Genomic DNA, 72,089 nt, shown 5'->3' on the forward strand with positions numbered 1-72,089 from the left:
GCAGCTCATTCATGCTCACACTATTTTCTCAGCGGTGGCGGAGTAATATCAACGAACATCCAGTACAAAATGTCAAATAAAACACGACAGAAGCAACTTTTCGCCACGAAATTTGATATGGATTACCAGTGCACACCTAACCACTCCGGTGAGTTGATTATTTTGAAAACGGACGTTTATGGTGCTTTTACGGACCTTTCTAGACATGCGCATGACTTGCCATTCTGAAGCAGTTTGAGAAGAATCAAAATTAGGCAAATACCAGAGACAGCAGTAAACATCAAAAAAGCGGTGAGGGGGGTTCTAAAACATTGCAGACGACTCAGAAAAGAGGCTTAATGTTGAAAATACCGCAGTTCTCCTTTAAAATGTTACGTTCTTCACAGAAATTAGTCGGCCATTTTCTTTTTTTCGCTGAGGGAAACTTGATAGTCACATCTGTGGGAAAAATCTGTTTTTCACAAGAGAATGGGAAGAGCAATTAGAGAATACGCAGGTTGTTCCAAGAAATGATCGTTTCTCGTCCATTTATAACATTTTATTGGAGACGTTATATCCTGAATATCCACTGGAAAACTGGTTGGATGATCCCCCCTAAATATTTAATTGTAAACAAGGTGAAGGAAGTGTCATCTAAAATTCTTCATAAAACTTACCCTGCTAAGCCCTATATGGTCAAATTTAAAAGAGACATAAATACTAATTGCCGTTTCTGTGATGGCCTTCCAGAAACTGTGACGCATGATCTATTTTGGCTCTGCCCCTTTCACACGCAGGTCTTGGATGGAGTTTAGCAAGTTTATTAATGACCATATTTTAAAGAATTTTTTCCTTATGCTGGGAAAATGTTTTATTTTGTTTCTATAGATTCCCCAGAAAGGATGCTAAATGGGTTTTTTTTTATAATAAACTTGCTTATTCTTTTTGCTAAATTTTATATTCATAAACGGAAATTTGCTAATAAAACGCCATATTTTCCCCATTTTATTAAAGATATAGAACTATATTTTAAATCAATAACAGACTCTACTAATGAAAAGGCTCTAAGGACAATTTCTATATGTAAATCTTTGCATGTTTTCATCTAACACCCCTCGTTGTTTGTTTGTTTGTTTACATAACTGTCATGTTATATTGTATACTTCATTCTTTTGTTTGTTGTATCCTTATATCTGTTTAAATGAAGTATTTAAAAAAAAAACAAAAAAAAACTTGATAGTCACGTGACCTGGTTGCAAGGCAATGTAAATGAATAGGCCAAATAAAACGTAGTATTGTCACAATTTTGGGGGTCAAATTGTGACAAAGCTACGTTTTCCCTTGTGGATCAACCTAGCTATTACACGTTTTGTTTACACGGGTTGTAGAGGAAGTTCTTCAACAATAAATTGTCAGGCCTGACAAATATGCTAATTCATAAAACATTTGAATGAGCCTAAATAAACTAATAAAAAGACATTTTTTAAACGAGCTTTGTATGAATTGTCCAATTTGGAATTTAATGAATTAGATTAAGATTAAGATCAGATTTATTGTCATGCATACACACGAAATTTGTCCTCCGCTTTTAACCCATCCAGGTTGGCACCTGTTTGACACACATGCACATGCACATGCACATGCACAGGGTCACACACTCAGAGACAGATGCCAACCTGGAGCAGTGGGCAGCCATGAAGCGCGCGGGGAGCATGGGGGGTACAGTGCCTTGCTCAAGCCGTGACAAGGAGGTGGACTGACACCCCTCCAGCTATCAGTTCCACCAATCTTTTTTGAGGGGCGAGAGTGGGAATCAAACCGCCAACCTTCCGGTTATTGGACGACCAACTCTAACCACTGAATTAGATTGGATTATGATTGTCCTGCAATTCGTACACAAGGCAATTCAAAGTGCTTCACAGCTACATAAAATGCAATAAAATCATTAAAAATACATAAATAAATAAAAAAAATAAAAAAAATTTAGTTCAATGGAAAATGAACTGGATTGTGTCTTGAGATGACATTTGCTGTGATTTGGCGCTTTATAAAAAAAACTGCATTGAATTAAACTGAATGAATAAATGAATACATACAGTGGCTTGCAAAATTATTCACACTTTTCCACATTTTGTCAACAAACATAAATATATTTTATTAGAATTTTACGCAAAAGAACAACAAAAAGTGACACACGATTGTGAAGAAGAGAGAAAATTATACACGATTTTAAATGTTTTTTACAAATAAAAAACTGAAAAGTGCGGTGTGCAGAAGTGTTCGGCTGCCTTCAGAAGTTGCCTGATGATTGCTGAATGATCGAATGTTGACCTAATGACTAAATAGAGTCCACCTGTGTGTAATCTAATCTGAGTACAAATACAGTTTTGTTTGTTAAGAGAATACTGGGGAGCAAACCGCTTCATGAAGTCCAAGGAACACACCAGACAGCTCAAGGATAAAGTTGTGGAGAAGTTTAAAGCAGGTGTTGGAGCTATTTATTCCATATCGTCATTACTTTGAATTTTGTTCAAATTTATTCTTAGTTTACTTTATATTTTGGGGGGTTATTTACAGAGTTTATTTGTAGGTTAATAATTGTTTGTTTTTTGTTTCTTTGTTTTAAGTTAGACAGGAAGAACTGTGGGTCCATTTCCTATAAGTATAGGGACTGGTATAGGACCAGTATGGATTGGGGTGGGGCCTATGTTGTTGTTTTTTTACCAGAGAACAGAGAAAAGTTTGATCTGTATCATTTGCTTGCCAGCTGGATAAATAAACCATCAAACGCAATCTTCAAGTTTTGGACATTGGACTTCTTTTGCCTGCGTATGAAACCCAACCCCAGTTCAGTAGTGGCTTGTTTGAACTTTTAGGATGTTTGGTTTGACAAAAAAATCGCCACTACAGCAGGGTTAGGCTATAAAAGCATTTCCCAAGCTTTGAACATCTCCCGAAGCACTGTTCAATCCATCATTAGGAAAAGGAAAGAGTATGGTACAACTGCAAACCTTCCAAGACACGACCGTCCACCTAAACTTACAGGCCGAGCAAGGAGATGCAGCCAAGAGGCCCCTGGGGACTCTGGATGAACTGCAGAGATCCACAGGTCAGGTTGGGCAATCTGTCCTCAGGACAACTATTGGGCTTCATGGAAGAGTGGCCAGAAGAAAGCCATTGTTAAAAGAAAGATGGTCAATGCTGATGGGAAGATGGATGCAGCCAAATACAAAATCTGGGAAGAAAACCTGTTGGAGTCTGCAGAAGACTTGAGACTGGGGCGGAGGTTCGCCCTCCAGCAGAACAACCACCCTGAACATAAAGCCAGGGCTACAATGGAAGCCTGATAACTTCTTAATACCAAGGCATTATATATAACAATGACATCTTATCAATCTAACTGTAATCAATTTGACTCATTTGACTTGTGAAAATGTTTTCTCCTGTCTTTAGACACACATTTAACACATATTGTGAATTGGAGCTATATAATGAAACGGAATATAATGAAATAGTTATATGGAACACACGTTAGGTTGGTTCAAACAAACCGATGTCCTGCTTTTCAGTCCAGACACATTTCTGTTGGGGACCCCACAACCTAAAAGCGTTCATCTGTGGGTTCAACTGGACTTTTTCTCTGGAAGTCTTCTCTTCCAGGTATCCAGACGCCCACCTCCACACGTAACCCCCAAAGGACTGCTTGTACCGAGGGAGATGACCACACGTTGGCGCCATTGCTTACTTTTGAAGGACTGTAGTACCAGACAGACATTAGCAAAGCAGAACACGTTCTTTTTACTTTATGTGCACTGTTTTAACGTGCATGCTTTCAGCTTTGTGTTGTGGTAATATTTGATTCATAAGGGTAATCTGAGTTGATGTTAGTCATGACCTTACATTTCCCTAACAATTACAAATCAGACAATAAGAGCCAACTGACTGATTGAATAATGACATAAAACAGGTCAGCAGTTAAACTGATTAGTATGCTTACACTATGCATGTATTACAAGCAGATCCATTTAATTTTGTACCCGAAAGCTGGTATTTCAGCTGGCCCATGACAGTGGGGTCACATGGCACTGAAAGGATCGGATTATTGGCTAAATTACAATAAGAATGAGTTGCGCAAGGGTAATTATTGGACTTATTACTTATTGCACAAACGCGATGCCCAACGGAGCATTCTCCATCGCGTTGTTTGTTCCTTTCTGACGGCGACAACAACAGTAATATCGTCTGCTTTGACTTCCGGGTCACGACCCCAGGAAAACATCTGGAGCATGTGCAGAACGCAAAGTCTGATTCACCACGTGCTTCAGCGTCTACAAGCAGGTTTAGAGTGACTTTCAACCCAGTTATCTCAGGGTCTTAATCCAATCGCGAGTAACTCGATCCGATCCAATTCGTAGTCAGATTAAGGTGTCTACATGCACTTAATAACTAAATTTTGTTGTAATTTAGCCAATAATCTAATCCTTTCAGCGCCATGTGACCCCACTGACTGAGACTCTCAGCCCAGTTATCTCGGGGTCTTAATCCGATCGCGAGTAACTCGATCCGATCCAATTCGTAGTCAGATTAAGGTGTCTACATGAACTTAATAACTCAGTCTTATTGTAATTTAGCCAATTATCCGATCCTTTCAGTGCCATGTAAGTATTTCTCCAACATAATGAGACAGCGTAGCAGGAGGAACCGATGCCCAAAGCTGCCTGGAAGATATGAAACAGATCTAAGATATTATGACATGCTTTGGTAACATAAAGGGCAGTAAAGTTCACACAACATAACTGATGTAAATGACTGACAGAAGGAACATTCCCTTGAAAGAGGTGAACAGCCATGAGTGATCTCTAAAGCAAATGGTTGCCACCTGAAGCTGCTGCATTAAGATGATCATGTAAATCTTGACAATCTGACATTTCCAGCGACTGGTTGGAAATGTCTGCTATGGGTGTGATGCACTGCGTCGCCTGGCGTGATGAGTGTAGCTTTCCTACATCCAGATAGGAAAGTGTGTCCCTGCTCACATCAACTCCACAAAGCAGAAAATGAAAATGGAAATTTAGGCCCTGACAGAGTCGAGGGCCTCATTGACCTGTACAGTGTGATTTATGGCATCTTCGCCTTCAGGATGCCTGAACCACTGAACTCACTCAGTGCTCCAACTCATCAGCATTATGCTCAAAATGCAGAGCCGGTGCTGCTCTCACTGATGGGAATAAAGTCCAATTCATTCATACAGAGCCAATTAAACAAAAATAACATTTAGCTCCCAAACCTGAGGGGTATTCCACGGAAGAAGTAGCGAAGTAGAAGTAGCCAAAGAAAGCCAGGCTGTAGCCAGAAAGCCTCGCTTGAACTAACACCATCTCCCAATTAAGCCTCAAGTCGTTCCACGAAGCCAGTTTAGCTGCATCTCAGCGAGGCTTCCATAGCCTGGCTATGTGCGAGGCTAGTAGTCCGCTGTTATTCCATCAAGTTTGCTTGACTAATGGATTGTATATTTAATTACTTTGAAGCAAACATAAATAAATATATACATTATACCCAATAATGATGCTGACATTATTCTGTTTGACTTAAATTATGCACTAATTGAAGGTTAATTTGACTCTGGATATAACAAGGTCAATGGGAAGCGTAACCAGCTGCTGACTTGCTACTTTTGGATGCATTAGCGCTTCAGGCTCTTGGAAGAGAGCGTGTGTTCCGAGACCGAGTAGATATCCTCGCGGAGACAGAAGAATGGCTGACATCGTGATTTAGATTGCCAAGGACTGTGCTGCTGCAAATATGCATCTTGTTAGAGCTCCAACTCCAGAGAGAAACACACCGATCAAACCCAATTCCATTGGCCTCTCGCCCAATGACAGCTGGGATAGGCTCCAGCCCCCCAACTTTTTTGGAATTGGGGTTGGCTAAGAAACACTAAATGTTCGCACTTGTTTCATGGCCTTTTCTAATTTTTTTTTAAAATGATAAAATATCTCACTTTCAGCATATGATATGTGTTCCAAGTTCTATTGTGAGTTTATGAGATTTTCAGATAATCTAATTTCTGTTTTTTGTAGCCTTTGATCTCACATTTCCCATGATGATCCAGGGAAGGAATGGTTTAAACTTCCTCCTTTTCCTCCATTTTTGTTCCTACTCTGCATCAACAACACCTCCTTTTTGCATATGCATATGGATTTGGGGGGGCTACAGCATTATTTGGGATTTGGAACACTGTTTCCCATGTGCAAACTGTTTTCTCGTTGCCATGGTTACGCATCCTAAACAAGAGCCAGAATTACCAGCAGAAGTCTTTATTCGTTTTACAGTGTCCAAACCTTTTGCATTTGGGTTGGTGGTTCATCAGTATGTCTTCAGTATCAGTCTGTAATACTTTGTGAGATGGATTGTTCATCAGAAATACATCACTGGAGCACAAAAATGCATCTGCTGCTGCAAACAGTCCCCATGAAATGACCTCTTCCCTCCTGTTTAAGTACAATTAGCTAAAAGTCTGCAGTGGCCCATTGGTTTAGGAAGACTTTTTGGGTTATGAAACCATATATCATACGAGGTGTTAGATATTTTTCCCATAAAGAGGGACAAACCTGCTTACCCGGGTATCCATCAGCTCTGTAGACTAACGTATTTACAGGGGAACTGTTAAAGGAAAGCCTTGGTCTTCATACTTGTTCTTTAAATGTCCTCCCTGTGAGGATGTCTCCGTCTCTGTCGGCTGGTGTCAGAGCTAAAAACAAAGAGCTCAGGTGTACATATGCTGTTCATCTGCTACAATGATACATGCTAAACTCATTCATCTATACGTGCTATCTCTAACAAGTGGGATTTTCTTTATATTCCTAATCACTTTTTACATTTGTGCATTTTATAAAGTTGCAAAACTGACAATAATAAGCTTTATTAACATGTCTGGATTATTGAATCCATGGATGTCAGACATAAGGGTCTGTTGGCCCTTCTTTTATAAAACAGACAGTCCAGAGGGTCCATGTTCCTCCAGAAGCGGCGCCACCTCAGGCGGTGAGGGGGAACTGGTCCTGCTCGGTGGGCTTCTTCACCCAGGATCCCAGGCCAGCTTTGTGGAAGGCTCTGAAGAGCGCCTGCTTGGCAGAATGGTACTCCAGCGCCGCCTGCTTGGCCTCGTGGTAGCTGCTGGGCCGCATGGTTCTGATCCGCAGGGTGGAGGAGAGCTGCAGGACAGGGGCAGGAGGAGTCACTTTAACCCTTTGTGCGGTCTTAACATTCTGTTTTCTCCCCTTTTTTCCTACGGGTCAAAAATGACCCGCCCTACCAAAGCCCCAAAATAAAGCAACTTAATTGAATTTCAAATCCAAAATCTATTTTGCATGATGAAACCGCCTGTTATTTATCTATTCAACTCAATTCAATACATTTTTTATCATGTTTTTTTTGTTACACAATACAAAAAGACAATCACCAGTTTTCAGGATTACACTTTTCTTTTTCTTTTTTTTTTTTAACCAAAACCAACTGTCAGTTGGACCAACAGTTTTCTCTTTTTCTCAGTTTTCTTATATTAAAGGTTTATTATTGCTATTATATAAATGTGAAGTAATTACTTCTGAATTAATTATATTGAAAGGGAAAAAAAACAGTGAACTTTTTTTCTGGTGTTTAAATGTTTTTATAATTCACGGGTCAAAAATGACCCAAAAGACAATCTTTGTACCCTAGTGGTGTACAGCCCACATGGAAACATAAACAAAAATAAAGTGTGACTTTTTCTTAATGATGGGGTCCCTTTAGGAAAAGTCATAATATTTCAAGTTGGAAAAAGATAGTTTAAGGTATTTTTTTCTAAACAACAGGAGGGTTATTAAAGAGGGGAAGGTGGATAAAAAACAGTTGATTCTTTCATCATTTTATGTTAAAATCATCACATCAACATGCTGCATTAGAAAAACCTGCAGGCTCACTCAGCCTCTTTAAAGCTGCTGATTTGGTATTTTTCTTATTTTGCTGCCTCACGACCTGGAATTAAGATGGATTCTTTAGGGAGTCTTCATCTGGTGGATGAAGACAAAGTTCTGAATACAGTGAAAATATAAAATCCCAAAACATATCCATTCAAGTTTGAATGCAACAAGAAAGGACAAACACCAAGGGGGTGAATTCTTTTTAAGGCACAGGACCATCACTTTATAGGACTGAGAACTACTGTTAAATGTGTGTGAAACTATGGAAAGCTAATCAGCCCAAACTGGCCACCAAAGGATTATTATAAAGGATTTCAAGCTGAGAACAAACCTTTAAGTGCATCCCATGAAGAAAGAAGATGAAATGAGGTCAGAGAAACACGTTTTGTGAAACACTTTAAAACCTTTCTTTTTACCCAATGTTTTTATTGATCTCCCTTTAAATGCTTTTATTTCTTTTTGCATTTAATGGATTCATTACTTTGTGTATTTTATTTGCATTTTACTGTCCCTGCTTTTATCTAATCAGTTGTCTTTTATCCCACTGTAGCTCTTTGAGATTTAGCTGTAAATGTAAAGTGCGTTATAAATTAAATGTATCATTGTTTTGTCCACTGAACTGTAATCTGCTCCCTTTTCAAGTCCCCCAGCAGCTGGAACAGTGTTGTAAATCCTTCCTCTGAATCCGTTAGTACGGCTTTCATTATCAAACTCTGCAGAGCTGGATATCTGTGCACGAGGAGAGGCATTAAAAAGCTATCTGTCACATGTACGTGTGCACAGCTGTGATTAAACAAGCCATCCTATTTGCATGAGCACACATCCTGAAACAAGCATGTGTGGTGAAGCGGGTTCTGTGACAGATTGGTGGCGTTTAACATCCAACGGCCCACCAGGACAACGTGCTGTGGCTGCTAGCATGGATGGAGAAAGAGTAAAAGTCAAAGATGGATGGAAACTGACCACTGGGCACAAAACTTCCAGGCTTTTCTGACATGTTCCACCCCTGGATTAGTTTCCTGATGCCCCCGGGAGAGACTCTGAGATTAAAGGGATAATCCGGAGTAAAATGCACTTTAGATCAATTTACGGGATGTTGGGAGTACATACGTTGAGTTGACATCAAAATCATGTCATTCGTATGTGTTTTGAGAATTTCGATTTGACTGTTTTTAGCCAGAAGTCGTTAGCCTGGAGGTGACGGGGGCATATCATGTCACCGCTACAAAACGCTATTTTTATACCTCTTCTACAGCTCCAAACAACATAACACTTACGTGGTAGTGAGTAGAGGGTCCCTAAAGCCAAACCGAAGTGTCCCGAGGTCTTCATGTGGTCGGATATAGAGTCCAGAATGAATTTAATCAAGCCAGTACCTGCTCTCAATCAGAGCCTCTTCCGTCAACAGGAGGCTATCTCACGCAAGACATCACGTCACGTGAGTCCGTAGTTGATTGCCGAGTGTGGAGTAACTGCTCTGGAAAGTCACAATTTCGTTGCCGTTTTTTTTTACAAACATAGTCCAGTATTTCTTTCGAAAGTGAAATGAAGTTGTATGCAACAGCAAAGCCTGGCTTACTAACAGGTTGGAATTTTGAAATGTCACGTGACGTGATGTCTTGCGTGAGATAGCCTCCTGTTGACGGAAGAGGCTTCACGGGTTCTGACCCAGGCCGGAAAGGCAGCCCGTTAAACTGCAGTGTTTAAAGTCTGCATCGTCAGTTTGAAGGCTCTGAATGGTGTCAGAGCTGCTTTTATATTCTCAGCCTGTTGGAACCCTCAGGTCTTCTGGGGTTTTGGTGAACCCTGAGGTCAGAACTCCATGTGGAAACAGCTTCCTGTTGCAATGGTCCACATCTGTGGAGAAGCCAGAGACCACCTTTCTGACCTGGACCTCAACCCTTTAACTTCTGGTCCCACCTTTCCCCTTGTTTAGATAATCTATGGTTTTCTTACCCTTTTTATTGTGTTACCTGATGTATTTATCATTTATTAAATGTTTTCACCTGCTCTCTGGTTCTTCATCAGGTTAGTTTTTAATGTTTTATATGGTGGGCTCAGTAGGATCTGTGGTATGAAAAGTGCTATATAAATCAAGTTAAACAAAGGAAAGCTCTGCTTGCTTGTGAATCATTTCATGGCCAGTGTCCCTTCTTCCACTCTTAGATCTCTAAATTGACAAATATGAATTATTAAGTGAAGGATGAATAGCACACAATTTATCTGTTGGTATTTGTATTGATTTACAGAGTGTTTGATACGATAGCTAAAGAAAATATGGATAAATATGGAAAAAGAGGTTTGGCTTCCTTGTGATTCAGCTAATTTCTATAGTATAGATATAGTCTTGTGGTCTAGGAGTAGAATGAGAGTCTATTTCATAGAGCTGACTGTTCCTTGGGAGGAATTAGTAGCAGAAGCATATGAAAGGAAAAAGCTTAGATATGTGGAGTTGGGGGCAGAAGCAGAGGAGCGAGGATGGAAGGTTAGAATCTGTCCAGTGGAAGTTGGATGTAGAGGATTTGTATTTGTTGCAAAGTCTGTTGTCTCATTGTTGAGGGAGCTGGGTGTAAGTGGACAGAGTGTGAGGAAAATAGTGAAGGAAGTGTCAGATGAGGCAGTAAAGTCCAGTCAGTGGATTTGGATAAGAAGAAGCAATAGCAGCTGGGGTAGCTTGTGAGCACTTAGGGTAAACAGACTTTTGGAAGAAGCAAGTTGGAAATCCAGGATGTATTTAAGTGGAGGGTGTGGCCCATGTGAGTCATTTACATCAGTTATGTTGTGTGAACTTTACTGCCCTTTATGTTACCAAAGCATGTCATAATATCTTAGATCTGTTTCACATCTTCCAGGCAGCTTTGGGCATCTCTTCCTCCTGCTACGCTCTCATTATGTTGGAGAAATACTTACATGGCACTGAAAGGATCGGATAATTGGCTAAATTACAATAAAATTTGGTTATTAAGTGCATGTAGACACCTTAATCTCTCTAAGAACTGGATCGGATCGGATTCAGACCCGAGATAACTGGGTTGAAAGTCACTCTAAACCTGCTTGTTGAAGCACGTGGTGAATTGGACTGTGCGTTCTGCGCATGCTCCAGATTTTTTTCCGGGGTCGTGATCTGGAAGACAAAGGAGACGATATTCCTGTTGTTGTCGCCGTCAGAAAGGAACAAACAACGCGATGGAGAATGCTCCGTTGGGCATCGCGTTTGTGCAATAAGTAATAAGTCCAATAATTACCCTTGCTCAACTCATTCTTATTGTAATTTAGCCAATAATCCGATCCTTTCAGTGCCATGTAACCCCACTGTCATGGGCCAGCTGAAATACCAGCTTTTGGGTACAAAATTAAATGGATCTGTTCGTAATACATGCATAGTGTAATCATACTAATCAGTTTAACTGCTGACCTGTTTTATGTCATTATTCAATCAGTCAGTTGGCTCTTATTGTCTGATTTGTAATTGTTAGGGAAATGTAAGGTCATGACTAACATCAACTCAGATTACCCTTATGAATCAAATATTACCACAACACAAAGCTGAAAGCATGCACTTTAAAACAGTGCACATAAAGTAAAAAGAATGTGTTCTGCTTTGCTAATGTCTGTCTGGTGTCCTGCCTCCACCTCTGGCACCGTCTATACTTTCATTACCCCCTACCCGAACCAGGGTTTGAATCCCATTCCTACTTATCTTTACCCAGGGGTGAAAGTAGTTTTCATTTCTTACCGGTGCTACAATGTCCGGTGTGTCACTCACTGTATTATTTTTTAACTCCGTTTTACGGGGGGGGGGGTGTGTGTTCAGAGGCGATTCACACCAATTTCATGACTTTTTAATATTCTTAACTACTTCACATTCTTGTGGGCCTTCCTAAGTGTTCTATGTGAAAAAATGACATTACAAAATATTTCAGTTTGTAAATGTTTTACTGTGAGTACTTTATTTTCAGTACATTTGGAACTGGACTGAAAAATGCAAAATGATGGAAAAAAACAAAAAAAATATTTAAAAAAATCAAAGTAGGCCTAATTGTCTTCTTCAGGGTGCTGGTGAGCCATGCCACATGAAAACATGTGATAATGTAAATATTACAGGGAGTGAGAGGGCTCATATGAATACTTTTTAGGGTGTCAGGAAAACGCGTGCTTACTTTACAAAGCATGCTCACTTTTAAATCACAAGCTTACGGTCCTGTAGCCCACTAAAGCGGACATAGGCGCTCTATGCTCAGCTGTGCCCCCGTTACAAACAGCGTGAACAGCCTATTTGAAGAAGAGTAATTTATTATTTGTCCGAGTAGAAGACATGTCTGAGTATGCCACCCAATCACAAAAACATGCAATTTTTGAAAAGCCGATTTAACATTTCGGTGACACAGTTTTAAAGACGAGAGTCGAGACGACTTCATTCACTAGAACTAACTGCGGAGCATGCGCGGGCAGGAGATGGAAACAAACGGAACGCAAGCTCCAGAAAGGCACCAACAGAAAGACCAAAATATATGGGATATTTGCAGACGTTTTGAAAACTGATTACCATAGGCTACTGGATGGCTTTCCCATTAGTAAAATTTAGTTCCATTATTTCCAAATATTTTTTGTTGGGGTCTGAATAGGGGTGGATTTGAAAGCGTCAGTCGATGCAATTGGAAGCTGGTGCACGCCGGAGATCCTTTGACTATTTTAAGCAAGCCAAGCTGTTATCTTCATCGGAGCTGGTCAAAAATAACATATTGTGGGTAGCCTAGATATGTTTTCTTCTTAAAAGGCAATTTTTTTGTATTTTCTTGTTTTTTTTTAGTTTTTTTTTTTAAATTCAGCATAATAAACCCTTATCAAATCTTACCGGTGCGCCGCACCGCCCCCAAATCTTTTACAGGAACGCAGCACCGCCTCGCACCGGCTTACTTTCAAGGCTGTCTTTACCTCTTCCATTTCTACCCCCTACTCGAACCAGGGTTTGAATCCCATTCCTACTTATCTTTACCTCTTCTATTTCTACCCCCTACCCAAACCAGGGTTTGAATCCCATTCCTACTTATCTTTACCTCTTCTATTTCTACCCCTACCCGAACCAGGGTTTGAATCCCATTCCTACTTATCTTTACCTCTTCTATTTCTACCCCCTACCCAAACCAGGGTTTGAATCCCATTCCTACTTATCTTTACCTCTTCTATTTCTACCCCTACCCGAACCAGGGTTTGAATCCCATTCCTACTTATCTTTACCTCTTCTATTTCTACCCCCTACCCGAACCAGGGTTTGAATCCCATTCCTACTTATCTTTACCTCTTCTATTTCTACCCCCTACCCGAACCAGGGTTTGAATCCCATTCCTACTTATCTTTACCTCTTCTATTTCTACCCCCTACCCAAACCAGGGTTTGAATCTCATTCCTACTTATCTTTACCTCTTCTATTTCTACCCCTACCCGAACCAGGGTTTGATTCCCATTCCTACTTATCTTTACCTCTTCTATTTCTACCCCCTACCCGAACCAGGGTTTGAATCCCATTCCTACTTATCTTTACCTCTTCTATTTCTACCCCCTACCCAAACCAGGGTTTGAATCTCATTCCTACTTATCTTTACCTCTTCTATTTCTACCCCCTACTCAAACCAGGGTTTGCATCCCCACCCCGCTGTGAATGGTGTGCAGTTGGTGAGAGGCTGGGGTAGCTTGTGGTTGTGGAAGAAAAAGATATTTGTTGTGATGTGAGGAGCAGTGTTGGCTGACATTAGGGGGGTGACTCTGGGACGCCAGTGGTCATTGTCTAGCCTCCTGGAGGTGTCGTGGGCCCAACTAGACAAAACACTGATGAAAGGAGGTTCCCACCTGATGACCCCAATGACATGTTGGTCAGCACTGCCCACTGATCTATATAATAGGGATTATAGGGAATTATTCACTGAGTCTGGTCCATTTTTTTTTCTTCAGCACAAGTTTCTTGTGTTTACTTTAAATCTAATATCGATGAAAGATTGTGATTCAGGATTTAGAAAAGTCACCTGTGGGGTTTAGGGCATCAGTGATTGGTTCAAAGCAATTATCCTTTATTCTTGCAGATGACACAAAATCAGTAGGGTTAGGGTACCCTAACCCTAACCCTAAATCAGGATTACTCTGGGAAAAAATCATGGAGGTTTTGAGAAAGATTCAGACTTTCCTAACTAGAACAAAATGAAATTCATGTTGTTTGGACGTCATAAAGAAATTAATTAATTCAAAGTGCTCAGAAAACCTTGAAGTCTGTCACAGTCCTGCACAAATTGATGGCAATACTGAACCCTAAAGTCATTTCTCTCTCATTTATACCACCCAACATGATTTATTGCATGGAATTATGGTGGTCAACCTTTCAAACAGTTGTTTTATTATAAGTTAGACATATTATTAATGATGCATTTCCTTCCCTGTACCTGTGACCTGTGATAATAAAGCTGAATCTGACCGAATCTAAACACAGTTGTGTGTTACCTTGCAGTGAAGGCGCATCCAGCGGCTGTAAAGCGTATGTTTGCAGAGTCTGGAGGGTCGGCCCAGATTATCCTTCCCAGTGGTGGCGTTAATCACCTCCAAGCCCTGATCTCCCACTGTCCAGTTCACACTGAAGTTTGGTGCTTTTCCTGGCTGACGAGCTTCTGCGTTACTTATTCCTGGACAACATCAAAGTCAACTTTACTGAACTGATCATTTTTAAAACAAGCTAACATTCCTAATAAAGTTGTTACAAAGTGAGCAAAACACAGCCATATCCATGGTTTTAGGACAACAGGTCTCTCAGGCCTCTCACCGCTGAGCAGTGGCCTGTTCAGGCTGAAGGACGGTGGCAGGAGCTCCATCTCAGTGACCCTCTGGTACATGGCCCTGGAGAGGTGGTCGGCATGGTACAGGCTGCCCAGAATGATGCTGGAGAAGTAGATGGGCTCAGAGAAGTAGCTCATCAAAGAGCCTTGGAATCCAACCACATTCCACCTTTTTGAAAGACAAATATACACAAAAGAAGCTAAAGCAAACATGTAAATCCAAAAAAAAAATCATCATATTTGTTGTGATAAATTCCCTGAATGTACTAAATCTGGCTTGAGCGGAATCTTACACCCCTGATAATTACACCCCTGAGTGTAAATGTCAGATTTTATTTGAGTGGACCAAAAATCCTAGCCTGGGTGCCAGCCGAACTTAGCCCCGCCCATAAAAGTTTTGGTCAGGAAGTTCGGTCTGGCTCTGCTCAGTTGGGAAATCATTATGCCCGACCAAGAATTGGTCGGACCAATCAGATTGCCAGGGCGGGCTTTATACGATGATGGACAGATGATCAACAGGGATATTATCGACTACGTCACTAAAGAACTGAACACGGCTGCCGCTGGAGAGCTAGGGCGTGTAGATTCTGCCATCGAGTCTGTTCTACAGGATCTCCACATTGCATTCATTTTGAAAGACGAACAGAGGAATGCGATAAAGGCTTTTATCGATAGAAAAGATGTTTTTGCCTTCCTACAACAAGTGTGTGTTGCTTAATCTACGTCACATACTACGTTGCTCTGATTGGTTGTAGGTCTATCCAATTGAGCGAAGAGGCATTTTTTCTCCTGGTTCGGTTGAAACACGCCCCATACTCAAATCTCTATTGAGCGGTATCAGACTCACATTCTGACTAGAATCGTGAGTATGACGTAGTCAGGCTACAAAAATCCTGCAAACTGGGAGAAGCTTGTGGAAGGAAACCCAAAATGTTTGGCCCGAGTCACAGAGTTTTAAGGTAATGCTGCCACATACTGAGGAACTGGATGTTGTACCATGAAATGATCTCTTTATTCTGACATTAAATAAATATAAAACATGTTGGTGAACAGAAAACGTCTACATTCGTTTAGTGCCTGGAAACGTCTGGTTTCAGCTGTATTTCAGTAAATTCTCAGGTCATACGGAGAACTGATGAACATAAAGTTGCAGAGTACCAAACATTTTCTCATTTTTGCAACCGGTTGGCTGCCGGTCATGCCATCAGCCTTATATCTTATACATGTGCTGTGTATTCATGGACAGAGCAGAACCCAGCATGTGACGGAGCTAACTCCGGTCAACGTGGGTAATGAACAGAACCCAGACCTGGCCATCTTGTCACTGCAGGACATGGTGAGCAGCCTCTCACCCTGCAGAACCCCGTCCCATGTCTGGATGGTGCTGCTGGAGTGCACAGGGATGGTTCCTTCACCCGACTCTATTTTGGTCCGCAGCTGCCCACGGGCCTTTCTGTTCGGGTGTCTGTCTCCCTGATCTGAGGGCAGCGCAGACAGAAAGAGTGTGGATGAACGGCACGCTGTACACATCACTCTGGCTGTGTTCCAAAGCGCATACTTCTCCTACTACTCCTACTAACTTTCTGAGTTAGTATGCGAGTTTGAGTAAGCGAGAAGTTCCCTGATGCATACTAGATTCTCCGAAATGTTGGGTATGCATCATGAGGTTACTACTCATACTCAAACTACCCAAGATGCAACGTAACGTGACGTCGCCGATCGTCATTTCCTGTCAAAACGGCAGTTTCAAGCTAGCTACAACGAGGGTAGGTTCACTTCCTGTTTTCAAAACAAAAGCACCAATTGTATCGTAATGGCTTTCCCTATGATAAAAGGCAACGGGTATTTTATTTTTGTGAAAATGACCGGAAGTGAGTTGCTCACTGCGGCTAGCTTTAGTAGCGCCAAATTTGTGGGAACAAAATTGTAAATAGCCGGTATTTTGTCAGATTTTCAACACGTTGGGGATCTAAACGACTACTTTCTCGCCTGAAAATGTTTCAAATGTTGCTAAAGTTTACAGAGTTTAGAGCTTAAAGGGACACTATGTAATATATTAAGTCATTTATTAGCTCAAAGCAACATATTCATTCATAAATTAGTCCTCATTGGTGTAAAATTATCTCTGTCAAAAATCTCACTTATCCTCCTGAGCGAAGAATCACTTGTCTGTATCTACATAGAGCGGGCAAGCTCTATGGAGGCTGCCATGTCCTTCCGGTCTATGAAAAACGACGAAGTGCCGAGAGGGACATAAAGCACTTCGAATCGCGTTTTCCCCAACGCCAGGCCTGCAAGCGGAAATGACATAATTTTGACGTCACGTCCGCCGAATGGCTTATTACTGGAGCTAATGGTAAATAGATTTTATCTCGTAAATTATCCCACTAATAATGCATTGATTGTTACCAAACTTCTGCCGTAGTACACATAGGCTCTTAACTCACAAAACGAGGCATTAGAAAGTTTGTAAGTTCACCGGGAGTTTATTTAAAAGAATACTTTCCAGATAGCAACTACACACTGCTGCTAACGCTAACGCTGCGTCGACGTCACTTCCGGTAACTCCCGGAATATGACTAATTGCATTGTTTGTACACCAAAGGCTATGTCAACTTATGTTATCTGACATGTTATCTGTCATCTGTATTTATAGTGTTATTGTATGTGTGTTATGTAATCCTTTGTACTGTGTGTCTTGATGTCTTTTTTTTTGTATGGACCTTGAGTCTGAAGCTATAGCTTCTTGAATCTTGACACATGCCACCTGCCGTAGTTCAAGAAGTTGCAACGCACATTTGAAAACGCGAGGCGCCTGAGAGCAAATTCATTCGACTTTGCAAAATAAAATTGCACCACTGGATGGGGGAAGAAATTACATAGTGTCCCTTTAAGGGAAATCAGCTTCAGGCCGGCTGATTTCGGCTCGGGCAGGAGCGAAATGCATTGTGGGTAAACACTCTGCATACTGTCTGATCGATGAGTATGCAGTGTGGAAGTGTGTAGTATGTAGTATGTAGGATGCGGTTTGGAACACAGCCTCAGTTCGCTCACCTTCCGCTCCAGCTTCATGAGGTGAGAAGATGCGGGCGTCTCCACACGGGGAGGTGCTGATGTACAGGTGGAACTGCACGTTTTCTTTCAGTCTGAAGCCTTGTCTGTCGTCACACCTGCTAAAGATGGATTTCTGGTGCTCCTCCTCACTGTTACTGAAGATCGAAGTGCAAAGAAAAGTTAGCAGATGGTATCTAGCTTCAGCTGAAATGGCGCTAAGCAGCTGTCACCTGAGGAAGAGCTCCAGCTGGGAGTACAGGAACCTGATGAGAGAACGCCGAGCTACGATCTCAGCATGGCAGTCGTTGAGGGCCAAACCTCGGTCACTCATGTATTCCCCGTTGATGCACTTTGTCCCCGTGGACACACAGATGACCTGAGCCTCCTTCACATCTGCACCTGGATGCAGGAAAGATGCACAAACATGCACATGGATGCTCTCAGACACTCCTTTAAATCCCTCGTTAATCTTTCCTGCCGTCCCCTCTTTTCTCTTTCATTCTTTTGCTGTGTTAAGCACTTTGTAACAGCTATATAAATAATGTGTTTATTATTCATTTATTTATATATTAGTAGAGTGTTTTGGCCAGTCAAGTACAAAGTACTCCATTAGAGCTCAGGAGGATGAGCTCTAATGGAGCTGCTTGGACAGGTAAAAGCTGCTGCAGAGGTTGTAACAGGCAGGGAGGAACGACAGGAAACTGGGTGGTGTATGCACACAGGTGGTGCTTCATAAAAGGCAGGTGAGGGGAACTGAATGAACAAATACTGCAGTTTAAACTCAAAGAGAAGACGGGCTGAAATACTGTGTCGATCCTGTCTTCCAGAGGGGGAGCTGGATAGGTGGGAAGGACATAGATCTGTGTGACATAGAAGCCCATTTCCATTTCACACACAGCAGACGCTGCATCCTTCACTCGGGCTGTAGTGATACACTAATCTCACGATACGATTCAATACGATTCGATACGATTCAATTCGATACTATACGATTCGATACAATACGATTCGATTCGATACGATTCAATACGATTCGATATGATACGATTCGGTGCGATACGATACGATACGATACGATTTGATTCGAACGATTCGATACGATACAATTCGATACGATTCGATACGATTCGATACGATTCGATATGATATGATACGATATGATTCGGTACGGTGCGATACGGTACGGTACGGTATGGTACGATACGACACGATATGATACGATTCGGTACGATACGACACGATACGATACGATTTGATTCGTTACGATTCGATACGATACGATTCAATGCGATTCGGTACGGTGCGATTCGATACGATACGATACAATACGAGTCGATACGATACGATAGGATACGATTCGATACACTTACATAATTTTCTGAAAAAAAGGGACAGTGTGCTTTGACATGAATCGTCTCTGATTGGACTGGTGGTCCGACCATTGAACCGGAAGGACAACACCGTCAGACAACACCGCCAGACAAACAGAAACAAACGAACATGTCACAAACGTGAGAGCTGTGCACTTTATATAACTCATTTATCACTGTTTTGTAGAATGTGACCTGGCATTGTATTGTATTACCTTAATGTTCTTTGTTTTCACTAATTGTAACGTCTGACTGTTCAATAAAGTTTGCTTTAAAAAAACATATATATATATATTTTTTTTAATTTTAAAATAAATTTTTTTTTACTTTATCGGGAAACAAAATATCGATATATATCGCAGTATCGATAAAATTGCTCAGCCCTATCCTTCACTTACCTCAGCTGCAGAGTCCCTCTTGATGGAGTTAAGACTGACATAAAGAGTTGCTCAGCACATTTTTGTTGAACAGAAAACTACAACTAAACTTTTGGTGTTATGGGCAGGCGTCCAGGTTGAGTTTATATATATATATATATATATATAAAGTAGCTACAGGGTGTCCATGAAGTCTCTTTACAATTAAAATATACATCGTCATCAGATTTGTTCTTTGTAATCAGGAGTTATCAAAGTGTTTAATCACATTGTATTTGTGTATTTCAGGTATCCTTTTGATGAAAGAGGTTCTGTTAAATGAACCCCTAAAAAATACGTAGACTCAGCGAAACTACAGAACTAAAGCCTGATTTATGCTCGTCTATGGACCTCCGTCGCTTGCGTGCGTCGGCCAACATTCCTATCTATCCGTCGAGGCGACGGAGACTCGCGGGGACCGCAAGTGTTGTGATTGGTCGGCTAACAACATCATTTCCGGAATCACTTTTCCGGTTTAGCTCCTTCCTCTCACAACAACAACACCGCCATTTTTGAAAGAGTTTACTGTGTGCCGGTCAACATTTGGTCAAAATTATTTGCATTTCAATTTCAACAAGCTCCAACTCCAACAACAGTCTTTCTCTCTCGGTCGCCACCGTTCACCGTGAGGAGTGGAATGGAGCCGGAAGGTGAACAATCAATCAACCACTTTCACCATAGACGTCGAGAGATTGGGTCGTCGAACGTAGCGCCGCCTACTGATCGGGAGGTGAATTGCCTTGAGTATCCGACATACCGACGGAGAACTTCGAAAGGTTTAACAGCCTCTGCGTGACCACGGAGTCGGATTGACGGATAGCGACGGAGTAGCATACCGAGGCCTTAAGAATGGAAGAGATCAACCGTCACATCCGTCATCACTGATGAGGCTATGCTACAGCGAACATTGATGTGCTTCTTGCAGCTAATGGTGCCCATAAAGAGGGGTATCGGATGAGTTAAAAGCACTTTAAAATGACATTAAACATGCGTAAAACAAAAGAAAAGACCAAACAAATACCCGTTGTCATGACGACGCCAGCCAAGACTTTCCGCCGGGCCTGCGGAGATGTGAAGTTATCCGTCAGTTTGCTGAACTTATCCACGACCAGACGTGAGACGGCGTCCGCCAGGACCTGAGGGACCGTAACAAGTCAGGGATGAGCGTCCAAGAGAAAGAACAGAAACAGTTACAGAACAAAAGAATTCAAAGCTGGGAGAGTTCCTTCTCATCTGCAACTCAAACTTACTGAATATTTCAATTAGGAATTCAGCAGCGGTGTGAATGACAGGCGGCTTTAAATCCTCTGCTCCGCTGCTTTAATGGATAGCACTGTTTGAATAGCACTCAGGAGGGTGATGCTAATTAAGATAGCAGCTTTGTTATCAGTGCGTAGGGATTACAGGCAGGGATTACTTTATGTGTAAATAGATTCCCAGTGTTTTGAACTTGTCTCTCCAGAAGCCATCAGAGTTTGCTGCACTGGTCACAAGCAGTGAGAACCTCCTCAGGCGACAGAGATCTGATAGGAGGGGCGTATGCAGATCTATGCCGATGATCTAAACCTATTAGCAAAGAAAACAAAAATCTGAGCTTTTTAGGGTTATTCAATAATGTTGCAGCAGGTCTGTGTATGCACAGAGCAGTTTATCAGCATGTTTTAATCTACCTCTGTACCTAACGTTTGATGAAAAACGTTGTGAGAGGGAACGTTCAGCCAATCAGTGAGTATATGAACGGTCACATTCACTCTGAACCCTAAAAACCCTAAAACCTTCCAAGCACCCAGGCTTCCTGTCACATCCATGGGGTTTTCCCCATGTTTTTAGTTCTGTGTTTTATTATGTTTTAGGTTATGTCATGTCTTAGTTTTTAAGTTCATGTTTAGTTCTTAATGTTGCCATGTTTTAGTTTTGCCATTGCTTTTTCCTCAGTCCCCATGTTCAGGTCATTAGTTTCATTCACTTCACCTGTCGATTCTCATCAGCTGCACTCATTCACCAATCACCCTGTTCAATATTTAGTTAACAGGTTTCCCCGTTCAGTTGGTGAAATCCTTACGCTGTTTTCACCATGCACCAATCAAGTCAAGTCATTATTCCAAGTCAAGTCAAGTCATTATTCCAAGTCAAGTCACTATTCCAAGTCAAGTCAAGTCATTATTCAGAGTCAAGTCAAGTCACTATTCCAAGTCAAGTCATTATTCCAAGTCAAGTCAATTCATTATTCCAAGTCAAGTCAAATCAAGTCAAGTCATTATTTCAAGTCAAGTCATTATTCCAAGTCAAGTCAAGTCATTATTCCAAGTCAAGTCAATTCAAGTCATTATTCCAAGTCAATTCAAGTCATTATTCCAAGTCAAGTCAAGTCATTATTCCAAGTCAAGTCAAATCAAGTTGTTAAGTTATTTCATGTTATTCCATGTCAAGTCAAGTCATTATTCCAAGCCAAGTCAATTTAAGTCATTATTCCAAGTCAAGTCAAATCAAGTTGTTAAGTTATTTCATGTTATTCCATGTCAAGTCAAGTCATTATTCCAAGTCAAGTCAAGTCAAGTCATTATTCCAAGCCAAGTCAATTTAAGTCATTATTCCAAGTCAAGTCAAATCAAGTTGTTAAGTTATTTCATGTTATTCCATGTCAAGTCAAGTCAATTCAAGTCATTATTCCAAGTCAAGTCAAATCAAGTTGTTAAGTTATTTCATGTTATTCCATGTCAAGTCAAGTCAAATCAAGTCGTTAAGTTATTTCATGTTATTCCAAGTCAAGTCAAGTCAAGTCATTATTCCAAGTCAAGTCAAGTTATTTCATGTTATTATGTTATTTTGAATTTCCCCCCCATTGGGGGATGAATAAAGTATTTTTCTATTTCTATTTCTATTCCAAGTCAAGTCATGTCAAATCAAGTTATGCCAAGTCATGTTCTTTGTTGTGTTTTGCCTTTAGTTTCGTCATCCGGCTCAGCCGCGCCTTGTTTTGACTTTTGTTGTTTTTTGAAAATAAGTCAGTTTGCTTTTTACCTCTGAAGTCCGCATCCGTGTCCTGCCACCCCCTAACTGACACTTCCCTGTGATCTTTAAAAGTGGTCCAGAGGCTTTCAGTCCAGTCCTTTACCTGACCCTTTACCTAACTCAGGAGATGGTCGAGTATTGAATTAATATGCATTTTAATTGGACTGTATCCTCAAAGTGCCATGACATGACATTTGTTGGGACATTTGTTGGGAAAGCTAAACTGAATTGAACCGAATTTTCCAGTATGACATACCCTGAATTAGGTCTGGGTATGTCAGTGGTATATGTTTGTTACATAAAAGTATATAAATGTGACATGTAACCCTTGTAAACCAAGATAATTTTATTTCCATGTGTAAATATATTTTACACATACATCTGTCTGAGTTACAACACAAGAAGCTGTCTGTGTCTGCAGGGCTTCTTGAAAATGGCTTGGATGGAAACACCCCTTCGGTTGAACTCTATGACACTGTAACACCCTGAGGCTGCGTCTCCGTTAGACACATATCTGGTAAATGACCACAGATGAAGTTATTCTGGAGACTTTGCAGATAAATCTAAGCACCAGTTCAACCACGAGACTCTAGAAACAATCTGAAAAGTCATAGAATCATAGTTATTATTTTGCCTCTAATACTTTGCTTCAGTACTTAACTGCAAGAAACCCCTAAATACGTTTTGATACCCAATGAAATAGTCATAAAGAATACAAGTAAAAATAATGATCATGTTGCAAAAGTTAAACTATTTAAAAAAGACGAGACAAAGAAAATAAAGTAATCCCCACAATCGAGGCTTGCAGGGGTCATTTTCTCTCTTCCAAGCTTACCTGTGGTAGGTGAAGCTGCAGTCCCTCTCTGGGTATCGGCTGGCGTGACGGCGCCTGGTCGAGCTTCACATTGAAGAGGGCAGACAAAGCAGCCTGCGCAGCCCGGGCCTTGGCCAGCTTCTTATTCCGCCCAGAACCCTGGAACCTCTGAGCATCTATGGTCACTGACAAGACAAAGTTCTTGGCGTGGCTCTCCCCGCTCTCCGACACAAAGTCGTATTTGAGGCCAGGTCGCATCTCGTTGAGGATCATAACGGGATTCTTTCCGCTTGTTGGGGAGATGAAGGCGGGTGGTGCCGGGGGTAAGGGAGACCGGGCTCGGTTAGGGACAGGGAAGGATAGAAGTGGGTATTCTACTCCCAGAGAAGTGAAGATACTCTTACTGTTTGAGCCAAGATAAAATTGGTTATTCATAGGGGAGGATGTCTCAAAGGCATTAAAGAGCATGTCTGGAAAGTCAGCGTGGTCTGAGGTAAAGTCCGTGTGAACAGACAGAGTCCGGCCCATGACCATGTGGGCTTCAGATGCATTGGGGAACTGGACGAATGAGTGCAAAGCCTTTTCTGCTGCGTTCAGCTTGGCTTTCTTCTTGGTGGAGCCCGAGCCCTCAAAGAGCTGCCCATTGACCTCCACAGTCATGACAAAGATGGGCGCGTGGACCGGTCCAGTCTGGGATAGCAGCTTGTACTGCAGCCCTGGCTTAATCTCATTCAGCTGCATGAGGGCATTCTTCGGCAGAATGGGCCCCGGGACTTTTTTACGCTTCTTGGGTCTGTACTTGGAATGTGAGTGGCCGTTGTTGCCCTCTTCTAAGGGACGTTTCCTCCCACCCCCAGCACTTCCACTGGGCAGCTGAGCAGCCTCGGCTGCAATGGCACTCTCTTTGGAAAGGAGGTTGTCCAAGTTCCGATTTTCCTTAACATCCGCGCTGCATGAACCTGCGGTGCCCAGAAACAGTGCCATACAATGCCTTTGTTGCAGGGTGTTGTAAATGTAAAATTTAGAGATTATTTCATCTTTCTTTGCAACCGAACTGAGTGATATGTGTTCCATAAACAAGTCAAGCCATTATTCCAAGTCAAGTCATTATTCCAAGTCAATTAAGACATACGTTAAGACCAATGAATGAATGAAGCGACGATGATGTCATCCCAGTGGACGCGTTGTTTAGAAAGCCCCCCGATAGCCCCTAATAACAACAACACGGCAGCTCTGAGCTAACAGTGCAATAGTACGCTTTCATTCATTCATTCTTTCGTCAAAAGTACTGTTATCGGTGAGTAAATGAACGTATTTTATGCTAGAAATAAAGTCCAGGTTTAAAAAACCCGAACTTCTCCTTAAGTTGATTCCGCCTCCTCCGCTAAGCCCCGCCCACTCACATCCACCCTGCTGCACGGATGACGCCAGCTTCTGGTGGAAATGTTCTGCTGTCAGCTGCTCTGAGGAGCATGCATCTTCCATCCAGCAGCAGCCTCAGAGGATATCAGAGCCCAGTGGATAAACTCTATCTGAGGCTAATGTTCCAGCAGAGTTAGCTTAAGACTGTGGATAAACTCTATCTGAGGCTAATGTTCCAGCAGAGTTAGCTAAAGACTGTGGATGTGCAGCAGCCACTTTTCATCCCACTATTTTAACAACTTGGTCCAGTTCAACGCTGGACTGAAGAAACTGAGCCACAAAGAGGGATCAGTTCCAACTCTCAGAGCCTGAACTTCAGAGCAGGGAAATGGAAGTATCTAAAAAACAATTCCTCCTGGTTTATTTATTGATTTATTTTCCCCTATAGCAGCAGCTAACGCTAACAGCTTAGCTAATGAAGGTGACGTACACCAGCTTCTAAGGAGTTATTGCTGTTCCTTTCTGAAAGATGAACACTATTGTTCCCACATTACTTTGTTAGCTGAAGCTTTGTAGCTGAAAGGTTGCGTTCTGTAACTCATCAACCTGCAGCTGCGTGGATAAGGTGTGTTTCCAACACAACACCGGTTCCCTCCTCACTCTCGGTGTGTTTTTTTTTTATCATGAAACGTCACAAAATGAAGGTAACACAGCTAACAGCTTAATATTGGATGATATCAAATTAATAACACTTAGTGTTTTTGTTTTGTTTTTTAAAATCATGAAACAGCTAAATAATATCCAACGATATCAAATGATGAAAATGAACGCTTAACAAGAGAATGAACACAGAGAAAGTAGCCTAATTCATCTATCTCTCTAACTAAATATGAACACTTACACAAAAAGTTTGCATCGATTGCTTGTGATATTTCTCTCCCTTTGGACGGAAATCACTAAAATGCCTGAATCCTAAATAAACAGTTTGCTCTGATGGCGCAGTTCATGTGGCCTTCTCTGCTTTCCCGTCGGTGCGCTATCCGCCGCGTTTCGCCCTTCTTTAATCCACATTTCTGCGAATTTCTCAGCAGGAAAAGAACGCACATCTGGGCCATTGACAGCGAGGAAAAGGAGGCTGTTCAGTGTGGATACATTCATTCTATTGCGCGCATCAGTAGGGATGTGATTCATTGCGCTAAATCCACGTTCACACTCTGCTGTTGAGACGGGAAGCGTGGAGATGACAGAAAGCAAGTTGAGGAGATTTTCTCCTTGAACTCCCTTGAGCTTGTACTGTCGAAATTCTGTCAGCAGTAGAGCGGTGTCAGATCTCAGCTGCCAGGGTGTTTTGAATTTTGACAATTTTGTCTTCTCCAAACAGAATGCGCTCGCCTTCATCCTTCGGCCAGCTTGAGGGGCATAGCGCAGCACACACAGCAAGCACACCGTTGTCGTCCATCCTGCGCTCCACGTTATCTGCCAGCGAGGTGAAGAAACGGTCTCGGAACGCAGTTGCCCTCTGCTGCTCTCGGTCGCTCGGCTGGCAGATGTCCACCCCCTTGAATGACTGCGTGTCGAGTTCCTGTCTCAGGCTTTTGGTGTTGGCGCCATCAACGAGCCTCATGGCGCGCAGGGCCCTCACTGCGATATCCACCTCTGCCGTGGCCTGGATTGCAGTGGCATCTCTCCTCTGCAGGAACAAAGACAGGGCTTTCAAAGTTTCCAGTGCATCTTTCACCAGCGCCAGTTCCATCAGAAAGATCCACCGAGTCATCTGGGAATGAATTCCTTGACACTTCGCCCTTTCTGTGGTGGATCTTGAGGTGTCCGCGGCCAGCGCAAAGAAGAGAAGCTGGATAACTTTCCCAGAGAGCTGTCACGGATGTGCATGATGAAGACAACCAGCGCACATCAAACACCCTGCCTATTCTGCGAGCATGCATTCCCAAATTGAAGGCGGCGTTCTCAAGCTCTCGGGTGTGCTTGGGACTCTGAAAAAAAAATGCATACAGACAATCTGTAAACATTTGGAAATGACTTGCGTCTGTGGTGTGCTTCACTGCATCGTGTACTGCAAGTTCCAGTTTGTGGTTCATGCAATGGATTACTGTGAGGCCAGGGTTGATGTCATCACGCAGGAGAGTGGCAGCTCCCTTGTATCGACCCAGCATAGCAGCAGCCCCGTCAGTCGCAAACCCAATCAGCCGGGAGCGCAGCATTTCCTTGCTGATGCCATCTCTCTCCAGGGTGTTCAGCAGCGTGTCTTGTATGGCAGAACCCGTGCATGACTCCATCTCGATTAATTGGTAGAAGAAGTTGCACACCTCTCCATCAAAAGGAATGCGGATGTAAACGATGAGACACGATTTGTTTGAGACGGTCGTGCTCTCGTCTATAAGGATGCTGAATTTGGCAGGTGATTTTTTATTTTTTTTTTATTTATTTTTTTTTTTTAACAAATTCTACCAATTGGCTCGCCATTTTTTGCGCTATGAACGCCATCATACTCCGACAAGCTTTGTCGGAGTGCAGCATTGAGCCTAGATCCACTCCATTCAGCTCTTGCAGCTCGACCACCTGTGGCAGCATTTTGAACGAGAGGTCGTTCTGGCATATCATGTACGCAGTGCGCATGCAGTACGCTGTGGCCCGTACCTTCTCCTCATTCTTCTTCCTCCACAGACTCGCGCTTACATTATTGGCCGTTTCAAATGCAGCATCACGTCTCTTTTGGAGAATTTCGAGGCATTTGACGTGTGAATGGCATTTTCCATGCTTGTTAACTTTATCATTCAGCTTTTTAGCTGAGCTGATTTTAATGCCGTTCACAAAAGCCGCTTTCGGACTGCAGGAACCATTGGCAGTTCTAATAACCTTTTAATCCGCGGGGCCGTTTTCTCCCGTGTTCGGACATACAGCAACTCGGGGCTTTCTCCCTTAGTTCCTATAACTATTTAGCTCCTTCTCCGAGGTCGGGTCTTTTCATAGTTCTATAGAACTAATCTGACAGAGGTGTTTGGTGGTCGGTAGCTACGCCCCATGCCATGCTATCACGGCTGAAATGTCTCCTCATATGACGGGTGTTTAATAAGTTAACTTACACTGGTCTCATTTGTCTGCAGCGCTCTGCTCTCCTTTCTTCCTTCATGAAATGAAAAGTATCGTCTCCTGACTCTCTCTGTGAGCTTTTCCAGCCTCGATATTAGACGCCTGATGTGATTGTCCATGATTAATATCACCATCATGCAGACCATAAACACAGTGGCCTCCCCGCGCTCCATATTAGCTTCTTGGTGGTGTTTTTGCTACTCTCCTTACTTTTACCGTTTTATTTTGTGTTTGAATGTAGCGCTAAACGGCTAACGGCTAACACGTCACTGAAGCAGACTGCTGCGCGCGGCGCATCAGTCCCTATCAGGTCTCGACTCATGTGCGAATGCAGACTGAAACAGTTCCGCAGGGGAAGGATAGTTATCAGAACGAAATTCAAGGAGGGTAGTTCTGATAACTACTTTCTTAGAACGGTCTGTCCGAAAGCGGCTAAATGCTGGATCAATGTGAAGACGCTCTTCTGTGTTGGGGCCTAAAGATTTCACTTCAGCGCAAGCTGCACATTTTACTGACCCATCAGTTGAAATGGTGAGCCACTCACGACCCTCTTGCCACTTCGCGAATCGCGCCAGGTCCAGGCAGCCACCAACCGCAAACTGCGAGATGTCAGATTCGCGATCAACAACATCGCCACCTTCTGTAGGCCTACGGGGCTCATCCTGGGCATTTCCCTCCTCATCAGGTGTGCTGCAGTTAAGTGCGGATGTTGGGGGGGTCGATTGTTTTTTATTTGATGGTCCACCAAAAAAGGACGAAATACTGCTTTGGCGTTTCATTTTCGCGGGTTGTTAGCAATGTTAGCAACTTTGTTATAGCGTTGCCCCTGGCAACCAATAGTGTCTCCTGCCAACATGGCCGACCGGCCGACCGGAGCAGTGTTGGGTAAGTTACTTTAAAAATGTAATCCGTTACAGTTACAAGTTACCTTGTTTAAAATGTAATTGTAGTGTAACTTTTTGGATTACTTAAAAAAAAGTAATGTAACTAATTACTTTTGGATTACTTTTGGATTACTTTTACCTATTTATGGTAGCCTATTATCTGTATGATTCCATCTGTATTTATCACATTTATTTATACCATGCTATTTTTCTTTTCATTGTACTGCCATAATTACATTATACTTTCTCTGCACATACATGCATTTCCCTAGGTAATTGATCTATTCTGCACATATCTATTAACCATCTTTCCTTACACTAGCTGTAAATAACTGCATTTTATCTCTAAATACTGCATGCTATACAATCTGCACGCGTTACACCTGATAAGATGCCAAACTGCATTTCATTAATACATGTGCAATGACAATGAAGTGCTCTACTTTAGTAATAAATAAGCAAAGTAAGACTTTTACATCACATTTTATTTTTCTTTGCACACCCTTGCTTGTGTGTGTGCGCCAGTACTTCCGGTGATTTGACAGCTAGCGCGTCAGGTTAGGGCCAGTGGCCGTAAACAAAGGTTAACTTATAGCCGAGAAGAAAGATAATAATATAACGTAGCTAAAGAGACTAGCCTTTCCTCAGTAGCCTAATGCTTACCGATTTAGCAAGCCTAGCAGCCTCGTTGCTAATGCTAGCTGCCGTAACGTTACCAACCATACCCGACGTCAAGGAGTTGGCTGAGCAGGGGCAAGAGTATGGGGCTGGCAGAGTTAACTTCATAATGGGTGAGTGCAGGTTTCATTCACTTGTTTTCATTCTTTCACAGGATTGATTCACTTCAATGGTTTATCCGATTGCTGGCCGCCGAGCCATTATGTGTCTGGGTTTGTGTAGGTTACTGATCATGGTTGTTAGCAGGCGATAGTCAGGTTGTGTGACGTGTGAGTGAGTGTGTATTTTTTCTATGGGTACATGCCATTGACTGTATGAGCGGTCTGTGCTCGTTATTTTTATTTTTATTTAATTAGATTGGAGATACTAATTAATACTGAGGGGGGGCTGGTCCCGGGGAAAATTGCCAGGGCCGTTTTTTTCCCCCAGTCCGACCCTGCCGCTCTGTACTTCTGTCACTGCAACCTCGCACAAATTGTAATCCTGTTAAGTAACCCCCATTCTCACTGAATGTAACTGTAATCTGAGTACATCTTTTTTGCTTGTACTGTAACGGATTACAGTTACTTTTATTTTGTATCCTTTTACCGTAACGCCGTTACATGTAATCCGTTACTCCCCAACCCTGGACCGGAGTCATGTGACTCCTCATTCTCAATACATTTGCCGCGGACCTTCGTGAACATCAAAGCTGCAGCCACGTCGGGCCATTTTGAAAGTGAGTAGCCTATGTAGACTATAGAAAACTGTCACAACTGCCTGTCATCTCAACATTTTTGTTGGTTTATTTTGTTGTTAGTAGGATCTTTTTTCCAGCAGAGATAAAAACCAGAGGGGGGGATAATCCCCCCCCATCCCCCCCGGCAAATCGCACCCAGGCGTTACATTATCGGCATGTTTCTGATAAAGATGTAGGTCTCCAAGTACAATTGTTTAATGAGGTTAAAGGGATAGTTCGCCTCTTTTGACATGAAGCTGTACGACATCCCATACTAGTAATATTATTTATGAACATTTTCCTACCCCCCGCTGCGTCCTGTGAGCTGAGTTACAGCGTCGTTTTGGGGGTGAAGTAAGTAGTCCGGCTAGTTGGCTGGGGCTTCACAAATAAAGCGTTTTGCTTCTGAAAAGAATATGCATTCAAAAGAGTAATACATTTGCATCACAAAATTGTATCTTCCGAAAAAGTTACACCTCACAATCGCTTGGCACTAGGTTGCAGTATCAATGCGCGCTGCCGCCTGCCGACAGCTGCGCCTGTTTCACGGTGTTTACTGCTCGGAAAGTTAACGTAATCATGTCTGACTACGAGACCGATGATGAAGACATCCCTTTTACCACAAAGCTAAAGATATATCTTTATGAACCAGAATATACAGCGCCCAGTAATGCCAACGGAGGTGGAGAGCTACTGCTGCCACGAATGGGAACTCATCATGCCACAGATGCAAGACCTTTCAATTGATGAAGAGGCCAGTGTACCAGCTTCTGTTCGCATCACAAATCATAAAGACTTCCCCGCAATCCTGAATGCTGGACCTTTTTCCACGTTCCCAAAATTAACTGGAAGAAGCGACCCAGGCCAGCTCTCCACCTCCGTTGGCATTACTGGGCGCTTCGAACAAGTGCACCACCATTTGTCGGTCACCCGTCTCTCACAGCTGCAGCTGTGGCTCCAACTTCAGCTGGGACCACTTCTCTGTCCCTCCTCTCTCTCTCTGCCCGTTCTAACTCCATCTGGTGAAGTTCGGCATCTGTATATTCTGGTTCATAAAGATATCTCTTTAGCTCTGTGGTAAAAGGGATGTCTTCATCATCGGTGTCGTAGTCAGACATGATTACGTTAACTTTCCGAGCAGTAAACACCGTGAAACAGACGCAGCTGTCGGCAGGCGGCAGCGCGCATTGATACTCCTAGTGCCAAGCGATTGTGAGGTGTAACTTTTTCGGAAGATACGATTTTGTGATGCAAATGTATTACTCTTTTGAATGCATATTCTTTTCAGAAGCAAAACGCTTTATTTGTGAAGCCCCAGCCAACTAGCCAGACTACTTACTTCACCCCCAAAACGACGCTGTAACTCAGCTCACAGGACGCAGCGGGGGGTAGGAAAATGTTCATAAATAATATTACTAGTATGGGATGTCGTACAGCTTCATATCAAAAGAGGCGAACTATCCCTTTAATGTATCCAAAATGTTTAAACGCAGTAATTAACGGTACACATGCATTACTACGAGTTACGCTGTGTACATCTCCGGCTTGGTCCATCACTGTTGATGAGAAAGCATTGTTTGATGCTAGCATCTGCTGCTAGCTTACAGCTACACTGCTAAACTATTTCCCTAGTAGCTGCTGACCTCACCAAAATGGTGGGATGGGGCACTCGCTCCCAACCCCTCCAAAGATGCTGTTGGCAGAGGTAAAATAAGGCTGAGAGAAAGTTCCACTGTGCTTAAACAAACAGGTATTTCAATCAAAGCCTGTCTCATGCATCTCAATGAGTCCTCAGAAAATATGTCAGCTTATTTTAATTCCAGTCTATTTGCACTGTTCTATATTCAGTAGTTTCTCTGTTTTTTATTCTTTGGAACACATATCACCAGGTCCTGTTAACAGAGCCGATGGAACTTCATGTAAATTTCCATTTATAACATCCTCCAGCCAAAGCCCGATAGGTTTACTCCTTCGGGACAGAGAACAATCTCAGAAAAAGACAGGTTTAGAGGGGGTATGGGTGAGAATGGAGGTGAAAAAGAGGTTACATACATCAAGCAAGCCTGAAGGACAATACCAGAGACATCAGCTTTGAGAATTTGACTAATTAAACACGGTTACTAGGAGCACAAAAGGTCATTTTCTACTGTTGCTCAGATACGACAGTCATCTGCAAAGAAAAAAGGGTGATGTCTACAAACCGAAGAGCCACAATAACTGACTGTGGAGAGGCCTGATCCTTCATGACAAAGCAGAGAACAGTCATTTAAAAGCTTCCAGGCAGTAGTACACTGTGGGGCTGTCATGGTTGGGTCACATGGAGGTCTGGGACAACGCCTGTGGGGTAGCAGATTCATGTGGTTGTCTCTGTTTTCAAAGGGGAGGGGACACAGACAGTCTGCTCCAACTATTGGTGATCACGCTACTCAGCTTTTATGGGACAGTTTACTTCAGGGCATTGGAGGCTCAAACCTAGGATTCCAATAAATGTTCAGGTCATGGAACAGCCAATCTGAGACATCATGAGTCAGCTAGCCTGGGCCTCTGCCTGCTGGCTCTACTCTGAGCTCCCTTCGGATGGTGGAGCTCCTCCCCGTATCTCTAAGGCTGAGCCCCGTCCCCCTCTGAAGGAAACTCATTTCAGCCGCTTGTATCCACAACCTCCTTCTTTGGGTCTCTACCCAGATCTGTGCCCACAGGTGATCAACCGGCTCATCAACCGGCAATCATCAATGGGTTGTCGTTATCTGAGTATCATTATTCGCTATAGCCTGCTACTCAATCATTTTTTTCAGATAACGATGTAGTTATTGGTTGTTCTTTAATAGAGAGTCTTTCTTAAGACTATCAGGATTAATAAATCTCATTCTCTCTTCCTGTTTATATATACATACACACATACTGAGGTCTTAGCCTCCTCTCCAACACCCTGGAGTAAACTTACCAGGGGAGGCTGAGTAGTGGGATCCCCCTGTAGTTGGGACACACTCTCCGGCCCCCCTTCTTAAAAATGGAAACCACCACCCCGGCCTGCTACTCCACAGGCAAAGTCCCAGACCTCCATGCTGCATTGAGGAGGTGCGCCAACCAAGACAGCCTGAAACCATGAAAGCAGGAGAGGGAACTGGAACAGGATAAACCCCAGTAGAGGGGGACAGTGATTTTATGTAATGTGTTGCTTTTGTTACTCCACTCAAACAGTGCAGTTAAACCAGATATATTTGATTTGAAACAGAAGAAAATATTCCCATAAACATGTTTGGGTGTGAATAAGTCTCACAAAATCCAGTGTGTCTGATGTTTTCTGACTCTATAATCACAGCTGAAAGCCCTTCAACAACCTTGAGCCCCACCATCACAGGCCTGCCTTCCCCACGCTGTCAGGCATAATCCACATGTTCCCCCAGCAGGGACCGGATTACTGCTCTCCAACACAAATAACGATGAGCGGAAAGAGGCCTCATTGGTTAGTGTTGGGGCTAAATCACAATGGAGAACTGGAAATGTTCTTCAAGTCTTCCGACACTCTGACTCTCCTCAGTCTACAGTTAGAATCAGTGCTACCTTCTGCCTGCGAACCTATCAAACCGCCATCCTGAGCTTTAAAGGGCACATCTTTACACATGGATTGTGTCCAGTTTAAGGTAGGGCTTGCCAGGTCTTCAGTCAGAATAGTGCATCTTCTCCAGGACTGGGTCAGGTGGATTTTGGGAAACACGACTGTGTAATCAATCCAGTTAAGGGCCCCCATGGGGACTTCTGGGAGTGAGCAAGGGCACAAACTCAGAATTTGCCTCCAGAATAGACTGAAATCTCACATTACAGACACCCTGACACTGGGATTATCCTCTGATCCTGCTACAAACAAACAATGGCTGTGTTCGAAACCGCATACTTCTCCTACTTCTCCTACTACTCCTACTAAATTTTTGCGCTAGTATGCGAGTTTGAATAAGCGAGAAGTTCCCGGATGCATACTAGATTCTCCGAAATGTTGGGTATGCATCATGAGGTTACTACTCATACTCAAACTACCCAAGATGCAACGTAACGTGACGTCGCCGATCGTCATTTCCTGTCAAAACGGCAGTTTCAAACTAGCTACAAGGTTAGCTAGCTAGGTTCACTTCCTGTTTTCAAAGCAAAAGCACCAATTGTATCGTAATGGCTTTCCCTATGATAAAAGGCAACGGGTATTTTATTTTGTGAAAATAACCGGAAGTGCGTTACTCACTGCGGCTAGCTTTAGTAGCGCCAAATTCGTGGGAACAAAATTGTAAATAGCCGGTATTTTGTCAGGTTTTTAACACGTTGGGGATGTAAACGACTACTTTCTCGCCTGAAAATGTTTCAAATGTTGCTAAAGTTTACAGAGTTTAGAGCTTAAGCGAAATCAGCTTCAGGCCGGCTGATTTTGGCTCAGGCAGGAGCGAAATGCATTGTGGGTAAACTCTCTGCATACTGTCTGATCAATGGGTATGCAGTATGGAAGTATGCAGGGATGGAGCAGCGATTTTAAATGTGGGGGTGTTACAGGGGGGGCACATGAGCACCACATCAAGCCCATAGACACGACGCTGAAGTTGGCATCCGATGTGCAGAACGGGGCCATTTTACTGCATTTTTTTGCATTCTGATCACCATAAACTAGGTCCTGTATGGAAACTACAATAGTTACACTGCTCAAATCTGGATGGAATCATTCTAAAGAGGCTATAGATTTATTAAAACCTTGTTTAGGATTTGTGAAACCTTTTTCTGATTTGTACAAATGCAGAACAGGGCCATTTTACTGTATTTTTTTGCATTTTGATTGCCCTAAACTAGATTCTGTATGGAAACTACAATAGTTACACTGCTCAAATCTGGATGGAATTATTCTAAAGAGGCTATAGATTCATTAAAACCTTGTTTGGGATTTGTGAAACCTTTTTCTGATTTGTACAAATGCAGAACAGGGCCATTTTACTGCATTTTTTTGCATTTTGATTGCCCTAAACTAGATTCTGTATGGAAACTACAATAGTTACACTGCTCAAATCTAGATGGAATTAATCTAAAGAGGGTACAGAGTCTTTAAAACATATTTTATGATTTGTTAAAACTATTACTATTATTATTTGGTCATTGAAAATTCAAAATGGTGAAATCATCTTGCTGTAAAAGTGGGGGTGTCGAAACACCCCCATCCCCCACGGGTGCGACGCCCATGGAAGTATGTAGTATGTAGTATGCGGTTTCAAATACAGACAATATGTTGGTACATTTCGAAGGAGCACTGAACTCTTTCCTTCATATACAGTACAATTAGCTGATGTAATACCTGAATATCTCTTGGATTGGACATCATTCGCAAACATAGGGAAAGTTGACAAAAACTGAACATTTTGTTTTGATATTATATGAGATATCACTCACTCATGCTCTCTGCTTGGTTCCCCTCTGTGATGAACAGCCTCTGTTGGCTTCGAATTGGCCGGGCTCCACCTCCACCTCCACCTTCAGGACACACAAAGTTCAGTTTGCCGTTCATCGGGGTGCAGCATACCTTCCCCAACTTTCTTAATAAAGCCTCATTAGTCTGTAACACATGACCCTAACAGTTGAATGATTGAATAAATCATTGAATCCGAACTTTTGGTGGGATCAAGGCGAACCTATAACGGAGGAAAAAAGAAAAGAATGTCTGCCTCAGGCTCAGGGAGCAGGACTAGCTTCCAGTAGTTAACTGGGCTGATCAGTTCATTATCCCTGTGAGCTGTAATGTCTGAGTTTTCCTTGTTGGAATTGATCCATCTTCACCCTCTCAACACCTCCTCTTGCATCACAACTAATCACCCGGCTTGTTCCCTCCTTCAGCCAGCCCCCTCCCCCCCGCCCTGCGGTACTCGTGTCACACAGGAGGAGTACTTGTCGCTCAGGCTGATAACAGACACTGAGCCGACATTTTTTCCTCCAGTCTAATCAGGGAGCTGTCACTCAGAGCGCCATCCGTGGACACGAATAAACAGACTGCAGCCTGCACAAATGACGTGATAATTATCAGAGATTTGCAGACAGAACTCTGGTCAGCTGTTGAATAGAGGCTGCTGCTAGACATTTGTTTTTGGGTGGATTTGTTTCCAAGTCAAAGCAGTACCCATGGAACCAATACCTGGGACAAAAAGACATAGACATAGGTTTTATTGTCATTCGGACAGCAGACAGAATGACATCTCAATAAAAATAATAGAATAACAGCAGCGGGTGTCTGTGCATGGAGGTAGTGTTTCTTGGTTATTTTCTGTTTAACAGTCTGGTGGCAATGGGGGAAAAAGCTATTCCGAAACCTGGTGGTCTCAAACCTTGGGAGCATTCGGTGCAGGACTGAACAGGGTACCGGTACAGGGTTAGGGTTAGGGTTAGGTTATGGGGTAAAAACTACTTTGATATAATAGGGTAAGGGTAGGGTTAGAGTAAGGGGTGGTAACCCTAACCCGATGATAAGATAAGTCCCTATGATCTTCTCCGCTGTCCTCGTCACCCCTCCTCACGTTCCTCCACTCAGAGGCCCTGCATTCTCCACACCACACAGGGATGCAGCCGGTCAGGATGCTCTCTATGGTGCTCCTGTAGGAGTTGGGGAGGATGGGTGGGGGCAGGGGGATCCCATCATTCTCTCAGGAGGGGGATTGGATCAAAGACAAGTTTCAGTGCAATCTGTTGGTTTCCTTAGCTAGGCTACTTTTTTTTTTAAAATTGGCTTTGTTTGTATAAATTGGGGGGCTTGGTGGTGAACACCGTCCCCTCACAGCAGAGGGTTCCAGGTTGAACTCCCAGCTGGTTCTCCCCGTGTATGCGTGGGTTCTATCAGGGTTCTCCGGCTTCCTCCCACCATACAGAAACATGCATGTTGGGTTAACTGGTGTCTAGACTGACCCTAGGAGTGAGTGGTCGTTTGTCTCTGTGTGGCCCTGTGATGGACCGGTGACCTGTCCAGGTGTACCCCACCTCTCACCCAATGGCAGCAGGAATAGGCTCCAGCCCCCCTGCGACCCTACTGTTGGGTTAACTGGTGTCTCTAGACTGACCCTAGGAGTGAGTGGTCGTTTGTCTCTGTGGCCCTGTGATGGACGGGTGACCTGTTCAGGTGTACCCCACCTCTCACCCAATGGCAGCTGGGATAGGCTCCAGCCCCCCGCGACCCTAGAGTTGGGTTAAGCGGGTATAGAAAACTGATGGACTCTCATTGGCTTGACTTTGTGGCACAACTGTAATGATGTGCACAGTTTGAGCAGAGCACAGGTGAAGCAGAGAGTGTCCGGCAGTATGGAGCCCGGTAAGAGCCACCAGGAGAGAAAAACCGACAGAAAGTAAAAAAAATAAGGTCAACCCAACTCACTTGAACTTTCTGACAGCTTGTAGTACTGACCGAGGAGGCGGAGTTATAGCTGATTATATCAATCCAATAAATCCAATTATTTCATCAAGCAGGAAAAGAAATAGAAAGTCCCCGGAATATTACATTCTTAGCCTCTCAGTTTAGACACCAATGACCTTCCAGAAAGCTTCAGATGTGAGCTGATGGTCTGCTAAAACCTTGGACACTGTGGGTGAAAAGCTCACAGTTGGGACAATCTGGTTACAGATTAAAAAAAGCCTTGAATAGGGCTATAACTCCTTATTATTATTCTATTTTTTGCTAATACAGGGAAACAGGAACAGCCCCAGGTTTCCATGGCGACGTGGCTGAACCATGAGTTCAGACAACACCCAGCAGAAATGATTTCCTTTTTCCGTATTAAAGATGAATCTTTTTCGGGAATCTTTTTTATCCCAAAACTTTCTGTTCAGTCTCAGTATTGCATGCCATTTTCAGGAGCTGTTTCTACTGTCTGCAGGACCTCCGTCAGGCCCAGTGAAACAGCTCATCAGCTTTCTCTGGAGTGACAGGAGAGGCCTGCCCCTGGCTCTGTGTAATCGCTCCTCTGAGGGCAGATATGTCCCCCTGTCCTGCTGCCACTCCAAACATTAGAAACAACAGCGTTATCTGCGCTCTGGCTCTGCTGGGGCAGACGGATGAAAGGGGAACAGGGCTTACGTTGACTTTTCCAAGATAATGGGAAAAGAAAATTACCTCAAAGTGTCAGTGGACTGTCACAGAACTTTAAATGATATCACACGTATTCAGAAACTGTGTTTACCTCCTTATTTACTGTCAGAATCCCTTCCTGATTTAACGAAGCGCACAGTGGAGTCGTTTAATTTCCATACAGACATGCAAAGCACCGACTCTAAAGAGGACAGAAAATGAGACCCAGGAGGAGCAGTAACTGTTACAGGAACTCAGTTATTATTATCAACGTCATATGAAGGACCTGGAGAATGGACAAGCAGAGCTAAATGAATACTTCCAAGCCAACAACCCTCATCAGTAGAGGAGGCAGACACCTCGGAGCAGACCAGAGGAAACCACTGGCGTCGTTAAATTATGACGACACTCAGTCAGTGGGGTTACATGGCACTAAAAGGATCAGATAATTGGCTAAATTACAATCAGATTGAATTATTAAGTTCATGTAGACACCTTAATCTGACTAAGAATTGGATTGGATTGTAATTTAGCCAATTATCTGATCCTTTCAGTGCCATGTAACCCCACTGACTGTGACTTTCAACCAAGTTATCTAGTAATCCAATCCGATCCAATTCTTAGTCAGATTAAGGTGTTTACATGAACTTAAAAGATAACTGCGGTATTTTCAACATTAAGCCTCTTTTCTGAGTCGTCTGCAATGTTTTAGAACCCCTCTCACCGACACGACAGAAGCAACTTTTTGCAACGAAATTTGATCTGGATTACCAGTGCACACCAGTAACCACTCCGGTGAGTTGATGATTTTGAAAACGGACATTTATGGTGCTTTTACGGACCTTTTTGGACATGCACATGACTTGCCATTCTGAAGCAGGTTGAGAATCAAAATTAGGCAAATACCGGAGACAGCAGTAAACATCAAAAAAGCGGTGAGGGGGGTTCTAAAACATTGCAGACGACTCAGAAAAGAGCCTTAATGTTGAAAATACCGCAGTTATCCTTTAATAACTCAATCTTATTGTAATTTAGCCAATAATCCGATTCAATTCTTAGTCAGATTAAGGTGTATACATGAATTTAATAACTCAATATTATTGTTATTTAGCCAATAATTTGATCCAGTTCTTAGTCAGATTAAGGTGTCTACATGAATTTAATAACTCAATCTGATTGTAATTTAGCCAATCATCCGATCCAATTCTTAGTCAGATTAAGGTGTCTACATGAATTTAATAACTCAATATTATTGTTATTTAGCCAATAATTTGATCCAGTTCTTAGTCAGATTAAGGTGTCTACATTAACTTAATAACTCAATCTTATTGTAATATAGCCAGTAATCCGATCCAATTCTTAGTCAGATTAAGGTGTATACATGAACTTAATAACTCAATATTATTGTAATTTAGCCAATAATCCGATCCAGTTCTTAGTCAGATTAAGGTGTATAAATTAATTTAATAACTCAGTCTGATTGTAATTTAGCCAATAATCCGATCCAGTTCTTAGTCAGATTAAGGTGTCTACATGAATTTAATAACTCAATCTTATTGTTATTTAGCCAATAATTGGATCCAGTTCTTAGTCAGATTAAGGTGTCTAAATGAACTTAATAACTCAATCTTATTGTAATATAGCCAGTAATCCAATCCAATTCTTAGTCAGATTAAGGTGTATACATGAATTTAATAACTCAATATTATTGTAATTTAGCCAATAATCCGATCCAGTTCTTAGTCAGATTAAGGTGTATAAATTAATTTTATAACTCAGTCTGATTGTAATTTACTCCCCACATCTTTGTGGGGAGTGAAATGGGAAATGCTGGGAAATGCTTAGCTAGCTAATGGAGTAATAGAAACATTAGGTCAAAGCTGAGAATCAAAAATAGCTGTGGTTCCTGAAACTATAAGCTCATGCTTTGTAATATTTGTGATGCATAGTTAACTCAGAACATGAACCTGAAAAGACTAAAAGCATTATTCATTACTGACTCCGAAAACACAGCGTTTAGTGTATGTTTGACACTAAAATCCTCCTGGATGAAGAGGATTCCTGTTTCCAGCTGGAGGGCTAACAGCCCAAACCCTACTGTTCATTTAGCCCAAGCTGACAGCACATCTGTAGGTCTGCAGTCATCACCGGAACAGAAGCTGCATGTTTGCTTCAAATGGAGCGGGCCAAGCATGTAGCCCCAGCTCTAAGCTAGCCCTTACAGTCACATGAGGACAACATTTTCCCTTCCAAATATAAGAACAGGTTCATACATTCAGCTGTTAGCCCTAACTGTGGGAACAGCTTTCCTCAGAAAGATCTAAGGTCTAAAGATCTCTTCTCTCCGCATCACTGCCCTCGCCATGCACAACAGACGGCTATCAGTGTTCTGCTCGCCCCAGTCCCAGACCTCTGCTATCTCCCAGAGAGGGCGGGAAGCACGGCAGGCTTTCACACTCCAGGGCCTCAGGATTAGCCAGCCCAGCAGCTGATGGACGGGCAGGTGGAGGAGAGGGTGGTGCAGCCTGCTGATGCCTAACAAGCAGGATCTGTCTGCTCACCACTTACTGTCCACAAAGTTTGAATCCCTTCAGCCTGAGCCTTCAGAAATGGATTCCCACAGAGATGCAGACTTTCAGATAACATGAGGAGGTCCCGCAGTGTTCAATTCAATTCATTTTTATTTATATAGCGTCAAATACAACAAATGTCATCTCAAGTGGGGGGGGGCTCCTTACAGGGGCAAAAACAGCAGAAACTACGAGGCTTTAGTCGTGTTAACGTTTTTTACCGTTACCGTTTCACTCTTTTCTTTCTGTTTTCAGTTGATGCAGAAGATTAAACCCCATCAGTGAGTCTGATTAAAGCTGAGGAGGTTGGCGGGTTTTACACACAAATCTGAGTTTAAATCAGACTTTGATGAGAAGAGTCGGGACAGAAACCTGCAGAGCTGCAGATTCACTCTGTCACATCACCGTTTGCCCGACAGCGATCTGCTGCCACATCCCATGACGTGCACGCCTCACAGAGCACATCAGCTTATACCTCGTCTGAAATCAGCTTTTTGCTCCCAGTAGATTAAACTCACACTTGAGATCTTCTCACAACACCTGGCTTAGCAGGGACATGGAAATAATGGGCTTCTCCCCCCGCCTGCATATAGAGTGAACACATCCTGCTGCTGTTTGCATGAATAACATCAGGCTCCGCCCAGCTCACCTGCTGCTTCGGCTCAGGAGCTGATACCTGAATTAATGCAAGGAGTAAGTGCACTTGAGTATTACAGCCGGTGAAAACATTAGCATGTGTTTGAAGCGAAAGCAGCAGAGAGCAGAGAGCGGCGGCGCTCTGTGACTGTCTCTGAAGAGCTGAGCACATGTTCAACAGGCCAGAAGCAGCCGGGACGCCACGGGACAAACAGGCTGTCTGTGGCAGATGTGTGGTCAGAGGCTGAGCAGATGTGTGGTCAGACCCAGCAGCTGAGCAGATGTGTGGTCACTAAGAGCAGAAAGCTGGGCAGAATCCATTTATTTTGTAATAACTAGGGCTGGGCGAGTTTACATTATCGCGTTAACTCAATATTATCGCGTCAACTTGTTATTACCGTGTAACTCGTTATTATCGCGCTAACACGTTATTATCACGTTAACTCGTTAAAGGATAACTGCGGTATTTTCAACATTAAGCCTCTTTTCTGAGTCGTCTGCAATGTTTTAGAACCCCCTCACCGCTTTTTTGATGTTTACTGCTGTCTCCAGTATTTGCCTAATTTGGATTCTCAACCTGCTTCAGAATGGCAAGTCATGTGCATGTCCTAAAAGGTCCGTAAAAGCACCATAAACGTCCGTTTTCAAAATCATCAACTCACCGGAGTGGTTACTGGTGTGCACTGGTAATCCATATCAAATTTCGTTGCGAAAAGTTGCTTCTGTCGTGTTTCATTTGACATTTTGTAAATCCCATTGAGTTCTATGGATGTTCGTTGATATTACTCCGCCATCAAGTGGTGTGGAGTATAGCAAGTCAGATTCAACTGCTGAGCGGAAGTTTATCCACGGCTGTGAGGTGGCTAAGAAAATAGTTCGAGCATGAACAAGCTGCCAAATAAAACAGAACCAAAGTCATCTGTAAACACTGCCAAGTTGAATTGTCTTCTCAGCGTAGTAGTTCCAGTCTAAAATATCACTTAAAGGCAAAACACACAACTGATAGCAGCAAGTCATTCAAGGAAACAGACAGTGGAGCGAGGCTTCTACATAAAAACTACAGAAAGATGCTGATGTTAAAAGTGTGTTTGCACAACAAATGTTATGGCACTTTCATTCATATGGCAGCACATTTAAAATAAAGCTAAATGCTAAAAGCTATACGCTACTTTTGAATTCAGGACATGATTCACAAATGAGCCTCTCTGACTTCCATCAGGCACATGGGCTCAGAGTATCCTCACATGTACCTGTCATCAGTTATCCAATCAGAGGGCTGGATTCCAACTATAAAAAACCAACCGCAGCTGCAAAGACTTCAGATTCTAGACAATAAATGCCACTAAAAAGGGAACTGTTCCGTAGCCCACAGGTGTCCAGCCCTTCATGATCTCAGGCCTCAGGTGAGATTAAACTGACGTCATCAGGCAGGAGAAGATTAAAAGAAGGCTTCCTGTCCACAAACACACAAACAGCTTGTTCCATAGACCTTTATCAAGGTCCAACCTGGAGAAAACCTCGTGTTTTTAGCCTCTGGAGTGCAGAGAAAGCCTCTCAGAGGAGGCAACAGACGGAGACAGGCAGACGCTAAGTTCCGTGAACGTTTCCACCTCTCTCAGCAGCTCAGAGTTTGTGGATGCAGTCATCTGCAACCATCCTCTGAAGGCTCAGATGCACCGTTATCATCATTATAAAGAAGCTAAACACACTGGAGAAAATGATATTCAGTGTCTGTAAACTCCTCCCGTCACCAGTGTTAATTCAGTTGAACTGAAAGTGAGATGATAACCAAAATAAGCTAATGCACGAGGAGAAAAAACGTGATGAATGCATTGACTAAAGAGAGGAGATCTCTCAAGCAGCAGATAATGGATGGATGGATGAGATCCAATCAGAGTTGATCTCAGTGTGGGAAGGAGGAACTTCTGATCTACCACCTGGAAGACAAGAAAAGCTAAATAAATCTACATCTGTCTCTATGTTAACAAAAGTGTCATTGCACCAAATAATGAGCCATCATATCACAAGTCATAGAATTTACTAAAACTTGAGCATCTCACAGCATGAGGGGTTCTGGTTCTGGGTCATGGATTCATTGAAACTAGACAGATTCACACAATTCTGATGAATAAATTATGACTTAAACAGTTTAGTCATCAGACTGAAACCTAATCTGCTATCAGAAATTACTCTGCTGTGCTCTGTTAGTTATTCTGTCCACATTAAGTACAAATAAAACAGATTTATAAAGAACAAGAACTAGCAGGACGACTGTTTCAGGCTAGGGCTGGGCAATAAAATGAGGAATAACTCAATATTTATCGCTAGTTATCGAGGAATAACTCAATATTTATCGCTAGCTATCGAGGAATAACTCAATATTTATCGCTAGCTATCGAGGAATAACTCAATATTTATCGCTAGCTATCGAGGAATAACTCAATATTTATCGCTAGTTATCGAAGAATAACTCGACAGGCTTTGTGCCTATGATTCGATTCATTCACTGCCATATATCCAAGGAGAATTACCTTTGCTCAGCTCATTCTGATTGTAATTTAGCCAATTATCTGATCCTTTCAGTGCCATGTGACCCCACTGAGTGATAATGTTGATGCTGATAAAGTGTGGCTCACTGATGTGTCTGATAACTTTGCAGCATGCAGGAACATATCAAACCTAAACCTCTACCTGCTCCGTGTAGTATCATCATATCAAACAATGAATGTCTTCAGATTTAAATGATTCTTCATTGCCAGATTTACAGTAACAGAGGATTTAATGAACTGGTTTGATTGATTGGTTGTATTACATTGAATTGGACTGTAATTGACTAGGGTTAGGGTTAGGGTAACCCTGGGTAATCCTAACCCTAACCCTACCCCTAACCTTGCCATAACCCTACCCCTAACTCTGCCCTAACCCTACCCTAACCCTACCCCTAACCCTTACCTAACCCTGCCCTACCCCTACCCCTTACCTAACCCTGCCCTAACCCTTCCGTAACCCTACCCTAACCCTAACCCTAACCCTTCCCTAACCCTGCCCTAACTTAACCCTGCCCTAACTCTGCCCTAACACTACCCTAACCCTGCCCTAACCCTACCCTACCCCTACCCCTGCCCTAATCCTACCCCTGCCCTAACCCTACCCTAACCTTAACTCTACCACACAGAGCAGAGCTGAAGCCAAACAGAGTTGAACCATCACAGAGACACACACAGAAAGGATGAAAACCCTGAGCTGAACCCTGAGTTAGAACTAATGCTCAGAGTAAATGTCATGCTGGTGCTGCTGAAACAGGCAGCAAAGTGGAGCCGAACAGCACAAAGAGGGCAGAATCCAGCGTCAGAGCACCGTCAAACGGAGGAAAACAGCCGTCCTGCAGCCCAACACAGAGACACGCCGGCAGGGAAGCAGCAGGTGTGATCGTACCTTTGCGCTCCGAGCGCTTCTTCCTCCTCCTCTTGACCCTGCGGCGGATCAGGCAGTAATAGGCAGCCGAGGCGTCCAGAAGCATCGTGGATCAGCTGGGCCGGCCCTTTCCTCTCAGAATAATGCCGGGGGGCACACAGAGATTGTAACTTTGGACAGAGGAGGAGGGACGGTGTTGGCTCGCTGTTGGCTGTCAGATAAATGGGTTGTCTCACAGTCTCCCCCTCCTCCTCATCCCTCCCTCCTGGAGCTACACTTTAGGAAGCAATCATAGCTTTTTGAACAGGCTTCTGACACCAGATCCATTCAGAACAACTCCTCTTTAAATCCCACGGTGACAGATATCATACAAACTGTTTGCCTGACTGTGGTACAGATTCTGCAGCTCAGTAACCGGCGCTACCAGGAGTCTGTTTCCACTGTGACAGCCTCAGCAGAGGCCTGTTGCACAGAAGAGGCTTCCAAAGGCTGGAAAGAGCTCCGTCCACCGAAGCCCAGGCATCATTTGCTCATGAGACTCAGCTGGATGGTTGTTGTGTAACCTAACAAGCAGACAAACAGCCCGGCTGCAGGAGCAGAGATGAGCGGGAGGATGGAGTTCATGCTGCTGGGAGGCTAGCAGTGTAAGGAAGGCTAACAGCGCCCCCCTGTGGACTGAACTGAGATGACAGCAGTCAGTGTAATGACTGTTGAATCCTGTTAGTTCTCAGCCTTGGCTCACTGAGTATTTTCCCCTTTGATTCCCCCTCCATGGCAGAGCAAAACATCTGCTTTTTATCACTTTGTGAGCTTTTCTAAATCTATGTAAACTCCCAGTAAAGAGGAAAAAACAACAACTTCTGGAGCCCACCTGAACACCTAATGGCTGCCATCAAACCAATATCATCAGTGGTAGAAATGTGCAGGGGTCCGTTTCACAAAGCAGGTTCAACAAACTCTGAGTTTATTCCTGATCTCTGAGTTGATCTACTCTGAGTTCCAGAAACGCTGATTTGAGTGAGTTTAATCAACTCTGAGTAAGTTCACCTTGAGTTTAGCGCGTGCACCACAACTTTAAAAAGCCAGCATCAATGGAGCCCCGATTCGACGAGTCACCATGGCAACGGGGAAGAGGAGGGGCTACGTTTTACACCAACCTTGAATTGGAAATCTTAATGTGCTCATAAGGAGAGTTTCAACACGTTTTTAGAAATAAGTGCAACACCGCTGCAGCAGCAAAAGTGTAAGTTTAAATGTAGTCCTTTGCAATCACAATAATATTACAGGGGAAAACTGCTGGAATGGTAGCCCATTCATTTATTTCATTTAGATGCAATCCCGCGGGGGAAAAGCGCACTTGGCAGCAGTTTAAGATGAAATATAAAAACATTGTTCAAACAGGTGAGACCTCATTTTTTTTTTTTTGGAACTTCTTTTTATTTTCATTTATAAATTGCAGTCATACATTACATTAAATCCACAGCACAGGACAAAACAGAGCAGGTATATCCACAGGTATAAGTGTCTTTCAGGTATTCTCAGTCTCTTGGTTGCTGGTCTTGCTTATGATTGACTTCCAGTCAGTGTTTCAATAGGGATTGAGTCACAACTCACAACATAAAAATACTCCTCAGATGACAACATTCCACAAATTCAAACCAGTATTCTCAGAGGTTAGTTATTCATATGAAAACCAAAAATAAAAAATGAAAAAATAAATGAAATACAATAAAATAACAGTACGGAATATAAAAGTAAAAATAGATAGGAATATTAGTGATTGTTACTATATTAAATGAAAATAAATAGGGCAATTCTTGTCCATTTCCATATAAAAGCCTCTGTTTTTAAGTGTAAAAATGCTGTCAAATTTTCTATATTATAAACCTCTTGGATTCTGTCTTTCCATTGTGCAATTGTTGGGGGTCGTGGCTGCAACCATGAGGCTGTAATAACTTTTTTAGCAATCAAGAGAAGTGTTCGTAATAAATCTGTGTCATCATTTTCCTCAAGACCATCTGGTAGTACCCCTAGAATAAAATATGGTGGTTCTAGTGGTAAGTCTATTAATAAGCATTTCTTTATTTCTTTTTGTACATTTTGCCAGTAACCTGAGAGAATCGGGCAATCCCAAAACATATGTGTATGGTCCCCCACCATACCACATCCCCTCCAACACTGCCCTGAGGTATTGCTCCATTTTGATGTAATTTGTGGGGTCCTGAAATCCAAACTCTCTCCAGTTGGGACTACTGGTTCATTTATGTCCACGTTTGCAAGAATTTTCCCATTGTTCATCAGAAATTATGACGTTCATTTCTAATTCCCATTTTTCTTTCATGTCCATACTATTATCTTTCAAACCTTCTTGCAGTATACTATAGATATGTGATATGAACTTGGTCTTTATTGTGCCTTGAATAGTAGCAATAAAGAAATGTTCTAATTTAGATGCTGGGTTACAAAGGCTTTCCCATTCTTGGTGTTTGTGTAAGTAATGTCGTATTTGTAGACATCTAAAGAAATCCTGTTGTGGCAAATCAAATTTGTGTCTTAAATCTTCAAATGTTTTTACAGTATGTCCCTCAAACAGCTGATCTAAAATAACTAAACCTGCCTTCTCCCATCTTTTAAAGCACCCATCAAGACCCGCTGGCACAAAGTCCACATTACTGGCAATCCTTACAGCCCTGGATATGGTCATAGGAAGATGTAATTTTTTCCTCACAATAGACCATATTCTAAGAGTGTTTTTAAACCATATATTATCTATCTTCTCCTTCCCCCATTGATTCTGACTTAAGAGTGGAATTGAATCTAGTGAACCATTAGGACAGTCACCTTGTTCCATGTCTACCCATATTGTGTCAGTGTCTCTTGATAGCCAAGCATCCATGGACCTAATCTGGGCTGCCCAATAGTACTTTCTTAGGTTTGGGAGATCAAGTCCTCCATCCGCTTTTGAACATAACAGCCTTTTAAATTTGAATCTGGGTGGTTTACTTTGCCATATAAACCTTGACAACCATTTATCTATTGTGTTGAAGGTTGAAGTTGAGACATATATTGGTAGTGACTGAAAGAGAAAGAGTAGTCTGGGTGGTATGTTCATTCGTATTGTCTCTATTCGCCCTATAAGAGAGAGTGGTATGATTTCCCATCTTGAAAGGTCAGCTTTTATTTGGCCCATCAGTTTACCATAGTTAATTTAAATAGATTAGTTAAATCTGTTGTTATCATAATACCCAAGTATCTAAAGCTTTGCGACCAGCGGCAGTTAAGTTTACCTGATAGTTGTGCTGGCCAGCTTCCATTTAACATCATTGCTTCTGATTTTGATTGATTAACCTGATTTCCAGAGAGTTGTCCGTATCTTTTTAATGTATCCATTAGAGAAGGAAAGGAAGTGATTGGGTCGCTAATATAGGCCAATAGATCATCTGCAAAGAGTGACATCTCATGTTCTTTTTTAGTCATATCGCTAATGCCTTTTATATCTATATTTTGGCGTATAGAAGCTGCCAGTGGTTCAATATTTATGGCAAAGAGCAGGGGGCTGAGGCAATCACCTTGCCTCACCCCTCTCTGTATGTTAAAAAACTCTGAGCAGCAACCATTAACCCTATAAATGACTCTAATCCAATCTACAAATTGCGAGTGGAATCCCATCACAGACAACGTTTTGTATAAAAAATTCCAGTGTACAGTATCAAAAGCATTTCGAGCGTCAAAACTAATTAACATAGATGTCTTTTTTTGTTTTTTAGCACAGGTATTAGGGTTTAGGGTTCTTCTGATGTTGTTTGCTTCCTGTCTTTTTGGTATGAACCCTGTTTGGTCCACATTAATTAGGTTTGTAATGTGTTTTTTAATTCTATGTGTTAAAATACTGGTTAGCAGTTTCTGATCATTACAAATCAAACTAATTGGCCTATATCCCTCACATTGTGTTGGATCCTTTCCCTCTTTATGAATCACTGATATTATTGCCTGTGACCCCATGGGGGTTGTCTTGAGATAGAGAGTATCTAAACACCTTTGTTAGTATTGGAGTAAGATCATTGACAAAGCATTTGTAGAATTCCCCTGATAGTCCGTCCACGCCTGGGGATTTACTGTTTTTCAGTCTTTTAATTGCATCTCTTATTTCCGTTTCAGTGATTGCTGATATCATTTGCTCAGAAGCTTCTTCCGATAGTGAGGGAATATCTAAGCTAGCAAGAAAGGTCTCAATATTGTCCGATGCTGGATTTGGTTTCATCTCATTATACAAGTTTTGATAGAATGATGCAAAGGCATTTGCTACATCTTTAGGGTGGGACACTGTTTTCCCTACATTAGGATGGGTAACCTTTGAGACAGTGCGATCAGCCTGAGCTTTACGAAGTTGGAAAGCTAGGAGACGGCTAGCTCTATTTCCTGATTCATAATATTTTTGTTTGGAGAATCTCAATGCTCCCTGTGCTTTATAAGACAAGAGCTTGTCCAAGGACTTTCTTACTTCTTTTAATTCTGATAAGATGCCACGTGATCCTGTGTTCCTGTGTTGTATTTCCAATTGTTTTATTTTATTTTCTAGTTTCAATTGCTCCTACTGTCTTTGCCTCTTTAATCTTGATGATATTTGAATAAATTTCCCTCTTATGACAGCTTTTGCTCCTTCCCATAAAATAGAGGGGTTAACCTCAAGGCGCCAATATTTGATATAGGAGTGAGCAGCAAAATTTATTTTCAATATCACAGGAGCATGATCGCTCAGGGTTATTGGTTCTATATGACAATCTATAACTCTATATAAATCTTGTTGGGGGAGGCAGAAAAAGTCAATCCTGGAGTAAATATTATGAACAGAGGAGAAGAAACTGAAATCTTTCCCTTTCGGGTTTTTGGCTCTCCATGGGTCCTTTAGTCCCAGTTCTGTAAACATATTATTTAAAGTCTGTGTCTTTTTGTTATTCACCTCCTTGTCAGCTGGTGTCTTGTCTAATCTCCCATTTTGGACAGCATTAAAATCCCCACCTATTATCAGCAACCCCTTCGTGTTATCTGCAACAATATTGGAAATTTCCCTAAAAAAAGCATTGTCGTATTCATTGGGGGCATATATATTCAGAATGGATATCTCAGCACCTCCCACTTTCCCAATTACCATAACATATCTCCCCATTTTATCCTTTACCACTTTCTCAGTACAGAAAGGCAGGTTTTTACTTATTCTTACTTATTTTAGAATAGATTTTAAAATTCTCTTATTGGTTTTTAAATCTCTGAATAGATAAGCACCTCTGTACATTTCAGAACTACTCACGGAGTATGTTCCGGGTCGAGCTCTGAGATCATCAGGTGCAACTTTATTAAGTGTTCCTAGGATGAAATATAAAAAGACGGGTGAAGCTGCTTTCTGTTTTTATGCACCAAAAATCTGGAACTTTTTACCAGTGCACATTCGTCAGTCAACAGATATTACAAACTTTAAAAAGCAGCTAAAAACACATCTATACACCCTCGCCTTCTACTAGTTTTATGGATTTTATTATTATTATTATTATTATTATTATTACTATTTGTATATTGCATTTGATGTTTCTATATTTTATTGGTAAATTCATTTTATTTTTTATTTTTTTTTTTATTTTTTTTTTTTTAATGCTTTGTCTTTGGTTTGTGTCTGTTTCGTCCTCGCTCTGTGATAGGATGATTCAGCCCATGGACATTGTAGGTCACCAAAGTTAGTTTATCCATGTGGATATATAAAGCCCTTCAATTTGAACATCAAGGACATTTTCCCACACGTAAAACTGTATCTGTAAGACTTATGCTGCACAACTGCATGGTAAGAAGCAACTATCATCTCAAACTTGAAAGATGAACAAAAAATAACAAGAAATCTGACTTCCAAAGACTTCTGAATTGACAAACATAAAATCAGTCACAATAAAAGAGGAGAGTTGTGGCGGTTTCTCCATGAACATACACCTAGTGTAATTGCAAATAGGCATCAAATTGCCTTTGCTAAAGCCTCCAAGAAAAGGAAAAAAAAAAAAACGTGGGAGGAGAAGGGGGTATGGGTGGGGAAAGGCTAGAGTAGCCTCTCTAACTAAGTAGCGCTTCACTCGAGGAGAACATTTAATTCACCTTAAAATTCAATATCTTGCCAAAACACTGGAGTTAAAACAGCTCCGTCACACTGGAGTTAAAACAGCTCCGTCACACTGGAGTTAAAACAGCTCCGTCACACTGGAGTTAAAATAACTCCATCACACTGGAGTTAAAACAGCTCCGTCACACGCTGGAGTTAAAACAGCTCCGTCACACTGGTGTTAAAACGGCTCCGTCACACTGGAGTTAAAACAGCTCCGTCACACTGGAGTTAAAACAGCTCATCACACACTGGAGTTAAAACAGCTCCGTCACACACTGGAGTTAAAACAGCTCCGTCACACTGGAGTTAAAACAGCTCCGTCACACACTGGAGTTAAAACAGCTCCGTCACACACTGGCGTTAAAACAGCTCCGTCACACACTGGAGTTAAAACAGCTCCGTCACACACTGGAGTTAAAAAAGCTCCGTCACACTGGAGTTAAAACAGCTCCGTCACACTGGAGTTAAAACAGCTCCGTCACACACTGGAGTTAAAACAGCTCCGTCACACTGGAGTTAAAACAGCTCCGTCACACTGGAGTTAAAACAGCTCCGTCACACACTGGAGTTAAAACAGCTCCGTCACACTGGAGTTAAAACAGCTTCGTCAAACACTGGTGTTAAAACAGCTCCGTCACACTGGAGTTAAAACAGCTCATCACACACTGGAGTTAAAACAGCTCCGTCACACACTGGCGTTAAAACAGCTCCATCACACTGGCGTTAAAACAGCTCCATCACACTGGAGTTAAAACAGCTCCCTCACACTGGAGTTAAAACAGCTCTGTCACACACTGGAGTTAAAACCGCTCCGTCACACTGGAGTTAAAACAGCTCCGTCACACTGGAGTTAAAACAGCTCCGTCACACTGGAGTTAAAACATCTCCATCACACACTGGAGTTAAAACAGCTCCGTCACACACTGGTGTTAAAACAGCTCCGTCACACTGGAGTTAAAACAGCTCATCACACACTGGAGTTAACACAGCTCCGTCACACTGGAGTTAAAACAGCTCCGTCACACTGGAGTTAAAACAGCTCCGTCACACTGGAGTTAAAACAGCTCCATCACACACTGGCATTAAAACAGCTCCGTCACACACTGGCGTTAAAACAGCTCCGTCACACACTGGCATTAAAACAGCTCCGTCACACACTGGAGTTAAAACAGCTCCGTCACACACTGGCGTTAAAACAGCTCCGTCACACACTGGAGTTAAAAAAGCTCCATCACACTGGAGTTAAAACAGCTCCGTCACACTGGAGTTAAAACAGCTCCGTCACACACTGGAGTTAAAACAGCTCCGTCACACTGGAGTTAAAACAGCTCCCTCACACTGGAGTTAAAACAGCTCCATCACACACTGGAGTTAAAACAGCTCCATCACACACTGGAGTTAAAACAGCTCCGTCACACACTGGAGTTAAAACAGCTCCGTTACACTGGAGTTAAAACAGCTCCATCACACTGGAGTTAAAACATCTCCATCACACTGGAGTTAAAACAGCTCCGTCACACTGGAGTTAAAACAGCTCCATTACACACTGGAGTTAAAACATCTCCATCACACTGGAGTTAAAACAGCTCCGTCACACACTGGAGTTAAAACAGCTCCATCACACTGGAGTTAAAACAGCTCCGTCACACACTGGCGTTAAAACAGCTCCGTCACACACTGGAGTTAAAACAGCTCCGTCACACACTGGAGTTAAAACAGCTCCGTCACACACTGGAGTTAAAACAGCTCCGTCACAAACTGGAGTTAAAACAGCTCCGTCTCACTGGAGTTAAAACATCTCCGTCACACTGGAGTTAAAACAGCTCCGTCACACTGGAGTTAAAACAGCTCCGTCACACACTAGAGTTAAAACAGCTCCGTCACACTGGAGTTAACACAGCTCCGTCACACTGGAGTTAAAACAGCTCCCTCACACTGGAGTTAAAACAGCTCCGTCACACACTGGAGTTAAAACAGCTCCGTCACACTGGAGTTAAAACAGCTCCGTCAAACACTGGTGTTAAAACAGCTCCGTCACACTGGAGTTAAAACAGCTCATCACACACTGGAGTTAAAACAGCTCCGTCACACACTGGCGTTAAAACAGCTCCATCACACTGGCGTTAAAACAGCTCCCTCACACTGGAGTTAAAACAGCTCCCTCACACTGGAGTTAAAACAGCTCCATCACACTGGAGTTAAAACAGCTCCGTCACACTGGAGTTAAAACAGCTCCGTCACACTGGAGTTAAAACATCTCCATCACACACTGGAGTTAAAACAGCTCCGTCACACACTGGAGTTAAAACAGCTCCGTCACACTGGAGTTAAAACAGCTCCGTCACACTAGAGTTAAAACAGCTCCGTCACACACTGGCATTAAAACAGCTCCGTCACACACTGGCGTTAAAACAGCTCCGTCACACTGGAGTTAAAACAGCTCCGTCACACACTGGCATTAAAACAGCTCCGTCACACACTGGCCTTAAAACAGCTCCGTCACACTGGAGTTAAAATAGCTCATCACACACTGGAGTTAAAACAGCTCCGTCACACTGGAGTTAAAACAGCTCCGTCACACACTGGAGTTAAAACAGCTCCGTCACACACTGGCGTTAAAACAGCTCCGTCACACACTGGAGTTAAAACAGCTCCGTCACACACTGGAGTTAAAAAAGCTCCGTCACACTGGAGTTAAAACAGCTCCATCACACTGGAGTTAAAACAGCTCCCTCACACTGGAGTTAAAACAGCTCCGTTACACTGGAGTTAAAACAGCTCCATCACACACTGGAGGTAAAACAGCTCCGTCACACTGGAGTTAAAACAGCTCCCTCACACTGGAGTTAAAACAGCTCCGTCACACTGGAGTTAAAACAGCTCCATCACACACTGGAGTTAAAACATCTCCATCACACTGGAGTTAAAACAGCTCCGTCACACACTGGAGTTAAAACAGCTCCGTTACACTGGAGTTAAAACAGGTCCATCACACTGGAGTTAAAACAGCTCCATCACACTGGAGTTAAAACAGCTCCGTCACACACTGACGTTAAAACAGCTCCGTCACACACTGGAGTTAAAACAGCTCCGTCACACACTGGCGTTAAAACAGCTCCGTCACACACTGTCGTTAAAACAGCTCCGTCACACTGGAGTTAAAACAGGTTCATCACACACTGGAGTTAAAACGGCTCCGTTACACTGGAGTTAAAACAGCTCCATCACACTGGAGTTAAAATAACTCCATCACACTGGAGTTAAAACAGCTCCGTCACACACTGGCGTTAAAACAGCTCCGTCACACACTGGAGTTAAAACAGCTCCGTCACACTGGAGTTAAAACAGCTCCGTCACACACTGGCGTTAAAACAGCTCCGTCACACACTGGCGTTAAAACAGCTCCGTCACACTGGAGTTAAAACAGCTCCGTCACCCACTGGAGTTAAAACAGCTCCGTCACACACTGGCGTTAAAACAGCTCCGTCACACTGGAGTTAAAACAGCTCCATCACACACTGGAGTTAAAACATCTCCATCACACTGGAGTTAAAACAGCTCCATCACACACTGGAGTTAAAACATCTCCATCACACTGGAGTTAAAACAGCTCCGTCACACACTGGAGTTAAAACAGCTCCATCACACTGGAGTTAAAACAGCTCCGTCACACACTGGCGTTAAAACAGCTCCGTCACACACTGGCGTTAAAACAGCTCCGTCACACACTGGCGTTAAAACAGCTCCGTCACACACTGGAGTTAAAACAGCTCCGTCACACACTGGAGTTAAAACAGCTCCGTCACAAACTGGAGTTAAAACAGCTCCGTCTCACTGGCGTTAAAACAGCTCCATCACACTGGAGTTAAAACAGCTCCGTCACACTGGAGTTAAAACAGCTCCGTCACACACTGGAGTTAAAACAGCTCCGTCACACTGGAGTTAAAACAGCTCCATCACACTGGAGTTAAAATAGCTCCGTCACACACTGGAGTTAAAACTGTTCTGGATACTGGATAACAGAGTTCCTACACACAGAATAATTATGCTGGCTGGTTCTGTGACTCTTTATCAGGGACATACCTGTCTGCAACACTTCTCTACAATTCTCTGCTCTGAAATCAACTTGGAGGCTGATGTTTTGATAGTTTATGACTGAATCACTTCACATCTGTCTAACTCACGATGTGTCCACTCTGCTGCAGCAGTCTCAACACTGTTCAGATCACTGTCCTCGTGTTCCACCTTGACTTCTCTTTCTTGGTGCTCTTTGCCTCCTTCTCTGAGGCAGAGCCCTCAGCGGGACTATTTTTACTCACGCATGGCAACTATTTCTCTGATTTGGAAGTACCTGTAGCTGCCCTTGACAGAGGAGGAACAGCAGCCCCCGGAGGCTGCAGCGTTCGTGACGCACTGCAGCAACGGGTCCAGCTGGCAACTCGTGACTTCCCTCTGCTCAGAGGCTGTAAAGTAATGAAACACTTTACCACAGATCATCATCCTCAACCTCCACCTTCAGACTGAGCCTTGAAGCTGCATCTGTCAGATTCACATTGGAGATGGAGAGCCTCTCCTCTGATCCCATCAGGTTCAAATCTATCTCACATATGTTGAAATAATATCTGAAATAGGGATGAACAGCACGGCCCCCCCCTGCTCCTTTGAAATGAATGAGAAATAAGTGAAAGAGGAGCTTTTTATCTGAGCAGCTCCTCCACTGAATGAGTCCCCTGAGCACCATTAGTTACACCGGCACAGAGGCCATTCGATTGGCTGTCTCTTACTCTGTTGGAAAATGTCTGTCTTGATGGAGGCAGCTGGGCTGAGGGCATGTCCACAACAGTAACTGCATGCCTTTAACCCAAACTGATTCCAAGGCTTTACCTCCAACATGTCATCAGGTTACAGATTAAATGGGAAATGGACTGTACTTGTGTCGCGCTTTTCTAGTCTCGCTGACTACTCAAAGCGCTTCTAACACAAAAAGTTTAAATACAAAAAGTGGGTATATTTTGGTATATCCACACACGCACTGTCATTGCATACACACACACAAGACGTTGGACCCTCATGACGGTTAGACCTCTTCTGCTGATTGCTGAACGGACTGGTGAGTAAAATTGTAAATTGGCATGTGTAATCTTAGGCTGTGTTCGAAACCGCATACTTCTCCTACTTCTCCTACTACTCATACTAACTTTAACTTTTTTAAGTTCCCGGATGCATACTAGATTCGCCGAAATGTTGAGTATTCATCATGAGGTTACTACTCATACTCAAACTACCCAAGATGCAACGTAATTTGACGTCGCCGATCGTCATTTCCTGTCAAAACGGCAGTTTGAAGCTAGCTACAACGAGGGTAGGTTCACTTCCTGTTTTCAAAGCACCAATTGTATCGTAATGGCTTTCCCTATGATAAAAGGCAACGGGTATTTTATTTTGTGAAAATAACCGGAAGTGTGTTACTCACTGCGGCTAGCTTTAGTAGCGCCGAATTCGTGGGAAAAAATTGAAAATAGCCGGTATTTTGTCAGATTTTCAACATGTTGCGGAACTAAACGAATACTTTCTCGCCTGAAAATGTTTCAAATGTTGCTAAAGTTATATATTTACAGCGTTTATAGCCCGAGCCGAAATCAGCTTCAGGCTGGCTGATTTCGGCTCAGGCAGGAGCGAAGTGCATTGTGGGTAAACGCTCTGCATACTGTCTGATCGATGAGTATGCCGTTTGCAAGTATGTAGTATGTAGTATGCGGTTTTGAACACAGCCTTAGTGTTTCATGTAGGAATTTGTGGGTGATAAAGTAACTTAGCCTAATGTTAAGTTTGTGTCGCTAAAGTTAAGATAACGATAACGGTTGTAGGTTATGTTAGGGCTCGACAGTGACAGTAACTACTTAACGCACGCTGTTCCGCCTTACCGCCTAACCCTTATTTTAAGACCATTCACAAATTATATGGTTCCTCACAGCTGTAACGTATCAGTGGTTAGGTTAGCTAAGCTAACGTAGGAGCGGCAGTGATTTACATCTGCTTTCTGGCATTTTACAACTTGCACGTCCATGAGCTCATGTGACTGATGGTTTATATCCGTGAGGTCCATGGATGTATTCTATTATCCTGTTCAGGTCCTTCTGCTTGGAATGACACCACTCAGAGGCTCCGACCGATTGTCGAACCTTGAAATCAGGAGGAGCAGAGTGGTTTTCGCCCAGGTCGTTGCAGAGTTACTGAGGGGGTTATGGGAGTTTGATCATCCAGTCTACATGTGGACTTGTGTGGGAGAAGAATGTCATGACATGGCCTGGTTACATCGTGTGCTTTGTTGTTCGGCTCATATGAATATGGTTAAAGGTTAAAATGAGCTTGTTTAGGATTACGGCGAAAGCTAGGCGCCGCCGAGGGAGATTGGGGCCGGGTGACGCATGCATGTTATGATTTTAATCAGTATGAAGTCAGTTCACAAAATGAGGTCGGTGGACATTTTGTGAACATTCTGTATGCATATTCGCTGTGACGGTTTGTTCAATAAATCCCCATTGAAAGGCTGGCCGACGCGTATTCGACTCCTTTCCTCCACAACATAATGGTGACCCTGACTGCGTGAGATTTTGGCAGCTGGAGCCCGACGGGACGCGTCCTCTGTGCCCCGACAGCCGAGATCAGTCGTCAAGCCTGCAGGTACGACATATCTTTTCCTTTTTTTCTGAAAACGGCGGTGTCTGTTGGTGGTGTACAGGTGACGGGCCTCCTGCAGTTCCACAAATTAAAAGAACACAGGAGAAGGACGAGTACATTCGGTAAGCATTTCAGTGTTTACCTCTGCGCAGGGGGGCTGTTGAAATTGTTTTGGAAATTTTGGGCCAAGAGGAGCCAAATGTTTGAATTGAGATAAAAATTGGGTAAACAGCAGCTTATGTGAGAACAGGCAGCTGTGAGCAGTTGGTCTGGCTATCGTGTTGTTGTATTTTTTTTGTGGTGATTAAGGAAGGGCTAGTCGCTGCGCTCCGGCAGGTAATGAATCGGATGAATTCAAACTGGATTAATGAATAAGCTTTAAAGAAGCGAACAGGTTGTCGAGCAATCGCTCATGGTGTTTCTTGCGGCCACCAGCAATCCTTCAATGCATTGGGGGGAGGAATACTGGCAGAAGTACGGGGCACATTATAGTCATTAAATATATGTGGAAATCATTTTCACTAGTCAAGGAGTAGACGAATACTGATAATTGATTGACTTGCAAACATAAAAGTTTGACGGTTGGATCAATAAGACTTTCTAGAAAACTCTGAAATAAAAAATCCAGTTCTATAAGGGGCACATTTTAAATATATGTTTATATCATTTTATATCTGCTTAGAACTCTTTGGAGTTATCCGAGACCTCAGTATAAAGACATTTTGAGTATAAAATTCAAATTCGTTCATGAATTGGCCATAGGAGATTATGATTAGAGGTCATAGAGGAGCTGATAAAGTACACGTCAGCATCTGTTGTTTTGGTCCTTAGAGACCATATCACAAGGCTTGTAGATAAAACACATTTTGTATTTCATATATTGCCAACACCAACATCTCCTGAAAAATTAAAAGTCTAAATGAAAGAAATTGTTAATTTAAAACTGTAAGGATTTGAACGGTGACTGACACAAAACTTTGATCGACTGACTTGGTGTGAGTGTGACCGGTCTTTGTTTGTCTGTCAATGTGTGTGAAATCCTGCTGTTTTATGTGACTCTAAAAAAAAAAAAAAAAGCAGAAAGAAAAAAGGTATTTTGTGTGATAAATCAAGGTTCTAACTCATCTCATCCCTTGACTTTTGAGTATTTTTAGTCATTTTGAGTTAACACATAGAGTTACACAACGTCTTACTTATAATCTTAGGCTAAATAAAAAATTAAGTGAGTGCAGAGACACTCAGATTTGCTTCATTGTTATAGTTGCCGCATTGATAGTTTGTTGAAATAAGGTGTTGTTACAGTGATGAGCTGTGCTTTTTAAACGCTGTGTGCTGATTTCTTCAATATTGTGAATTTTGGTTGAGTGCATCTTATTATTATTGAATTATTGAATACTGCTGTAATTTGTGTTAAGGTTTCTAAAGTTCTATTTTCAACAGACTTGTTGAGGGTGTTTGGGTTTCAGGGAGGACAGCAAGGTGCTGCGCGTGCACGCTGCTTGTACGGATACACGCTGTCTCGTCCTTGACATTCTGATGCTGTTCCACAATGTTCGTGTGTGATCACATTTTCTTTCCTGTTTGTCTTCCAGGGCACTTTATGGTTGAACTGTAATAATTATTAGTTTTCTTTAGGTAATGTGCTAATTGCAGAGTTGTTATCAGTCGAGTAAATGAAGGTTTCGCAAACTTAGAGGAGAGTTTCTGTCTCTAAGGCATTTGTTCGTCGATTTATTCAGGCGATTTTTGACATTCCTGATAAAGAAAGTTTTTCGCTTATGCATCGTTTCTGTATCGTTTGGTCTGTATTTCTCCCCGTCCACAGCGTGTTAAATTGTATTTCTTTCTCTTTCTTAACAAATGCTATTTTGAGGTGAAGAATATTGCAATTGTTATTTCTGTATTGTTTGGTTTGTATTTCTCCCTGTCCACAGCTGGACAGATTGTATTTCTTTCTCTTTCTTAAATTGTTACAAAAGTGTGACAAACGCCATTTTGAGTTAGGGTGTGGTTCAATTGTTATGTCTTGTTCATAAGATTGCAGATTGGGAGGAGTTAATAAGAGCCTGGGAGGCAGGCTAAGTGGTGTGTTCATATTTGATTGGTTAGGATTCACGTGGTTCATTGGAGGCGGGCTTAGAGGTGTGTTCATATTTGATTGGTTAGAAGTTACGTGTCCCAGACGTGTTTCATTGGAGGTAGATTTAGAGGTGTGTTCAGATTTCATTGGGCAAAAAATTTTCATGTCATTGGTCAGAATTGACGTAGCTGTGACGTGCATTGTATCATCTGGATTGGTGGAGAGACATTGGCCCTCATTTATCAAGCCGTCGTAGAAAGCATCGTATATATGAGCGGAGAACTCGTCGTACGCAGAGGCTCAAGTGAGATTTACAGAACATGCGTACCACACCAATCCCATCGTAAGACCGAGCGGCTGTTGATAAATCCGGCGGCTGAAATCCATCGTAATGATCCTAACCACGCCTTCTACAAAAGGGGGTTGAGAGGCCGCACCTCTAGAGTTTGCGACATGGAAAGACGAAAGGCAGCAAAGAAACGCTGTCAACGCTGTTGACAGCTGGGACGGCTGTCAACAGTGTTGGCGATGTAAATCGCAGACCGGACGAGTTATGTATTTTCCCCTACTGTGATGGTCAATAAAATGTGATAAACTCCAGATTAAATGAAATCTAAAATTGAACGATGTTTTACTTTTTCTCCAATAAGATCAGGAAGAGGTGGTCCGATATGAAATTGGCCAAAAAAAGAGGGGGGGGGGGGGTCCGATCCAGGTTTGGATTTGAGTGCCTTGGAGGAGAGGGTGGCTGGCCTGATCGGAGCTACGTCCTCATCCTCAATTCCTCAACACAAATGAGGTTCCTAATCAAACTAACATTTTTCATTCACAGATGAATCCGAAGTGGCATCCGGGCGACCCGCACGACGAATACGCGGCCCCGTCAACATCCGAAGCCTCTGCCTGCCTCTGCCCCCCGGTCTGCAGCGTCACACCGGCCAGCCGTGTTAACCACAGGGGTCCTAGAAAGACAAACAGAGATCGTGAAGTGGATGATGGCTTTAACACACACCATGCAATCTATCGACAGTACATTGAAAGACATAAATGAAACACTGAAGTCACAGAATAAATGCTGAAAGAAATCCTTGTTCTCCTTTCTTTTTTCCTTGAATAACAGAATGCTTACCAAAAGTCAGAATCGCTGAATACGTTCCTCTCTCCTCCTGAGTGCTCTTGGCTGTGCAGGCTGGTGGAAGGGATCTCTGGGTGCGGGGTCCTCTGGATGTACATCTGGAAATGGCACTCCATTTTTTTGGGCAATGTTATGGAGATCCCCGCATGCAATAATAATATTGCATACCTTTTCGGGCGTATAGGGTTCCCCCCGCAGCCGAGAGACAGATCCAGCTTTAGGAGCCCTATACACCTCTCCACAGTGGCACGCGTGCGCGTATGCGCAGTGTTAAAGCGCCTCTCCTGTTCGGTGTGAGGGTGCGCGGTTGAATAATGAGCCATCACTCTTCCAATTACGGAGTTGTACTTGTTTAATTTATTTAATTTGCGTTTATGTTTATATTTATGTTGAAGTCAAATAAAACATGGACCTTCTTTGAAGTGATAAGTCTGTAATTTTAACCAAGGGATTTGTTGCGACTCCTGAGGCACGCACTAGTGACGCTGCTGTGTTGCAGTCACCGCAAGTCAAAATGGAAAAGTGCGTACACGGCCTCAGACCTGTCGTGGCGATTTCATCTTTCCTGCGTTCACGATGGATTTGATAAATGCCAACCTTTGCGCAGAAAAGAACGTACACACAACCTACGCACGTTTTTCGTCTTACGCAAGTTTGATAAATGAGGGCCATTGTGTATGGATTGGTTCAGAAGCATCCGGATATGAGCAAAAGTTGGGGCAGCGCCAAGCCTGAGGCACTTTAAACAGAGTAAGCATTAACTGAGCTTTCGATTAGCAATAAATTAACATTGTTTAGCATTGGTAATATAGCTAGAATTGATTAGCAATAATTAGCATTGATTAGTAATAACTAGCATTGAGTAGCATAATTAGCATTGAGTAGCATTGGTTAACAAGGAAGCTAGTATTGATTAGCAATAAGTAGCATTGATTAGCAATAACTAGCATAAATTAGCAGTGATTAGCATTGGTTAACAAGAAAGCTAGTATTGATTAGCAAAAATTAGTATTGATTAGCAATAACTAGCATTGGTTAGCATAGTTAGCATTTTGTTAGCAATAATTAGCATTGATCAGGAATACAATTAGCATTAATTAGCAATAAGGCAAATAGTGGTTTAAGTCTAAGTTAGCAGTTAGCATTCATTAGCAACAGCTAGGAGGCTAACATCAATTGGCATTGGATAGCAAACAATAGCATTAACAATAAGCTAATAAGAACCTAACTCCAAACTAGGAATCAAAGTAGCAACAAGCTAAATTAGCATAACATTAGCATTGACAATATCCAAGCCAACAATTAGCACAATTAGCAACATCTAAGCTAAATTTAACCAAGCATTAGATTAGCATTGATTAGAGTTAGTGTAATTTGAATTTACTTTCAAGAGTTATTAAAGGGAAAATAATAATAAAAAAATAAATAAATTAAAAAAAAGTCAAAAGAAGGGAACTAACTAGGTGAAACGATGGATGTAACACCAACAATAACCGTTAGCGCCAGGCATCCAGAACGTTACAAATATATTCAAAAATTATCTCAAAAATGGGAAAAAAGAACCAAAAATATGTTTCCACCCTGGCCAAAGGATGGCACTTTCGATGTAGCTATCTGTGAAATTATGGAACAAAGAATCAAAGATCACAAATCAAAAAACAAAAGCAAAAAGAGACAGAAAAAGAGAGAGCTGGAATTAGAAATTTTGCGCTTCTTTGAAACTGAAGGTCTTCGTTACAGAAGGAATTTGAAGGAGGGCATAGCCATACTGAAGGGGGAACAGCTGGTAGTGGAGAAGGTCAAGCAGCATGAGTCTGCAGGACTATATCCAACACTGTCAGGGGTGATGAACATACAAGGAGATTTTGAAATGAAAAATCAGGAAGTACCTTATGTACGCCCTGAACCACAAACAGCGACTTCAAGCAGTCAGGGAGCTCCTGAGCCAGGCGCTGTCGGTGGTTCAGATCAGGGTGCAAGGGGAAGCCCCCCACGATATCAGGCATCACCAGGTCAAAGACCATTGTGTGATTAACCATCATCTTGTATTGAACAGAACAGTCCAACAGCTTCAACAACAGCACAGGCCTTAGGTTGTCAAAAACCACCATCTTTTGTAGAACCTAGGAGTCCAACAGCTTCAGCTTCAGCTTCAGCAACGGCACAGGCCTCAGATCACCAAAAAGCACTACATCAGGATCGTACCATCTCTCCCCTAGTAGAAAAGTCCATAGAACAGGAAAGGACTTTACAAGAAAAATCCTTACTACAAGAAATGCCTCCCAGACATTGTAGTACGGCCAGGAAGACACCCCAGGTTTTAGACTGTTATGCAGAATTTGATGAGAAACTTGCAGAAGATTCGTACTGGATAGAGCATAATCGTTCCATGGTTGATTTACAGCAAGAAATAAACCAAGCAGAGAAGCAGGTTCAGGAACAGAAACCACCAGGCCAGCAGGGAAGAGGCAGGGACAGGGTTTTATGATCTAAGATTCCGACCACATATTCATCCACCACAGAGATATCCTAATCCAGGTCAATATCCGATTTTGGTAAATGGGATGCAGGGACAGTATGTGCCGTGGCAGATGCTCGACCTGGCGGGACTGGATGCTCGATTGCCGGACATTCACACAGGTGCAAGCAAATGGATAAGAGCTTTTGAACAAGAAACTGTGGGTAAACTGTTGGCTGTGGGAGACATTAAGGCAGTGTGGGCACTGTGTTTTGGAACTACTACCATGGAGGGCATTTTGAGAAACAGTATGGATGACTGGATGTTGAGCCATCGAGCAGATGGAGTTGGGTTCAATGCACATCGACCTGCATTGTGGGAAGCTCTGCGAGCTGAGTATCCTACGAAAATGGATCCAAAAGCATTAAAGAGCGACACACTGTTGGATACAGATAATCCAGCGGCGTACGTTGCACGCCAGTTGGAAAAATGGAAACAAGAACTGGAAGAAGACATTGAAAAACACCCAATGCTCAACTTTGTTCAGAGACTCCATTCTAGAGGCTCTGCCCAACTCAGTTCGGGCGAGGCTGGAGGATGTGGTAGAATTGAAAGCAATGGCACATGCGGCATTCCGGGATAATGTGGTGCATGCAATTGACAAATACAGACAGAGTGAACGGAAACGGAATGAGCAGGATAAGAACTTGCAGAGGAAACTCACACAGATGCAGTTGGGAGGACCAAAGGTAGGAGGCCAGGCCCTGATGACACCAGGGACCACTGAACAGGTACCTCCACCCTTTGCACCCTCTACACCCTCTGCACCCTCTGCACCCTTTCAACCCGTCACACCTTATGACCGCCCCCGTGCGCATCTCCACAGGGGAAAATGAAATCAGGATGCCAATCGGGGTATCTTTTCAGACTCCCCTTAACTTGCTGGGGAGGGATGCTCTGTGCAATCTAAAAATTAAGATTTGGTGTTCCCCGCAAGGCATAATCTTGGATAAAAAAGGTTTGGAGTTTCCAGAGTCAACACAGGCAGATACAGCAAGAATCTATTGGTTGGGAGACATTTCTGAGCCAGTAACAGTGGCTTTGAACAAATGGGAAAAATACATTCAAGTCCAGTGCCCTAAAGCAAGGAAACCCACGCTCGATTATCATTGTACAATGTATTATGATGTTTCAAAAAGTGGAGAGTTCGAAGAGCCATGGGACAAACAAACAGAACACTCTGAGAAAAATTTGACAACTCAATGCATTATCATTGGAGAACAAGGGGCAGCCATGAATGTGGACTCAAATGCATTTATTTCAAAATGGTACAATGTGCCAGAATCTGCTCCACATGTTACTTTGTTGGTGAATGAGAATTTCAAAGCAAAAGATGTGGGGCCCATGATGAAAACTGCTTTAGGAGTAAAGTGGGAGCGAACAGAGAATCCATTAATTTTCCAATCACAGGATGCAACAATGATTAAAATCCTGTGCAGCGTATCAGCATTGGCGAAACCACAGGCTATTATGGCATTGGCGAACCAATCAGTCCAGACAGCAAAGCAAAGTGAGACACAAAGTGTTGAGAATGATCTGTTGAAAGAAATGATAGCTCACGTCCCAAACCAAGTGTGGTCTAAGAATGAGGTCGATGTTGGTTTGGTGAAATCTGCTAACCCAGTGAAAGTAGAATTGAGACCTAATGTCAAACTTCCTAATCGTCCTCAGTATCCACTCAAGCCAGAAGCAGAAGAGGGGGTAAGTGGGACAGTAGAAGGTTTTGTAGGAAAAGGAGTGTTGGTCGAGACAGTCAGTGTGTGTAATACTCCAATATTTCCCGTACTGAAGGCAGACAAGTCCAAATACAGGTTAGCACATGATTTGCGCATGATAAACGCGATTGTGGAAGATTGGCCAGCAGAAGTGCCAAATCCATACACACTCCTCACCAACGTGCCTCCTGATGCAAAATGTTTCACAGTAATCGATTTATGTTCTGCTTTTTTCAGCGTTCCTCTAGCTGAGGAATCCCAGTATTTGTTCGCATTCACATATAGAGGTAAGAAGTACACTTACACCAGACTTCCTCAAGGGTTTAAACACAGCCCTCATGTGTTTAACCAGGTCCTTGGACACGACCTAGAGGGCCTCGCATTGAACGGCACCCTACTACGCTATGTTGATGATCTCTTGCTATGCTCACCAACACTTGAGGCGTGTCATCAGGACTCCATGAAGATCCTTGAGAGGCTGGCAGAGGGAGGGTACAAAGTTTCTAAATCGAAACTGCAGTATTGTCAACCTAAAGTAGATTATCTGGGGAGGGTAATCTCGCAGGGAACTATTGCTATTTCCCCAACACACTTGGAGGGAGTAAGTAAAGCACCATGTCCAAAAACAATCGAGGAAATGATGATCTTTTTGGGGATGACAGGATTCAGTGCAGATTGGATAGAAGATTATACAATTAAATGCGCTCCCTTGAGAGGGATCATGAAACAATCCAAAGACCAAAGGTTGAAAGCACCACTGGTGTGGACCAGCGAGGCTAAGTTAGCCTTCGAAAGTTTGAAACAGGATTTGCAGAAAGCACCAACACTGGCAACACCGGACTATGAGAAGCCATTTTTCTTATATGTCTCGAACAGACACAACATGTATGCTTCTGCAGTTCTGATGCAGGAAACATGTAGTGGTCACAGAAAACAAGCCATAGCTTATTACAGTACAAAATTGGATAATGTTGTACAAGGCTGGCCACCGTGTTATCAAGGGTTGGCCGCAGTGCAGTATGCTTATGAGAAAGCATCCACAATAACAATGGGGTACCCAGTCAACATCCTAACACACCATAACATCTCAGAACTAATAAATCAGGGAAAGTATGTTGTGACTCAGGCAAGGTGTTTGTAGTTTATGCATCTCTTGACACATCCGGATGTGAGAATACAGAAGTGTACTACATCGAATCCGGCAGATGTCATTCCACTCGAGTTTGAAGGAGAACCACATGAGTGTGTAGCAGAAACTATGAGATACACCAAACTGAGACCTGATTTAGAAGCAACTCCGCTTGGGCAGGCTGATGTCACCTACTTTGTGGATGGTTCATGTTTCAGAGATCATTTGGGTAATCATGCAGGTTTTGCAGTTGTGAAGCAGGAAGGCGGAAACTTTGTGACGGTGAAGGCTGAAAAGTGTGAACAGCCATGTTCGGCACAGTTGGCTGAACTGAGGGCATTAACGGAAGCATGTCGACTGGCGAAAGGTAAGGTTGCAAATGTGTACACAGATTCTGCATATGCTCATGGTATTTGCTATTTGTTTGGAGCAGTTTGGAAGCAGAGAGGGTTCAGAAGGGCAGACGGGAGTCCAGTGCGACACGAGGTCCAAGTGAAGGAGCTGATTGCAGCCATGATGCTCCCCTCGAAACTGGCAGTGATAAAGTGTCAGGCACATCGGAAAGGTAACGAAATGGTCAGTAAAGGTAATAACGCGGCTGATGAAGCAGCGAAAGTAGCATCAGGATGCCAGCTGGCTGTTTTGGCACCAATGGTGTCACTGGAGCCAGTTGTCACGCCAGAAGACATCATTCTAATGCAACAGGAAGCAGGGGTGGGGGAGCACAATGTCTGGACGCGGAGAGGTGCCACAAAGAACGAGAAGGGATTGTGGAGATCGCATGATGGTCTCCTGGTGCTACCGGTGGCTCTGCTGACAATGCTGATCTCTGATGTTCACAGTGTGCATCACTGTGCCAGGGGAGAGGTACTGAGAAAGGTAAAACAACAAGGATATTGGTCACCATACATGCATGCAATGGTCGATAAAGTGTTGGGTCAATGTGAAACCTGTGCACAGAACAATGTGCAAAAGGGTGTGAAGACACCAGTGGGACACATTCCGGTGCCGGAAGGACCCTTTAAGTCATTGGTCATAGACTATGTGGACATGATTAAAACAGTACAGGGTAAAAGGTACATGCTAGTGGTGATTGATCGTTTCAGCCGATGGGTCGAAGCAACTCCATCCAAGGATTTGGGAGCAGAGACGGTCGTGAAGTTTTTGGTAAGAGAAGGGATTCCTCGGTTTGGCATTCCAGCAGAGATCAGCTCAGATAACGGCTCAGCGTTTGTTCAGAAAGTTGTGAATCAAGCAGCGCTGTGGGGCCGTTTATCACCCACAAAGTCAAGGGATGGTTGAGAGAATCAATGGAACTTTGAAAGTGAAATTGAATAAAATCTGTGCTTCAACTAAACTAAACTGGGTAGATGCTTTGCCGCTTGCACTAATGAGCTATCGTATGCAGACTCATAGTCACGCACCTAACACCGCATGAAATGCTAACGGGTCGACCCATGCCGGCACCTCAGTTGAGAGGTCCCTTTAAAGGGCCCCCACTTGAGCAGTTGCAAACAGAGTTGAAAGCTTACATGAGGCAACTGACTGCAATCCATAGAACAATCTATCTACAGGAGAAGTCCAGAGACGTGAGTCTCGAACAGCCGGTTGAGAGACCAGTGGTGCCGGGTGACCAGGTGTACATCAAAGTATTCCGAAGGAAGTGGCACGAGCCAAGACGAGAAGGACCGTACGCAGTGGTGCGAGCAACGCCGACGGCAGTTCAAGTGGAAGGTAGCAACACATGGTACCATTTGAATCACTGCACTAAGGTTCGGACTAAAGACACAGACGGAGTTAAGTCCAAGGGGAAGGATGAACAAAAGGAAGATGTTAAGATTTCTGACATTAATGAGCATCCAGGTGTGGGTGTTGGCTGACAGCATGGGCTCAGGAGAGCAAGGCCAGGAGATGTTGGACGGGATCCCGCATCCAGGAGAGGCGGGAAGGGGTCCCGTGATGAAGCCACCCCGCAGGGAAGTAGCCAGCCTGGGTCAGATGAGTATGATGCAACAATACACACCCACTCAGACCATGCCACGCCACAAACTTTGCCAGCAATACACACTAGAGCTAGTCGTGAAAAGGCAGATGTTAAGCTTGAATTTAAGTACATGGGAATAAAGGATGGTGAGTAAGTGTGGATCATGGGTCCGGTGGAGGAGATGACCAAATCACCGCCTCCGGACGCCACAACGAAGGGACAATCTGGGGAGATCAGGTTGTCCTCGGGCCAGAAAGGAGTTGTTCACAATGGTGGTAAGAATAGAAAGATTTCTCGTGAAAGTCTAGGGGGACTTGATACCATTAGCACTACAGGACGGAATAATCATGTTAATCCAAGAACATATGGAGGGTACATGCACATGAAGAGACAGGGAAACTGTGTAACTGTGGAAGATGGTTTGTGGGTTAAGGCAGCACAGAATATGTGGTATAGATGGGCATGGTACACTACGAGAGAACTGACAGCGACGGAGTGTCTCATATGCGCAGACGCTGCAGGACCATTGCCTGTTGTTGTTCCAGAGCCACACACCTTCAGGGATTGTGCGGTGGTCCAGCAACGGGAATGCAGAGAAGGTAGGTTTACACCTCAGAAGGATAAATGGTTATTGTTTAAGCTTCCTATGTGTGGGATTAAGTGCAGATTGATTTTTGGGGCAAATAAATTACAGGACTTTTTCAAAAAAGGGAGGGGCCACAAATTGGAGTCGTCCTGTGCTGAATTTAATCTTAGTACAACACAGGATGGGCCTCCGACTGATTATAGAGTAGATTACGATGGTGAGTTTGAATGCTTTACGAGTGGTGGATTTACTAATGACAGTGGAACTCACGTAGGTAACACTACCGTTAAATGCAATGTCACATGGGTTTTATCTTGGTTTCCACACGCAAATATGAAACCAATATTTATCAGGACACCTGTGTGGTTTGAAAATCCAGTTCCTTTGGATCAAAAATGTGAAGATATAGAAATGACGATTCCAACTCTCTACCTGTTTGGGGATCAGACACATCCAATAGCTGATAGCTACTGGATGTGTGGAGAGGATGTTTTGTTAAATGTGTTACCCAACAGGTGGATAGGCCTGTGTGCACTTGTGAGGATGAAAACATCGGTTGTGTTAGTGTATGACAAGGTAAACGAGTTACTGGGGTTGGATGTGGAAAATGGGAGTTAAAAAAGATCTAGTGGTGACTAGATCATGGATAAGCACGTTTACTTGGATGCAATAGGGCAGCCGAGAGGGATTCCTTTTGAGTTCAAAGCACGCAGTGAGATTGCAGCTGGATTTGAGTCTATTTTGCCGTGGATCACGATTAACAAAAATGTGGAGTGGATTAATTACATATACTACAACCAACAGAGAATTCTTAACTACACGAGTGAAGGGCTTGCAGCCTTTGGAGAACAACTACATGAGACAAGTAGGATGGCTTGGCAGAACAGACAGGCTTTGGATTGGATATTAGCGGAGAAAGGTGGTGTTTGCCAGATGGTTGGGGAAAAATGTTGTACATTTATACCCGGGAACACTGCAGCTGATGGAACGTTTACAACGGCCATGAAGAAGATCAGAGAGGAGCTGATTAATGAGTAATGCTGGTGGCAGTGAAGGGTGGTGGAGTGGTCTGGATGGGATTTTGGGAGATTGGGGAGCGATGGCAGTGAAGGCGGGAATAGCTATATTGTCAATATTCATAATGGTCTCCCTATTGGTGTGTTGCATTATACCCATTCTGAGAAGGTGGTTGCTGCAATTGATGTTCAAACAAAGGGTGGAACAAACCAGGAGGCAGATGACCATGCAAGACCAGGTCTGAGGACCAACGCATGGGAGAGCGGGTCAACGAATGAAGGTTATCAACGGACGGTTCACAAGATTCTTTCCTCGAGTGTGGAACCAAGTATAGTCTGACAGGGAGAAGAGATGCTGAAGATCTCTTTGATTGGGAGTGACGTACTGGCGACCTCTCCTCCCAGAGTTAGCTTAGCAGTTCTAGACCCAGCCGGACGGATGTTCGGCCAGAAGCAGACGGCGCCAGAGTACGGGAGATGGGACGGGTCTGGAAGAGCTGCATTACATTGCATTTTATTACTATTGTTGTGTACATAATTTTATGTATTGTACTTGGTACAAAACTGTGATTAATTGATTTGATGGTGGTGTATTCATTCTATGTGTATTATCAATCAGAACTGATCACTGTTATGTCCATTGCCAGTTGTATTGGTCAACTGTTCGGAGTGCGACCTTTGGTAAAGTGGTCGGTCGCCAAGTGGGGTGGGGCCGTAGGAGAGTTTCCCCAAGATAAGAACATGAGTTACGAAAGTAGCAGCCGGTGGGTTTTTCGCTCCTATGCACTGCGAACAGTGGACAAGTGGGATGGCAATGTTAAAATTTGTGTTATTGTTGAATTCATTTAATCATTGAATGTGATTCGGGTGCATATATATATTCCTTTTCATTTATTCAAAATGTTCCCGTGGATTGAGATTGTAGAATTATTAGAATAATTTAGTGTTGATTATGGTAATTAATGGTTAATTAATTATGTGGGATGATTTTCTTTCATTTTAGATTATTTCTTTATTAAATCACTGATAAGTGATTTCAGGGGGGACTATGTGGGAGAAGAATGTCATGACATGGCCTAATTACATCGTGTGCTTTGTTGTTCGGCTCATATGAATATTGTTAAAGGTTAAAATGAGCTTGTTTAGGATTACGGCGAAAGCTAGGCGCCGCCGAGGGAGATTGGGGCCGGGTGACGCATGCATGTTATGATTTAAATCAGTATAAAGTCAGTTCACAAAATGAGGTCGGTGGACATTTTGTGAACATTCTGTATGCATATTCGCTGTGACGGTTTGTTCAATAAATCCCCATTGAAAGGCTGGCCGACGCGTATTCAACTCCTTTCCTCCACAATACTTGCAAAAGGCTGCGTTCCCCAAGGGATTTTGTGGGTGGTGCTGAGAGAGGATGTATAACCAAAGCCGGAGCTGTAAAGAACTTCCTCTACTTAAGACTCTTGCTTCCAGTCTCATTGATTCCAGCCTCATCTACTTTAACTCTTGGTCCTGATGACAACAGAACGGTTGCCCAGGAAACCCTCCGTACAATTATCATATTTTGCTTTGGTTGCAAAGGTTGAAACTTTTAGAAAGATTTGGTTTGGTCATCCATCCGTTTTCTATACCAGCTTCACTCCATCAGGTGAGAGGTGGAGTACACTCCTGAGAAAGACCACACAGGAAGCGCCGAGTCCAATTCAAACTGGGGTCTTCCTCATTCATGTGGGTCACCACCACACCACTGTGAAGCAACACAAAGTTGCATTTATTCATACATCTTATTCGTGGGATGCTCAATATGTTTACTTTATAGTTAAGTTGAGTTTATAGTATAGTTTAGTTACTTTATAGATAATTAAATGTAACAACGTTCAAAAGTAAAGTGAGCTCCACCGTTGTCTGTCAGCTCAAAGGAGGAAAGCATCCAAACACCTTAACCAACTTCATCTGCTTTTATCCACATAAACTAAATGTGATGCACCACAAATAGGAGTTTAAGTGGAGTTATGCCTGCTTTCTTGTCTTTGAGATCTTTAGTGAACACAAACTGTGGTGAAGAATCGAATAAATAGATCAGGGAGTCAGACTCATGCATTATTAAATTACAATGTAACTGAATATCAGAGAAAAGTGCACCTGAACGTAGTTATTAAACACACCATTTATTTACTTAAGAGACAGAAAACCTCCAAAAGGACGAATCAGCAGGCATGTTAACGGCTCTTATTCTGACCGACA

General features: G+C 42.9%; 1 protein-coding gene across 1 annotated transcript; it reads right to left on the minus strand.

The window, feature by feature from the left end:
• Nucleotides 1–6,308: 6,308 nt before the first annotated feature.
• On the minus strand, nucleotides 6,309–44,991 carry LOC142391935 (double-stranded RNA-specific editase 1-like). The gene is made up of 10 exons (XM_075478130.1): nucleotides 44,887–44,991; nucleotides 35,593–35,673; nucleotides 23,446–24,383; nucleotides 20,620–20,734; nucleotides 18,043–18,211; nucleotides 17,813–17,967; nucleotides 16,068–16,236; nucleotides 14,746–14,927; nucleotides 14,430–14,608; nucleotides 6,309–7,193 (listed from the first exon to the last, which is right to left on the minus strand). The coding sequence occupies exons 1-10, from the start codon at nucleotides 44,969–44,971 to the stop codon at nucleotides 7,017–7,019; spliced, it is 2,250 nt and encodes a 749-aa protein (XP_075334245.1). The 5' UTR covers nucleotides 44,972–44,991; the 3' UTR covers nucleotides 6,309–7,016.
• Between the last annotated feature and the right edge of the window lie 27,098 nt (nucleotides 44,992–72,089).

This window comes from Odontesthes bonariensis, chromosome 11, assembly GCF_027942865.1.
Source record: "Odontesthes bonariensis isolate fOdoBon6 chromosome 11, fOdoBon6.hap1, whole genome shotgun sequence".
NCBI lineage: Eukaryota > Metazoa > Chordata > Actinopteri > Atheriniformes > Atherinopsidae > Odontesthes > Odontesthes bonariensis.

What these genes read in the sequence shown, in the direction of transcription:
- LOC142391935 (XM_075478130.1), bottom strand. Translation starts at nt 44,971, where the DNA reads ATGCTTCTGGACGCCTCGGCTGCCTATTACTGCCTGATCCGCCGCAGG. An exon ending in TGCAGCTTCACCTACCACAG is followed by an intron (nt 20,735 to 23,445) that starts GTAAGCTTGGAA and finishes ACGGTCCCTCAG; the next exon opens with GTCCTGGCGGACGCCGTCTC. An exon ending in TCATGAAGCTGGAGCGGAAG is followed by an intron (nt 16,237 to 17,812) that starts GTGAGCGAACTG and finishes CGCTGCCCTCAG; the next exon opens with ATCAGGGAGACAGACACCCG.